This window comes from Ornithodoros turicata, chromosome 2 (genome assembly GCF_037126465.1).
Source record: "Ornithodoros turicata isolate Travis chromosome 2, ASM3712646v1, whole genome shotgun sequence".
NCBI classification, from domain to species: domain Eukaryota; kingdom Metazoa; phylum Arthropoda; class Arachnida; order Ixodida; family Argasidae; genus Ornithodoros; species Ornithodoros turicata.
This window is the reverse complement of record NC_088202.1, coordinates 102,368,525-102,440,613: the sequence shown is the minus strand read 5'-3', so window position 1 is coordinate 102,440,613 and position 72,089 is coordinate 102,368,525. Positions and strand designations below refer to the sequence as shown.

Sequence of the window (72,089 nt, the reverse complement as noted above, 5' to 3'; positions counted from 1 at the left end):
GGACCTGACCGCAGCCTAGGCTTTTTTTTAACCCTCTGTTACAAGATCCTCTTGTGGACTACATGGCCCATAAGCATTTCCAAGCATGGTAATTGTATATTGCAATTTTTACTATAAGTAACTACGAGCTAGTTCTTGTTACGACATTACATTACATTTTACGTTTTACGACATGTACCTTTCACGTCATTGTTGCAGATAGAATTATTGTTACAGAAAATTCGACTACGCAAAGCTTGTGTGCCTTCTTTTGTATTTTTTTTTCGCGCCCTCAATCCTGCCTAACAAGAATATGTATTTCCTCCTCACCACCTTCTTTGTCCCATTTCTCTAAATTACATCAGTATAAATATCTGTACCAAATGTGTGTGTGCGTGTGTCTGTATTGTACGTGATGAAGGAAGGACGGACTCTATTCGAAGGCTTGTGTTTTAGTAAAATAAATTATTTGAATGTTTCAGTCTCTTTAAATACTTATCTTATTCACTTGCGAGTGCTAGACTTTTCCAATTATTGCCCGTTGGTTTCCACTCTATATTCTCTGCAACACGGCCGTGAGTTCTGATAATCCTACCTGTGTCGCGAGAGGAGTCCGCAACCTTTCTGGTAGGTGTAGAGTGAGTGGTTCTGTAGGTGAGGTCACTTTAATATTAATCGGATCGAGCAACCAGAGAACCTGGTCAACAGCAAATACTACAAGGTGTCATTTGAATCTGTGAAAACATAAGAGGCTATGAATTCACACCTTGGCTGCACTGGCCCCACTGAAAAGGATTGTGCCAGAGATCAAGATGTTCCCTGCAGCCATCTTGTTCACCTCTGGCTGATGTTTCCAAGATAAATTGTGTTCACTTGGGCACTCAGCTTTTCAGCTTCAGCTTTCAGCTTCAGAAACAAACAAGAGCTTGACCCACCTGTGAGCATGAGGGTGTATGGACAATAGTTGTTGAAGTCATCACTGGATAAAGGTTGAGAGGTGACGGTAAGTCATCCGTTTGCACGCTTTTACTTCAGATTTTCACTTTCTTGTCAGCCACGATGGAAGCCTGTGTCGCTGATAGAAATGAAGAATACGGTCAGTATCTATAGCGCGCAATTTATCAGATACTTATATTCTCCTGCGACAGCTCAGGGCTCCCCAATGGAAAGGGCATGTTCCGTTTAGTACATTACGCAGCGTAGGCATCACAAATATCAATGTGAATTTGAAATGAACTATATCTATATATGTATTATTGCTGTGTGTCGGTAAATACATACATCGTGTGCACATGTGTTCGCATCGTCAGACGTTACAAGGAGAAACACTGGTGTCGGGACTGCTGTCCGTTTGAGACGTTTTCGAACGTCCGCTACTACCATTTCGTACGACTCGTCAGGGAAATGGGTTGAGCAAATACGGCGTGGATCACGAATGTCTTGACCAAGCGCTTGCAACCACTTTCGTTTCCCCGCATTATCCGTTGGAATCTTGTGGTACACAACGTCCCTTGTCGAAAGAGCACACTTGGTGTATCCCGCGCCCGCTGTCCCAAAGCATTGTCGGAGAATCTTAGGAGCACGTGACGTCAGATGTTCCTCGAGCTCCATGGGTGGCTGCCAGGTGAACAGGATAAACACGGCGAATATAACGGGATTTGGAGATCTCGTGGAAGTCTGAAGGCGACATCTCCGATGAGGGATGGGTTCATACCCATTTTTCTTCGTCTCTTTTTCTCTTTTTTGTCTTCAGCGGGAATCAGTTGTACACCGAAACGCCAAGTGGAGGTGAAGATTTGTGCCACGGCCACTTGCGCGCAAGTGGCCGTGGAGAGAGCCGTATATTCAAAGGGAGTCTGGCCATTAATGGGTCATGCCTATACCTGAAGCTCCACCCACTTTTCCAGCTTTCTGGCCAACAGAGTCTTAAAATATGAGGCGCTATCAATCAACCTATCCTCACTACTTGCCCCCCTATCCAACATGGGCAGCACAATTTCTACTGACCGTGGACGACAGTTCGAATCCCACCTCTTCGCGGACCTCCTGCACTTTCTGGGAACACATCGCATACGAACTACCGCTTACCATCCGCAAGCAAATGGCTTAGTCGAACATTTTCATCGTCATCTGAAGGCCGCTCTCTCGTGTGCTCAAGGCCGTTCATTCTGGTTCGACGCCATGCCAACTGCCCTTCTCGGAATCCGCACTGCCTTCAAGCAAGACCTGGGTACCTCCAGCGCGGAGCTTGTGTACGGCACTCCACTTCGGCTTCCATCCGAATTCATTCGAGCCTGCTGCTTCTCCCGATCTGGCAGGTGCGTCTTCTTTTCTTGCAAAGCTTCGTGCAACCATGTCTCGAATCCGGCCCTCCCCGACCCGCCGTCATCTTCGAAGCTATACGTTCGTCGCACCGGACCTTGCTACATCAACGCACGTTTGCGTTCGGCGCGACTCCGTCCGACGCGCGTTGCAACCATACCACGACGGCCCCTACCTCGTCCTGGAACGGCACCCTAAGTGGTACCAGCTATCCATCCAAGGCCGCCATGACACAGTCTCCCTTGACCGTCTCAAACCGGCCCACGTCGACGCGTCGTCACTGGCTACTTTCACCCTGCCCCGTGACATTGGCCCTTACACTCCCACCAATCCGCAAGGCGTCGCAACGGCAACTACGGCTGCTCCCAAAACGGTATCTTGGAGCCCCATTCTACACCGCTTTTACCGCCCAGGCTTCTAATGTTTTCAATTTCCATGGGGGGAGGGGGGAGTGATGTGGCAGCCCCATTGCCAATTCTCGTCCCGCGCCTTGGTTCAAGCTACGCGCCGCCGGCACGAGAGCCTTTAGTTCAGCTTTGGCTTTAGGACCATTCGGTTACGTTAAAGGCTACTTCCTCTCCAGACCTGTTTGTTGTCTCAGTCACAACACCGGTTTCCGTGTTCACACTCCTCCCAATACATGGCCCGGACGAAGTTTATTCCACCGCTTCTATTGCAGCTACATAGTCGTGTGTAATATACTTTTCAATGTCTCGGTGTGCCCTTTCCAACCGTCTTGGTCCGGTGGGCGCGCAACGTTCCGTTCTGCAGATATTGGCTTAGGAGCTTGTGACGCCGTCATGTCTGGATAACGCCGCCCGGAAACGCTTCCCGCTGTTCACTGCCGTAACTTGCTTACCCAATGTCAGACCTACTCGAAATTTTGTGTGCGCGTTCCTTGCGCTACAACTTTCCAGCTCTTACCACCCCTCTATCTCCAGCGGTTAAGGCGTTACTCCCGAAATGCCTGCGGCTATCCCCAGTTCCACGATCTTTGCTCCGTTTTGCGGTTTGAACCCCGCGGCGGATATGAACCTCCTTTTAGTGGGTTCCTGTAGTCGACAGTCGACACGCCGAAAACGTAAAAACCTGCGGCACCTTCCTATCCTCCTTCGTTCTCGATTTAGGACACCATGGCAACAGCGGCTCCTTTACAAGGTCCAGTGGAATGTTTTTCGATATCGGTTGTTTTTTGGCGTAGGAAGGTGATTGATGCATCATGAAAGATGACGCATGTTGTCAGCCTTGGACCTGTTTTTGTGTGTGTGTCTTGGAAGATACGTCCAAAAGCCGTTGGATTTCGTGAATTGAAGGTAGCTGTGTGCCTGTAGTGCCATGTTTCGTGCCCCTTTTGTTTCGTATGCTCCCTAGCATGTAGATTCCTATTACTTTATCCGCTCAGTGTGATATTATTACCCTGTTGATTCCTGTTACCTGATCTGTCAGTTCAGTGTGCTCTTTACCCGATTGGTTAACCTATATCAGCACTTAACATCAAGGTGTACAACATTTGGCCTGTATCTCACGTGTGATGCTCCAGTGGCCCTGCTACTAATGTGGAATCTATGAATTTCAGATGCTTTTGACAGATTCATTTCGGTGAACAACACAGATGAGCCAGCACACACACCTCGTGGGAAAGTCAACAGATACATCGCGGAGATGTTGAACGACACCAAGTAAGCTAAGCTAAAGTGCATTGGAGAGCTCTTCACTGACTTGTGCTTACTGCAAAACTGGTAGGGCGTACACTTCACCCATGCAACTCCATCATATGCTCCATGGAAGTGCAAGCTTTTACAGCCGTGCCCTTGAATGTAAAAAATGCTGAATGGTTTTAATAAACAATCAGCAGGAAAGTATAACGTATTTTTTGTACATTGCATGTGCATGCATGTATCACCAGAGCCAAAGTGCATGCTATATTGCCCATACACACACTGTATATGTAATATAGGGGATATAGCTCCTATATCTCCTATTTCACCTATATTTTCTACAACCCCTATAAGACCCATAACTCCTGTAACACCTATATCACTTATAGATCCTATATCAAATAACATCATAGGTGTGTAGACTTATCATATGTAGACTTATACATGTAGGATTTTTCAGAAGGGCAGTAATATAGAACCAAGGCACACAACTACATCCTTTTTCAAATCCAATGCGATGCGATTCTAATCCAACTCAAGCCAGTTCTAAGCCCTGTTTCCAGCCATGCAGGAGTTATATGGGGTCTTTTATGTGTTGGGCTGTATCTTTTGCGTCTAGCGCAAATTCTTTTAGTTTCGGATTAGTTATCTTTTAATAATAAAAGGCCCGAGCAGCGCGAGGTGTGTGATGACAAAGTGGTGTACCACATTCTCTCGCTGACTGGACCGAACTGGATGTCTGACTGATGCTCTCTCGGTAGTGTTGAAGCCACACGCACAGATTGTCCACGGCATAAAACCTCAACAAAGGTTATGGGCCCAGCCTGGGTTATAACCTTCTGATGTCCTTGGATCAATAGGTAAACACATCTATCCGCTTCAATCTCCTGTAACCCAAGTTCCTGAGGATTTCATCAAGCGTTAGGTACCATGTCCTCCCGGATTGCTTGAGGCCGTAAAGTGCTTTCTTTAGTAGACATACTTTATTGGCAGCTCCGGGATAGCCCAAAGGTGGCTCCACGTAGACAGTTTCCTCGAGTCTTCCGTGAAGGTACGCCGTCTTCACATCAAGTTGGCGCATCGCCATTCCTTCCTCGAGGCCTAATGCAAGGAGGATTCGCAAACTTGTCAACTTGACAACGGGTGAAAAAGTCTCAAAATAATCCACGCCTTCAACCTGCGATGTCCCTACGGCAACAAGGCGTGCCTTATACTTGTCTATATTTCCTGCGGCGTCTCTCTTGATGCGATAGACCCATTTTGATTTGACCACTTTCATGTCTGCTTTCTTTGGTACTAAGGTCCACGTTTCCATTTTATGAAGAGATTTGAGTTCCTCTTCCATGGCTTCGATCCACTGTGCTCGTTGTAGCGACGCCATTGCTTCATCGGAAGATCGTGGGTCAGTTTGCTTTTGCTCCGTTTGCTGTTCTGTCGCCATTTCACAGTAGTTAGCCTTCTTTGGATCAACTTGCAGACGACTAGGTGGTCTACTGATTCTCGTCGATCGTCTTATTGGAGCGTCGTTCTGTGGAGGCTCCACATCAAACTCGTCAGTAGCTTCATACTCACTGTCTTGTTCAAGTTGAGATATTGAGCTGTGATTTCCCACCTGGGGGGTCACAACATTCCCACCTTCTGCTTGTGATTCAGCCACATCCATACCAACAAATACGTTATCATGAGGAGGTTCTGGTTCTCGTGGTGGGATTTGACTCGAGTACTGAAAACTTTCGTTATCCTCCTGGCTGTTACTGTCGCTATTCAACAGGAGTGAACCCTTTTTGTCTTCTATAAATTTTACGTCTCTGCTAGCAATGATTGACTTGCTGGACGGATCATAGAGACGATAAGCTTTCTTGTCTTGGTAATATCCTACAAAAATAACCTGCCGGCTCTTTTTATCGAGCTTGTTTCTTTGGTTGCCAGGAATCCAGGCATAGGCAAGGCAACCAAAAACTTTAAAGTATCGTACCGATTGGTAGCGTTTCGAGTATATTTCCTCTGGTATGCCTCCATCGAGAACCTTCTTGCTGCAACGGTTTTTTATGTATGCCGCAGCGTTGACTGCCTCAGCCCAAAAAAACATAGGCAGTTCAGCTTCGTGCAGGAGCGTTCGAGCTGTCTCGACTAATGTTCTGTTCATTCGCTCTGCAACGCCATTCTGAGCGGGTGAATATGGCGCGGTCCTCTCATGAACTATTCCCCTTGCGTTTAAGAAATGTGCCAAACGATCGTTGACGAACTCACCCCCATTGTCAGTACGAATCCTTTTGACAGTCCGTCCAAGTTGGGTTTCGGCGGTGCATATGTGTTCCTTTAATGCTTCAGCGGCTTCGCTTTTATAGCGTAAGAAATGAACTGCTGCTCGTCTACTACAGTCATCTACAATAACCATAAAATACTTGCTTCTCCCTATTGACTCCACTGGAAAAGGGCCACATAGGTCTAGATGCAGCAATTCTAGTACTTCTGAGCTGTGACTTGAGAGCGCCCTGAAAGGTTCTCTTGAGTGCTTCCCAATGCTTCCCAGAGAAGAATCCGAATGTACCATATCAGTCCCTGATAGGAAATTTAATGTATTTGGTGCAAGGGACACGTCCAGATCTTGCATTTGTCACTCACTACCTGAGCCAGTTCAACTTAAATCACACGCTAAGTCACTGGAGGATGGCGAAAAGAGTGCTCCGCTACCTCAAAGGAACCCGCAACGCTAGAATAACGTACAGCGCGTGCAAGGAGCCCATAACAGGTTACACCAATGCAAGCTGGAACGAGTGCGGCACTGGCAGATCGAGGAGTGGTTACGTATTCACAATGTCTCAGGGTGCGATCGACGAGACCACAACTAATAGCTTTGTCAACATGCGAAGCGGAATACATTGCGCTTACGGAAGGCTTAAAAGAAGGAAAGTGGATTAAAACGTTCATGGCAGAACTTGGATTCAATAACTATGGAACTCAGACCCTAGAAGTCCGTTGTGACAACCAGTCTGCCATCAGAATAACTGAAAACCCGATGCATCATCAACGAACAAAGCACATCGATCTCAAATACCTATTCGTCAGAAATGAAGTGGAAAACAAACGGTTCAGGATCACATTCTTACGTACTGAGGACATGATCGCCGACGCTTTGACGAAACCAGTGTCGAACGCAAAGAACACCGTGTGCGGCAAAGGATTCGGCTTCACAAACTTTCCTTGATGTGTAGGATTTGCTGGACGCAGGGGGGCATTTGTTGGGCTGTATCTTTTGCGTCTAGGGCAAATCCTTTTAGTTTCGGATTAGTTATCTTTTAATAATAAAAGGCCCGAGCAGCGCGAGGTGTGTGATGACAAAGTGGTGTACCACATTCTCTCGCTGACTGGACCGAACTGGATGTCTGACTGATGCTCTCTCGGTAGTGTTGAAGCCACACGCACAGATTGTCCACGGCATAAAACCTCAACATTATGTACGTCATGTAGGAGTCGTATAGGGTCCTACACCGGTCACATAGGAGTTTCATAGTGTCCTATGTCGACCAGTTATGAGAGCCTGAAAGCCTGAAACAAGTAAGAACATGTAGCAACACGTATCTGCAAATGGATATAAAATTTTTAATGTTTAAAAAGTGATGTCGCATTCATTTTTGGAAAATGCACATAGTACATCCATTATTAGTCGATTATACATCAAACATACAATGATGAGTGCATTCCGTGACAGGCACACATTTGGCATATTGCAATACTTGAACACTATTTACAAATAGATATGCACAGAGATTTCGACTGAGAAGTGCACAGCTGTGGCGGCCCGTGGATGATGGTGAAGACGTGCCTCTGCTGCAGTACGCCTCTGCGCCTGCCAGCCAGTTCTTTCAAATTCAAACATCTGTCCGCTGGGACATTTCCATCATCGCTCGTCAGGACTCAAGTAAAGGAGCACCATCTCCTCTACGTTTGGCGATGCCAACAAAGAACACCACGTTCAGCATAATTCGGCCTTTCACCACCACATCACACCCACTTGAGGTGGTGACTGGACGTCATGCGTGGCGGTTGAACCGTGTCGCTCGATGGGGTTCTGGGTCTAATATCTCGGCCTAAAACGGTCTGATGTGGATGCGGTTTGTTGTGACAGAATCTCCATTCCTCCTCCCTCACGTGCACGCTCACGAGCTTGCGGGAAATCCTAATGGCAGTCGAGATATCTAGAAATTCTAGGCCTCCGTCAACACTTCCGACACATTCAGAGCACTGTAACTCCCGCTCCGTTTGTTGGGTCAAGACCAAAACTTAGGTCTGAACAGGTCTCGAATTGGTATACGATTAGTCAAATCACACAGCGGGCCGGGCTCCTACCGGCCCATAATGCCTGTAATACCTATATCACTTATAGGTCCTATATCCAATAACATCATAGGTATATGACCTATATATTTATATATAGGATTTTTCAGTAGGAGAGTAGTATAGAACCAAGGCACACAACTGCATCCTTTTTCAAATCGAACACGAGACGATCCTAATCCAACTCAAGCCAGTTCTAAGCCCTCTGATTGCTCAGTACCAGTGATCAGTGGTTCTACCCCTTCACACTGATTGGCTGCTCATAGCTGCACCTCTTCACACTGATTGGTCCATTCCACTCATTGCTCCACCCCGTCACATTGATTGGCTGATGATAGCTACGCCCACTTCACCCTGATTGCTCCAAGCCTACTTCATCGGCTTCACCCCTTCATGCTGGTTGGTCAATTTTAAGTCTACTGGTCGATGATTGGCTAGATTGGCTCCGCCCCCTCATGCTGATTGGCCATTCCCCTTTCCACTCTTAGCTCTGCCCCTTCGTGTTGATTGGCTGGTCATGGCACCAACCCTTCACACTTATTGGTCTATTCTAAGCCTACTGATCACTAATTGGTTGGTGATGGCTCCACTCCTATCACTAGTTCTTCCCCCTCGATGCTGATTCGCACCACTTCCCCACTGATTGGTCCAAGCATATTTGATTGGCTCTGCAACACTTATTGGCTAGCCTTGAAGTGCATTTATGGCTACCACCCATAGGCTCTCAAATTGCTTACCTGTCCAGGGGTGACACTGATTTCTAAGTCCACTGATTGGCCCTATAGAGAGGACCCCACTGGACGGTGTGCGGGCCGCTCTGCATAGGCTTCAGACAGAGAAACACACAAAAAATTGATTTCAACCTTGATTTTGTACATTTTTAGAGAAAGCCCTTTCTTGCCATTGGTCCAGGGCAGCCACTCATTGGTCATTTACACTTAGCCTAGCTGCAACTGCTTATTGGTCCAGAATTCTAAGTGCATCATAGGTAACAACTCATTGGACAATTCCAACAGATTTCTAAGCTCCTTCCCAACTGCTTACTGGTCCGGCTACATAACAGACATCCACTCATTTCTAAGCCTGGGCTCCCAACCACTTATTGGTTCATACCTCTAGTTACATCATAGAGGACCACTCATTAGTCACACTCATCTCTAGATTTCTAAGCTTTCTCATGGGTTCTTCTTCTTCTTGACTAACTGAGCAGAAGTAGGAACTTGGTGGCTGCCCAAAAGGGCGCCTGCAGCTCCATTTCTTGTGAGTTTCAGCAATATGGCAGTGACTATCATACGTGACACTCTCTAGTGAGCATCACATGTACTATTGTGTTTTGTTTACACTTGTTCTTTAGTAGCGGCTGGATATGCCGCTATTCTACAAGGAGGCACATAATGCTCTCATGGCCTTGTCTTGTTGTTGAGGACTGGGCCAAGGTCCAAGAATGTTGTAGAAGCTGAATGGATGGTTGTCAAGCTTTTACAGTGTTGTTTGAAGTTTTCTTCTATGTTTCTAAAACACTGGGCAATACATTATGACTTGATGCATATCTTCAGGGACGTTGCAAGTTCTGCAGAGTGGGGAGTTTGCTAGCTTCATTTTGTGAAGTGTTTTTCTTGTATATAGTTATCCCACTCGGGTCCTGTGAATAGCTGTTTGAATAGTTCTGTATAGGCTGACAGGGATATATGTTGTCAGACCTGGATCTATTGTAGAGAGGTAATCTGCAGGCCGTAGAGATGCCTTCCAGAGGTTTCTAGTGAGTTGTTGAATTGTGTTCTTCAGGTGGATTTTGCTGTCAGCCTTTGGGAAGGGTATGGCACTGCTGCAATGCTGCTTTTGATGCCTTGTCGGCAGCCTCATTGCCTGGAATTCCGCAGTGGAAGGGGATCCATTGTAGGGTTACATTGTGTCCATTTTGTATGATGTCTTGGAAGGTGACAAGAATTTTATAAACCAAAAAGTTGTTGTGACACTGTTTGGTGATGGCCTGTAGGGCTGATTTGGAGTCGGTGCATATTAGCCAACTTTTGTGTACATATCTCTTGATAAAACAGAGTGCCTTCAGTATGCCGCGAAGCACCGCTGTGGTGGAGGAGCCTGTATCTTTTGGCTGTGTTTTCAGCGACGAAGGCACTTGCTCATTTTCTTGCAGCAACTGAGCCATCAGTGTAGATCACTGTCTTCATAGGGAAGTTGTCTTGCAGGTGGGCGAGGGAGAGTGATCCTAACACAGAGGCATCTGTTTCCACCTTTGTAGTTATTCCTGGGATCTGTGTGCAGATTTTCAGTTGCAAGAGAAGCCTTGGTGGGCGTTCTTGTCGCAGAGTGTGGACTCTCCTCTTGGGAAGGGTTGTGTTTAACTCCAGAAGTGTCTTTGCTGGTTGACTTTTCTAACAGGCTTGTATTTTTTTAGGTAGTTGATGATCCGTGTGCCTGGTGAGTAGCCGGATAATGTGCCGTCATGTCTCTTGGTACCATTGAACTTCAACTGAAGTTTTGCATGCTTCTACCAGGACTATTTGCGTTCTGGCTGTTCTTGGTGGCCCGAGACAAATCCTGAGACTTTTCCCCAGTAAGTTGTTAAGCCTAGTACTACCTAAACTTATACTATCCCATCGCGGTGTAAGGAGTAGTCGTAATTATAAGAAATTCATTTGTACCTGTAAACCAGGAAAGCGTCATAATATGTCATAAATCAGGCAGTCTTATATTATCCTATTGGAGAGCAAGAAGTATACTAGTCGTATTTATAAAAAAAAGTTCATTTGAAGCTGCAAACATGAACCAGTCATAACATGTCATAAATCGTGCAGGTAGTCTCATACTATTCCTTGCCGAATCCAGCCCACCAACGCTATGCGTTCAAGGCTCTTTTGACCTTTCTGGACACAATCGGACTTCGATCCTTATTGTGAAGGGGCTCATTATTTCATTCCCCACATCACCACCAGCAATGGGGTAGAATATCGCTTCTGACCATGAAACTCAACATTCATCATCTTAAAATAAAGTTGTTGCTGTTGTTGTATTCCATTGTAGTGCACACTGTAGTCGTAGTCACAAAAATATCATTTGTAGCTGTAAACGCAGAACACGGAAGCGATAATCAATTTATAGCAGCAAACGAGAAAATAGTCATAACTGGTCATAAACATTGCAGGTAGTCCCACATTAGCTCATAGTAGTGCATGGAGGAGGAGGCAGTCATAAAAAATTAAATTTATAGCCAGAAACAAGGAATTATTCATAACAGGTCATAAAGCATGCAGGTAGTCCCATACCATCCCATTGTGGTGCATAGAGTAGTTATAGTCATAAAAAGTCAATTTATAGCTTTAAACAAGGAAATAATCTATAAGGTCATAAATCACGCAGGTAGTCCTATGCCATCCCATAGTAGCACATAGAGTAGGTATAGTCATAAAAAGTGAATATATGACTGTAAAGGAAGAAATAGTCAAAACAGGTCACAAATCATGCAGGTAGTCCCATACTATCACATAGTAGTGCATAGAGCAGGCATAGTCCCCAAAAAATTCAATTTATAGCCGAAAAGAAGGAAATGGTCATATCAGGTCATAAATGATGCAGGTAGTCAAATACTATCCCATAGTAGTGCATAGAGAAGGCCTAGTCACAAAAAAGTTAATTTATAGCCATAAACAAGGAAATAGTCATACCAGGTCATAAATCATGCAGGTAGTCTCGTACTATCCCATGGTAGTGCATAGTTGCAGAAAATCAATTTATGGCTGCAAACGAGGAAATAGTCAAAACAGGTCATAAATCATGCAGGTAGTCCCATAGCATCCCATAGTAGTACATACAGTAGGCATAGTCACAAAAAGTCAATTTATACCCGTAAACGAGGAAATAGTCAAAACAAGTCATAAATTGTGCACGTAGTCCCATACCATCCCATAGTAGCGCATAGAGTAGGCATATTCACAAAAAGCCAATTGAAGGCTGTAAACGAGGAAATAGTCAAAACAGGTCATAAATCATGCAGGTAGTCCCTACCATCCCATAGTAGTGCATAGAGTAGGCATAGTCATAAAAAGTCAATTTATCGCCGTAAACAAGGAAATACTCATAACAGGTAATAAATTATGCAGGTAGTCCCATACTATCACATAATAGTGCATTAAGCAGTGGTAGTCACAAAAAAGTCAGTGTATGGATGTAAACGAGGAAATAGTCAAAACATGTCATAAATCATACAGGTAGTCCCTCCCTGACGCATTGTAGTGAAAAGAGTAATGAAAAGATAACCCGAGAATTTAGGATTAAATTCCACGGCATAAGGATTAAAATTGGTAGCACGAGGATTAAACTACACGGTTTAAGGATTAAATTCCGCGGTATAAGGATTAAATACGACGGGAAAACCTGTAGACACGAAGCATTGTTCATTGAGAGTATCCAGTGACCTTGCTATCTTCTATAAAACATCCGAATGTTATTCCTGAGTGTGATGACCTATGTTCCATGTTTGAAGCATGTTCTTGTGATATCTTAGCTGTGGCACGGACGTGGTTAACCGATGCTGTGAGGGACAATGAAATGTTTCCTTATCATAATGACTTTGCTTTATTTCGATGTGACAGACTATCTCGCAGGGGTTCTTCTTGCTGTGAAACGGAGTTGGATTGGATTGGATTTTATTTGATCGTCCCCGCCAACAGCCATGGCCTAAATAACGTTACACAATATGCACATCCAAACATAACAAAATCCCCAAAGCTTTTCGTGTTACATAACATACATATATGTCAGACAGAACGTCACCGTCTCCGCAAATTACAATGCTCTTTGGCATGTACATTATACCGACCGAAACGAGATATAGGAGAACTAGCGTTGTACAGGTCAACATAAAATAAGTTCCGAGATCGGGTACGTCCCAAACATAAGAAGTGAACCAATAAATGTAATTCGGAGCAGTCAAAAGCGTCCGTCAAAACCCCATAAAAAATCTCAAGTCTAACTTGAGTCTACGGTCAGATAACAGTGTTAAACCAACCCTACCTAAAATATCCTCATAATCATAGAACACCCTTTTGGCCATAGTGTCTATCACTTGCGCGATGAAGGAAAAAAAACACCGTCCAGTCTGGCAGTAGTGTGAACACAATAAGTTCAGGGAATGAAGCACTCTTTGGAATAAAACTTTAATAAAGTTTATTTATTATTAAAGTTTTATTCCAAAGAGTGCTTCATTCCCTGCACTTATTGTATCTATCATGTACAATTCTTATGAATTTGCGCTGCACACGTTCGATGCTGTCGGAATCGGCTTTGCCGATGCTGTTCCAAACAACACTACAAAATTCGAGCTTAATGCGTACGTGGGTCTGAAACAGCCTGAGAAATGGCGCAGCTAGGATTAACAAAGCCACGTTTTACGCGTGTGATTATTCCCAAATCCAGCATCCGCAGAGACGAGCTGACAATGTTATGTACATGTGTTTTAACTCTTTCAGGCACGGAACTTGGTTTTTGCAGAAAATCATACTTTTATTTGAAATTCCTTTAAACCGAAACCAAAGAAGACACTTCTTGAAAACGGAAAAATAATGTAGGCATCCAGTCACAGGCTAGATAGTGGACAAGGCTTTTGACCACCATGCTGAATGGGAGTCCTGGATTGGAATCCTGAATGGGAATCCTGATGTTTGATGGAAGTCACTGAAACAGTGCTTGACTTTTCTGAGGCAGAGGGTCGTGCAAGTCAGGAGCGCTTGACCAATAATCACGATAGCTAGGACTCGGTTTTATGTAGAGATGGGACGAATCCAGAAATTTACGAATCCGAATCCAAGGAAGGTTCTCCGAATCCACAAATCTTACGAATCTCGAATCTTTCGAATCCTTTCTTTAAAAAGAGCTTAAAAGAAGAAGAAAAAAAAACGTCTACTGAAAAGTGTTTTGAAGCAGAATATGATACATTTGTTTAATGAAGAACAAATTAAATAATAGTGCAGTTTCAGGAGAAAATATACCCATATAGTTGTTCTTAAACGTAATTTATTGAACATGTTCTTCAACGACTACAAGAAATACATAAATTCTCGAGTCTGAACTGTTTCCATGAACCTAAGTAACTATCGAAAACAAAACCATGTTTACTTTTAAACTTGTAATGTAACAGTTCCTGCATGAAGCCTTTCAGTCTAGAGCAATGCAAACAAACAAACAAGAAAACACCCGTGGGTCAATCAGGCTTTCGGCGGACTCCGGAGGCGCCAATTTAAAAAAACAAACAAACAAACGTGGTTGGTGCATTCGAAAGCTTCGATTCGCCGTTTTGAGCACTGGGATTCGGATTCCCGAATCTCGAATCCCTGCCTAGGATTCGAGGATTCGATTGGCACATCCCTACTTTTATGCCCATGAGAAGGCTGATACCCAAAAAACAACGCATCTTTTCTTCGGTAGTAGGCACATATGGCTTCCCATTCGAAGTCCTATGGTATCCGGAAAGGTGAAGAGAGCTTTGAGGGCAGATTGTGAAGGGGCTCATTATTTCATTCCCCGCATCATCACCAGCAATGGGGTAGAGTATTCATCATCTCACAATCAAGTTGTTGTTGTTGTTGGTTTCCCATTTAGATGGGCATACAGATGAGTCCATAAGAGACTGAAAACAGGAAATGGCACGTGCACATGCTCCAGCAGCTTTATTTGGCTCCCGGTCACCCAGTCAATATCGCTATCGCTTGAATCATCAGCTCCTGCGAAGCTGTCGCTGTTCGGCGGTATTTCTTCACAGTCTTCCTCTGAAACAGAAAGTCACATGATGAAAAAAAAATGCTTTTGAAGAGAACTGTGTGTTTCTAACTCACACGCCCAATGAGGCATGGTGGTCACTTGCAATAACTACTAAAGTCAACCGTCAAATGCGGTGCCCGGCGAAATCATCCTTCACGCAGAATGAACCATCCATACATATGTACAATCATGAACAAGTCATAGCAATGCAAAGTAAATACTTACGTCGCCGTTTGTAAAAAGACTGGGACCAAACCTTCGGGACCGCCATAGCTCTTGTTGCATTGCACAACAACTCAAAAACGGCGCCACGAAGCTGGTGCCATCTGGAGTAATGAGAGAGAAGCATCCGGAGCAGCCTTTGTGGTGGTAGCTGAGCAGAACTGCCGCGCAAGAGCGGGAATTTTTTTTGAAAAGGTGGTCACGTGCAGATACCACCGCGCTTGAAAGAGTTAAAGGGTCACGGTCCACGATAACAACGAGGTCACCGAATGAAAGATACATTTTCAATATGTATGCCACCCACCGTATAATCATGAGCTATATCGTGACGTTTGGTGCTCAACCTTAACACCTTGGTCTTCGCAGCATTGATAGACGTACAGTTTGTAGAACACCATGTACTCACAGGATCAACGTCCTTTTGCGGTAAAGCGGAGTCTTCGTCAGAACAAATACAACGAAACAGCTTAAACTCATCCGCAAACAAAAGAATATTAGAGTACTGTAATACAGAATTTAAATCATTGATGAGTACTGGCACAATAGTACTAGGGGGGAGGGGGGATATGTTTATTATAAAAAAAGGAGGGAAAGGTTAGCCTGCGCTACGGTGGCTTGCTATTCCCAGCAAAGAAAGAAAAAAAAACGAAAGCAAAGAAAGAATGAAAACAAACAAAAAGGAAAACAACCACGAAATTGATCACAGGTCACTCAGAAGGCCACAGATCCGCAGGAACTGAACAAGTGCCTTTGTCACCTGACTATGTTGTGTGGACAATAGTACTGGTAAATGTACTGACTGTGCCTAATTGTACATTGGAAATTATCTGGGTATTTCTGAGGGCCATTTTCTTTCACTTATTAATCGGTGTCTGCTACCGCCCACCTGGTATGAGCTCCTTCATCCCCGAATTCTTTGACGCCATCAACTTTGTGGCGTGTAATCACCCCAACGCGAAATTATTTTCCTTGGCGACTTCAACTACCCCAACACAGAGAGTCGAACCAAAACTTTTATCGGTTCGGTTCGGGTTTAGATCCGACGATAAGGGTTCAGTTCCGGTTCAGCTCCGGAAGGGAACAATAATGGTTCGAACCGGTAGAAGTAGTAATAGGTGGTGGTCAGACTCGACCCTAGGTGCCTGGTTCGAACCCCCACAGCGTCTGGGCCGACTTCACTCGCGTATTTTTTCCCGCGCCCGGCGGACGGCGCTCGGGTGGAAGGTTGTCCGTGCGCGTATCGGTGGGGTGAGGGCTGCGTGCGCGCTTACCCTCGCACATTTTTCAGCCTGGGCCGACTTCTTCCGTCATTTTTCCGCCTGGGCCGACTTCAGTCGCAAATTTTTTCCCGCTACAACAGGTATGCAGTGGGCGGTTTACATTCAAGTATAGACATGCAAAGGATAGCCATACACAAAAGTACAAGTTGAAATATATTTATTAATGCCAATAGTGCTGGGAATTGTAATGCCAATAGCGGTGCCAATTGCGATGCCAATCAGGTGAAGAAGAAAAACACAGCCGAAAAACCTTCACCACCTGAAACAGAAGAAATAAAAACACAAGACGGTACATGTAAAGAATATACATAATTTATTCACTATATCCAGTCATCAGATTCTGAAAGAAAACATAATATCAACATTCATCACATTGCTTACCAATTGTTCACTTACGGTGCCCCGCACCAACGACCTGAAAGATAACTTATTATAATATGAAACTACATTCGCATTCCATAATACATACAGTACTGAGGCCACACCGGATAATCTGGAAAAAGACACATTTTAATATCAACACACTGCCATTATAGCAACAATAATCTGAATTAATATTCTACTTCCAATAATACATGCATTGTGGCGGTGGACCCCAATAATCTGAAAGAGAATCTCCTTTATTATCATATTCTACTTTCATTAATACATAAAATACTGCGGCCATATTGGTCCACCATAATGGAGCTTTAATTACAAGTTCTGATAGATGTATGTAATTAATTGTGAACATCAGATACCCTGGAAGACCATGGGACACGAACAACAAGAACGACACGAACACAAGAGGAAATAAAATATATAACACCACATTTAATCAAAGAAGATATTCTTAACCAAACCACAGAGGAGAATAATCTATCATTTTAACTATCATAAAATCATCCTCGTGACTTAATCTAATCGAACACCATACAATTTTCGTTCTAAGAGACACTAGACACCTTACTTTGTTTTATGAATTCAACACAGAAAATATGTAAAAAAAAAGAACTTCACCCCATAGCACGCTCCTAGCCAACAACCAGCTCTAATAATATGTGCACTGATTTGTTGAAGACGGGAGGCGTACGCCTGTTTTGTGACAGTTATGAACACTTCCAGCGCAATAGGGAAGATAAGTGGATTATTCCAACAATACGCAACTTTTAGTTAATCAATTTCTTATGAACACACACACACACATAAATGGGATGATGATGTACTTATTTCTTATTAAGTGAATAGCATAGACATAAGGAAATAATGAGAAACATCACAATCATCAGTGATCAGTGTCAATCACAACAGTGAATTAATTATTGTTTTGACTTTGTTTCAGGTTCGATTGATATTCTATGAGTTGGGCCATTATGTATGCATGATGTATTAATTGTGTCTGTCGATTTCCTCTATAGGAAAACTTTTAAATATTTCTCGCTTGCTTAGAAAGTTACTGCCTGAAATAATTATTGTCTTGTATTTGTTTCAATTGATCACTCGATTGACATCAGTAAAAATAATCTCTGAGTTGGGAATGTCTCATATTTCTCAGTTGTGTTTCACATTTGATTTTTCTGTGTGGTTCATCTATATAGAACTTTCTGTTGCAAGATATTACAAAAATTTATGAAATTAAATTTGTTTCTCGTTTTTGATTGACTGAGTATTGTTGCTATCATTGGACTTTCTCTACATGTTCAATAAAAAAATATTGCCTCTCTACAAACTTAGCCGACTATTTCATCCACTTTGACGAAGGAAAGGATACGAAAAGATAGTGATCCCCACGAATAATATCGGCATCTATTTGCGCTGCACAATAAAACATATGAACTTTGTACTATCTTAACTGACCTCGAGAGCGCCCTGTTTGCTGGAAGACGGAATATAGCCCCAAGTTCATCTATATAGAACTTTCAAGATATTACACAATTGATGTAATTAAGTTTGTTTCTCATTGTTTTTGATTGAGTATTGTTGCTAGCATTTAATAATTTGGACTTTCTCTACATGTTCAATAAAAAATATTACCTCTGTACAAACTTAGTCTACTATGTCATTCACTTTGACGAAAGACTTCCCTTTCAAGGAAAGGATGCGAAAAGATAGTGATCCCCACGAATAATATCGGCATCTATTTGAGCTGCACAATAAAACATATGAACTTTGTACTATCTTAACTGACCTCGAGAGCGCCCTGTTTGCTGGAAGACGGAATATAGCCCCAAGTTCATCTATATAGAACTTTCAAGATATTACACAATTGATGTAATTAAGTTTGTTTCTCATTGTTTTTGATTGAGTATTGTTGCTAGCATTTAATAATTTGGACTTTCTCTACATGTTCAATAAAAAATATTACCTCTGTACAAACTTAGTCTACTATGTCATTCACTTTGACGAAAGACTTCCCTTTCAAGGAAAGGATGCGAAAAGATAGTGATCCCCACGAATAATATCGGCAACTATTTGCGCTGCACAATAAAACATATGAACTTTGTACTATCTTAACTGACCTCCAGAGCGCCCTGTTTGCTGGAAGACGGAATATAGCCCCAAGTTCATCTATATAGAACTTTCAAGATATTACAAAATTGATGTAATTAAGTTTGTTTCTCATTGTTTTTGATTGAGTATTGTTGCTAGCATTTAATAATTTGGACTTTCTCTACATGTTCAATAAAAAATATTACCTCTGTACAAACTTAGTCTACTATGTCATTCACTTTGACGAAAGACTTCCCTTTCAAGGAAAGGATGCGAAAACACAGTGATCCCCACGAATAATATCGGCAACTATTTGCGCTGCACAATAAAATATATCGCCTTTGTACTATCTTATCTGACCTCGAGAGCGCCCTGTTTGCTTAAGGAAAAGGAATATAGCCCCCAACCCTTTGAGTGATAAAGCATGCGCAGTGCTTTGGCCGTATAGACAGAGAGATAATATGTCTCCGGGCTTTGAAGAAAAACAGATCTTCTCATGGTGCCTGGGTGTTGGATGTCTCCATCAAAGTAAGGTTTGTAGCGTTCGTTAGAATGAAAATTGTATGGTGTTCGATTAGATTAAATCACGAAGATGATTTTATGATGGTTCAATGATAGATTATTTCCTCTCTTGTTGTTTACGTGGCGCCGCTTAGAGTGTTCCTGTGTTCTTCAGGGTTAAGTCTGTGCTATTCGCAGTATTAAATTCGTCATGTTTCTTGTTTTGATAGATTGTTTCGCTATTGCAGGCATCTGCAGGTTTGGCTCTCTATTAATGCTAGCCATTGATTGTGATGTTGCTCATTATTTCCTTATGTCTGTGCTATTCACTTAATAAGAAATTGATTAACTAAAAGTTGCGTATTGTTGTAATAATCCACTTATCTTCCCTATTGCGCTGGAAGTGTTCATAACTGTCACAAAACAGGCGTACGCCTCCCGTCTTCAACAAATCAGTGCACATATTATCAGAGCTGGTTGTTGGCTAGGAGCGTGCTATGGGGTGAAGTTCTTTTTTTTTTACATATTTTCTGTGTTGAATTCATAAAACAAAGTAAGGTGTCTAGTGTCTCTTAGAACGAAAATTGTATGGTGTTCGATTAGATTAAGTCACGAGGATGATTTTATGATAGTTAAAATGATAGATTATTCTCCTCTGTGGTTTGGTTAAGAATATCTTCTTTGATTAAATGTGGTGTTATATATTTTATTTCCTCTTGTGTTCGTGTCGTTCTTGTCGTTCGTGTCCCATGGTCTTCCAGGGTATCTGATGTTCACAATTAATTACATACATCTATCAGAACTTGTAATTAAAGCTCCATTATGGTGGACCAATATGGCCGCAGTATTGTATGTATTAATGAAAGTAGAATATGATAATAAAGGAGATTCTCTTTCAGATTATTGGGGTCCACCGCCACAATGCATGTATTATTGGAAGTAGAATATTAATTCAGATTATTGTTGCTATAATGGCAGTGTGTTGATATTAAAATGTGTCTTTTTCCAGATTATCCGGTGTGGCCTCAGTACTGTATGTATTATGGAATGCGAATGTAGTTTCATATTATAATAAGTTATCTTTCAGGTCGTTGGTGCGGGGCACCGTAAGTGAACAATTGGTAAGCAATGTGATGAATGTTGATATTATGTTTTCTTTCAGAATCTGATGACTGGATATAGTGAATAAATTATGTATATTCTTTACATGTACCGTCTTGTGTTTTTATTTCTTCTGTTTCAGGTGGTGAAGGTTTTTCGGCTGTGTTTTTCTCCTTCACCTGATTGGCATCGCAATTGGCACTGCTATTGGCATTACAATTCTCAGCACTATTGGCATTAATAAATATATTTCAACTTGTAGTTTTGTGTATGGCTATCCTTTGCATGTCTATACTTGCATGTAAACCGCCCACTGCACACCTGTTGTAGCGGGAAAAAATTTGCGACTGAAGTCGGCCCAGGCGGAAAAATGACGGAAGAAGTCGGCCCAGGCTGAAAAATGTGCGAGGGTAAGCGCGCACGCAGCCCTCACCCCACCGATAAGCGCACGGACAACCTTCCACCCGAGCGCCGTCCTCCGGGCGCGGGAAAAAACACGCGAGTGAAGTCGGCCCAGACGCTGTGGGGGTTCGAACCAGGCACCTAGGGTCGAGCCTGACCACCACCTATTACTACTGGTAGAGGCTCCAAGGGTAGGAATGAAGCACAACAGGCAGGTTAAAGCACACTTCCGTTTGTGTGGTACAGTGCTTGAAGCGGAGACGAAAACGTCAACGGTCGTTCAAGATTTTGAAAGATTTTGCGCGATATGGGGGGAAAGACCAGATCAGTAGTGGTTACGACAGGAGCATAACCATGAATTACCGGTTTGAGTTGACTGTCTCCGCACGTAGCTCATGTCGGGGTGGATAACTAAACCGCCGGGTTGTTCGCAGAATCTCGGCAGGAATATAACAGTCATCCAAGCCTGCTACCTTGGCCTAAGTCATTTAAGTCATCAAAATTATTGATTTCCAGTCAGGAGACGCGAATACACGTTAATCAGCTAAGGCGCTTCACTGTAGTTCGATTGGAATGGTGCGATTCTGAGCCCGGAGTCTTTATGTAAAAGGCGCGTTATCGTGTCATCACTCACCGCCGCCATGCTACCATGTCGCCGTTAGAGTAAAGTGTCTGTGGAACAAAGAGCACGGCAAAGAGCAAGCGCAAACAGAGAGTTCGACTCGTTTTTCACCTATTGGCAGTTTTTAAATACGACGTCAGTATGGTTGTTTTTACCTCTTTTATTTCAAATGCACAAAGAAAACCAGCTTGGTATGTTCTTTTCATTTTGACCACCATGAGGGTGGCCGGCCCTTTACTTTCTAAGGGGCTTATGTAAGTTCACACAGGCATGTTATCCTGCTGCATCGTACACGCGGACATATGCTGTAGTTGAGCTCAGATAGTTTTTTCTCGCAATGCACTGCACAAAAAACTACAGAAAAAAAAAGAAAAAAAAAACGAAGAGGAGAAAATTTGAAAGACCGAAAGTCGCACAGCCGACTACATGTCCATCGGTTTGTCCGCGTGCTCGCATTTATTTACAGGATACCCACGATAACTGTAGAAATGATCTGTAACGCATAGCGCTGTCCAAGCTCTCCTATGACGTTTGTGTTACAAACAGGTGCTGCATTGTAAGGTCAGCCCATTTGTAACACAAACGTCATAGGAGAGCTGTCAGTTTTTCTTTCGCAGCGCCACGTGTCAGCGATCATTTCTGCAGTTAGGGTGGACACCCTGTACAGCTGAGGCTCTACCTTTCGACGGTAGCATCTTCCCACACTTCCGCTCCATTCAGAACAGCGTCACGGTGCTGCGTAGAGCGGATCGCCTCCGAGACAACAATAAGTGGTTCCTGGCCTCCAAAGCAAAATTTATCGGACTACAATTATTGTCTGTGTGCTCGAGAATACTTGCACAATAAGCACGAAAGTTAGGACGTACTTGTAGGTCCTTCTTTCGCAGTGTTAACTTCGCAAACTAGCCGCCGCTTCCCAAGCCGCTACGAGGCAAATTGCAACAAGTGCTTGAACTTGGAAACATAAAGGTGGTATGTACGTCGTAAGGAAAAACGAGACACAGCAAACATTGAGCAGAGCAAAGCCTAGGACGTTCAAGAATAAACGGCGCTCAAATACTGTTGTGGATGGCTTCGTGGAATATTACTGTCTGGTGTGACATCAGAAGTACGAACCGAACCAGGAGTGGGTTCAGTGCGTTTGCAAAGGCTGGTCACATTGGGGGGGGGGGGGGGGGGGGGTGACATGTTTAATGCAAAGTAAAAAAAAAAGAGAGAAGGGAAAGGTTAGCCACGATGTGGGCTTGCTATTCCCTAAAGCTTTCAAGCAAACAAAGGCAGATACAAGCAGCTGAGATACAGAAAATTATGAAAAAATACAGAAGTAACAGCTCCTTTACTAATCGTTGTGCACAGGACGTATCAGAGAATGCCCAGGAGTTTAGATTCCCGAAGGAATCGTGTCAGCGCAGACGTGACTTCAGCGTGCTATGTAGGGCCAAGTAGCACCGCGAGGGAAAGCTCTCGGTAGCCAAGATGAGCAAGGCGGCGCCGGAGACTCATTGGGATTGTAGTAACAAATACCTATTATACGTTTGCCATGACTGAACTGCAAATCCATGGTTCCTGCCTTATGCAATACCCTATTGTTTGAACACACCTGTAGTCTGTTGCTGCGTACACCAAGGTTGGGGCATATTGAAATACTCTGCCTCCTCTTGCGTATGAAAGTTTGTTGACCATATTGTCATGAAATATTCCCGTCATTTTTATTCCACCGTATCCAAAGGGATCAACAGTGCTTGTAGTGCACTGAAACGCCTACACCCACAACTACGTTTCGAATTAGGAAGCTTTTCTCAAAAAATGTTTCAACTTGCGCCCCCTTCCCCTACTCACCAATAGCAGAGTCGATTATAAAGGCAAAGGGTAAAAAAGGGCAAAGGGTTAAGATCATTGACGGCCTCGAAGCCTCTTCAGCTGCTGGTCCAGATGGAATCAATTCGAAAGTGCTCAAAAATACCAAATTCGTCAGTGGCATGTACTTATCTACCATCTTTTCACAGTCACCTGCCACCGGTACCGTTCCTCATGATTGGTGCCTTGGGAGGGTCATTCCAGTTTTTTTAAAAAGGCGATCCCGGTGACCTCCTCAACTATCGACCCATTTATTTAACAAGCATACCTTGTAGAATCATGGAACATATCATTTACTCAAACGTTTCCGCACACCTTGAATCGAACGGTTTCTTCTTTCGATTTCCGGTTTTCGCAAGGGATATGCATGCGAAACGCAATTGGCAGGATTCATTCATGACATCAAATCTCATGGATAATCTCATACAAACCAACGCAATTTTCCTGGATTTCGCCAAAGTATCTGACACGGTCCCCATTTCTCTTCCCCTTTATAAGCTGTCGTGCCTTAATTTATCACCGGCCATACTCACTTGGATCAGAAGCTTTGTCCCCGACCGACTTCAGTCATGTCATGTTAATTCACAGGAATCTAACCCCGCTAACGTCACCTCCAGTGTACCACAAGTGTCAGTTCTATAGGCCCTCTATACTTCTCCTCATCTTCACAAATGACCTGCCTCGCAATATTTCCTCAGATATCCGATTGTTTGTGATGACTGCGTCTTATACCGTCACGTGAGGTCTCCGACGGATTCCAATCTTCTGCAGTAAACGCCATCTTCTCATGGAAACTTCGCCTCAACATCACTAAGTGTTCTTATTTTTGTTTCTCCCGCAGTAAGCACGATAACTAGAAATGTTACTACCTCTCTGCACTCGTATCGCTGCTGCCTCATACAAGTACATTGGTCTAACTTTAACACAATATTTCTCAGCAAAATTTATACCTTTTAGGGTATAAACGGTCCCAGGGCGCATACCTTTTGAGGTATAAACGGTATAATAACTTTATATCTCCCTGAAGGTATATTTTCGAACCCGGGATGTAATCTTGAAAATCTAGAATGTTCGGCTTTTTCGAGCGCTATACAAGAGTGGCACTTTAATGATCCAGCTGTTAACAAAATTATAACACAATAATATTGCGACACAGGTGCTTTAATAACAACTACCGCGAGAAGGAAAGATAGAAAATACCTGTACAGATCCCGACAAAAGTTTACGGAACACCAGAGCGACGTATTTCTTGATCTCAGCGACACCCTAGCGGCGAACGGGAGTGGACACACTTACTGAGAGGTGCGTCGAGTACCCGGTCACCTGTTTGTAAGTCTATCTGCTCCTGTTTCCAGCAACCGTGTCGCTCAGACGACTATATACACCACTCCAGTGTTCCGTAAACTTTTGTCGGGACCTGTACACGCACACACACACAAGTACCCACAAACTCATATTCACAAAGTGCAGGTGTAAAACGTAAAGTAGAGCTCGTGCAGATTACTAGCCACGCAAGAACCAACTTGGGGGGATTTGGTGGAGAACAGATACTGGTATAACACATCGTGGCTTCGCAAAATGTGGGGCACCTTCGCCCGGTGAGCAACTGTGTGAGTGAGGACGCGTAGATTTGGTCATTTCAGGATCAAATAACACGCTGCTATAAACAACTCCCCCTAGTAATTACGATGCAACTGCACTACTAACTGTGTTTCCTAATTAAATTAGTGCTTAGCTGAGATGGTGTACTGTCACCACCACAAATTAATGTGGTACCACAGGTTCATATCTAAAGGTATACAAAATACCAAGGGGATAAACGCGAGGGAGAAGCACCTTGTTATACCCTCAACTGGCGTGGAAGGTATAGCCTCGGCGATGTTGGTGATGAGGTATAAATATGGTAGTTAAGTCCTGGTTTATACCTTCGTTATACCTCTTTTATACCTTTTCTTCTAACAGTGTGGAGCGATCACATTAAGCATGTCACCGCTTCTACCAACTGTATACCCTTCGTTTCATCAGGAGCAACCTGAAGCTTTCTCCTCCCTCTGTCCGTTTTCAAGTCTACATTATCCTAGTTCGTCCTAAACTAGCGTATGCATCTTCCATATGGACCCCCATCAGTCACATCTCCGCGACCTCATACGAAGTATTCAGAACAGGGCGACTCGCTTTATTCTCTCAAACTGCTCTTATCATTTGAGCGCCTCTGCTCTAAAGGCTTCATTTAACCTCCCCCGCTCTCGCTTTACGTCCCAAATTCTTCCGCTTCTGCCTCTCTTCCATAAGTTCATTTACACCTCCTCCTTGTGCGGCACTTACATCCTGCCTGCAACACATCTCTCACTATGTATTGACCTTACCATTAAAGTCATTCCGTCCCACTACTCATACTTGATATTATCCGGAATCATTCTTTCCACTGAGCGGCAGAGACTGGAATGGCCTTCCCGAAGCCTTCGTTCTCATCCGTGACCCCAGCATTTTTCGCGCTGACTTGTATTCTTTTCTTTCACTGAATCATGTACACTGTACATTGCGTGTTCTATGTGTATATCCTGTTTTTTGTGTTGCTGTTTTTTCTTCCTTCTCTTTTGCTTTTTTGCTAACTACTGTACCCTAATGTAATGCCTGCTTGGGCCTTTGAGGTAACGTCATAAATAAGTAGACAGGACAACAATTTTCTCGCAGTTAAAAATAATTCAGAATGTTACGTCTGCGTGGAAGTGGCTTGTGCAAATTTCTTCACATTCTGCTGAAGTTATTACAGCATGCAAAACACCTTCCTGATTATTCCTAAGTGGTTTGCTCAGAGTAAAGATTCACAATGCTAAAGATTAACAAAGTTATTAAACACTGCAGAAACTGTACATGAAAACATTGTGCGGAGTAATTTATTTAACTGCCAGATGAATCGCACTCTAGCAGGAAACATTATCACACCGCAGTTCTCCCAACTTCCGTTCAACACCTTGCTGTACCTGTAAAGTAAGGTCCTGACCAAGCAGGGCGCATTCACCTACGAATTCCCTTTTGAAGCAGGTGTCCGTTGACTTCAGCAAACTGCGTAACAGACAAACATAAATTGAAGTGGTGGAGGCATGTCATCTGACACTGTAACTGTCACACGTGCACTGTGTAATAAAAAGTTGATGGGAGTGAAAATCACCGACATAGCAATAAGTCAAGCAGTGAAAGTCTCCCACAGAACGCTGCCGTAGAGTGCGGAAAAGGCGTGCCTTTGCAAAATATTCAGCGGGGCAAACTTGCCTCAATTGGAACCCATAAGGAAAAGCCGTGTTTAAGCCAATAAGCCGATTCATTCGTACCTACGACAAGCTTAGGGTGCAATCAATATATGGAATCCATAGTGGAATCAATCAGTGGTATAAATGCCAATATGTTCCATCGACTTATAACTAACCGCCACTACCTTCTGTAGTGCCTTGCCTTGAGAGTATTAATAAATCAATAAATATGCACATATTTGTGTTCTTCCATTACATCTCATCAGTCATCAGATTGGTTTAATGGCGAAATACATGTAGACAATGCGAATGGTTCATGCAGATAATTTCCTCTGTGGGGGGGGGGGGGGGGGAGCTCACAAGCTTCCCAATGTATTAAAATAATTCTATCCAATCCAATTCGGAAGAAACCGCAACAACATATGCACGCAACTCAGTGTTGGTTCTGCTCGAGTTTGTACCCAAGTTGTGCCAAGTTGGTGCCTGCCGAGTATATGAGTGTTCGGGGGAGACCACATACGTCTTCTGTGTTTTCCGACTTCAAGTATGACATAGAAAGTACCGGAACCGGAAACGTGAAGTACTCAAATTCTGAACGAAAATAGAAACGGAAACGAAAATCCGCTGAGGAAACGGAAACCGCTACCGAAAAGCGTCTGGAAACGGCACCGGAAACGAAACGAAAAATGGAATTTCTTATGCACAGGAAATACAAGGTTCGCCAAGATAAACTTCGGGGTTTGTAACGAAGATAATACAAATAGAAACAGTGTCGGGAAGCTAAAGTAGATGTTAGATGACGTATTAAAACTGTATGTCAAACTGTATTTAACTGTATGCCAAAATTGTATGTCGATACTGCCACCTGGTCCGTTTCTCTGCGGATAAATCGCGAAAATTAAAAAACCGCCGCTGCCTAACATTTCCAGTCGGCTACACCCTGTGTTTCAGCTCCTTCCGTCAGATGGCGACACGGTCGAGTCGCGGCGTTGCAGACGACTTCGCACTGTAGTCCTCTACATTCAGTTGCACTTGTTCACTGGGTTTCGATATCGTCTGCAACGCCGCGTTCAACCGTTTCGCCATCTGACGGAAGGAGCTGAAACAGAGGTGTAGCCGACTGGAAATGTTAGGCGGCGGCGTTTTTTTTAATGTTCACGATTTATACGCAGAGAAACGGACTAAGTGGCAGTATCGATATAAAATTTTGGGGCATAATACGTCCTCTAACATCCACTTTAGCTTCCCGGCACTGTTTCTATTTGTTCTATCTCGGTTACAAACCCCGAAGTTTATCTTGGCGAACCCTGTAGAATAAGTTATTATTTTCGGTAAGCAACCCTAGTTATGGCAATTGCTGGAGAACAGTACTATACACTAGAGAGATGTGTGTGTGTGGGGGGGGGGGGGGGGTGCTTGACGGAATGTGATGGTGATGTGATAAAGAAAAAAAATATGTTGAGGGATGGTGCAGTTATCCCATGGTGTAGTTAGCCAGCTCTGATTTGGTAGCACTGTGCACCAGACTTCGGCAGTGCGGAGCCATGTTCACCCGAGGAGCGACTTTACAAGTGAGGACGCATACATTTGGGTGTTTCAGGAACAGAAACTATAGGCTGTCGCGAATCCTTGCCCTTATTTATTCAGACACTAATGTGCTAACGAATATGTGTACCTTTTAAACTAAAAAGTTACTGTTAAAACCAGCTGATACTATTTCTACAAGTTAATGTGGTGCCGCACGTAAAGGTATACAAAGCACGCGCAAGGTATAAGTGTGATACAGATGTCCCTCATAATACCTCACTGTTCTATACCTTACATATGGTTGAAACGGTGTATAGGCGACGATGAAAGATATAAATATGTTACTTTTGCCATGATTTATACGCTTTGTATAGCTCTTATACAGGGTGTCCCAGCTAAGTGTGAACATATTTTTTAAAGATATATATATCACTTTTTCCGAGATGAAATCAATTGCATTATAGCATAGGCCGAAGGGCACTCCTCAGGAGGGCAATAGCAAACTCCTAAGGCAATGTCTTAATTAACTTCCAAACTCATCGAAAGACAGTAAGTTGCGAGCTGTGGCAAAACCTCCGCGGGAGAAAGCCATCTTTGTATCCAGGCTGCATCCCTCGACCTCTAGTGAGGACCTGTCTGAGGTCATATCAAACGCATTGAACAGCGACCAGTTTACATGTACCAAGCTGCCCGCGAGGCATGCATCATACGCTTCATTTCACATATCGGTACAGGAGGCTGATTTTGATACACTTCGTGCAAAGCGGCCGCCGCGCCACGGGCGGCACCCATAAGAACTTTTTGTGTGAGTTTGCTTGGTTCCCGAGGGCTATTCGTACGCTTTCAATATTCACCTTGCTTCGGTGACGCCGCGGCTGAATTGATAGCTGGTAAAAGTAATGCCGTAGCGCACGAGCTGTTGCGCAGTTGGGTGCACAAATACGTAGAACGCCGGGCGTAGGAAAAAAAAGGTTCCTGGTTGTGTGGGCAGAAAAATGGTCCCACATGTTCCTGCGCACCCAAAAATACAGGGGCGTAGATGCGGATAACTAACGAAACAAATCACAGCCAACCGAGTGTTACCACTCGCTCTCCCCATTCGTCGAAAAAGGAGGCATAGGCCTTTTTTCATCTGTTAACAGATAATAAAATCTGCAGGTCATTCAATGAGTAACATAAAAGCGACATCATTCGCAGCACTAGTTCGCTAGCGCTATCCTTCGCTGGATGCTAGTATTTTTCTACTGTTGGTCAGACACGAGATTTGAGTTTATAAGTTTGAGCTTCATTGGAAAAGAAGAAAAGGAAAATGAGACACGAGTTTTACAGTTGTCCCCCGCACCTTTTCCGTGTTATGTTTATGGATAATAAAAGCTGTTGCCCTCTCATTCGGTGATTCATTGGCTTTTCAACTCCGCTTCTGCTGAAGATACGGTTCATCGACATAAAAAGTATGACAGAACAACTGTAAAACCTGTCTGACCAATAACAGGAAAACACCAGCTTGAATTGGGAATTGTAACACTAGGTTGAATTGGGAACTACATCCAAGAACCCCCGTACAGCGAGTATGAGGTGGGAGCCAGGCTAGTGAGCTCAGTGCAAAGCGTTTATGTGTGTTTTATTTTATTGGTACGAATAAAGGTAATGTGCCTCTTTGCTTACTCCTCTGTAATCCGTCCTGTTATAAAAGAACGCAGGTACCATTTTTCGGACATATCTGTAAGAAATCGCATTATCTGTACTAAAAAAAAATGACAGGAACAGAAGGAACAGTCGCAATGCGCTCAATACAACTGGTACAGCAAGTGTAATCGCTTTCCCGCCAAATCCACACGAAGTGGACAGGAGAAGAAGATGGGTGTAGGCCGTCAAACGTACGTGTCACAAAATAAGCTACTCCGTGAATTCTATCTGTCTTTTTTAGGCCAATGATTCTAATTGATTGCCGTAATTAGACCGTATATCGTTCGTGATGTATGTTCTCAATTCAGACATGAACTTCCAACTAGCTTGGATCTTGTCGCTTTGTCCCACTCAGGTAATGCGACTTCTGCATCCTTTTGGTGTGAGTGCAAGCTTTGCAAACTTACTGTAAAAGGTATGAAAGAAAACACACACAAGTGCGGTGCGCGGAAAGAAAAGCAAAAAAAATTTTAATAACGCTCACAAACCTGCTTCTGCATATCGTCTTATGCCTTTTTGGCCGCTGAGTACAGAAAGCAGTCGTTCGCACTTTAAAGCGATTGATACCGGCGAAATTACACAACCGATTCACACATTTTTTACTTGCATGACGCCCGCCACATACACTTTTGACTGGTTCCGATATCGGACGACTCACACAAAAAGTTCGCTTTCCCACCGCTACGTGGCCACGCAAAGCGCCACCTTTAGTCTGTGCACGTGGCGTATAGGCTTCTTTGCCCCAATGTATGGCATGAAGGCTGCCTTTTTAGGCCTTTCCTTGGGCGGCTTCGCTTTGGTGCCAAAATTCATGTCGACTATCTGACGTCTGATACGACACATGTTGACGGCGCCCCTTTAGGTTGCTAAATATTAATGCGAGGAGTGTTGTCAACAAGGTGGCGGAGCTGGAGTCAATATTACTTGCGTTCGATCCTGACATTACAGTAGTGACTGAATCTTGGTTGAACGAAAGCATTCAAGATAATGAGATCTTTCTTGATGGATCCAGCAATTTCCGCCGTGACCGTGGTTCACGTGGAGGCGGTGTAGCCATACTTGTTAAGGAGTGCTTCCCTGCATCAGTTGTTGAACATGACCACGGGTGCGAGATGGTTTGAGTTGCTGTAAAGAGTCATACCTGTTCATTTTTGCTGGGAGGATTCTACAGGCGCCCTCGAGCAAGTACAGATGTACTTCATGAGGGTTTTTAATTGTTTTTAATCCAATATGAACCAACCAACCCAAACGCTTGCTCTACTACGCTTGCTCTGGTACTTCATGAATTGTCCCACTTTCTCGACACGAAATCTAAGGAATTTCCATCTGTGATTTTGGCTGGTGACTTCAACCTCCCGCTAATAGACTGGAAAAACATGTTGCCTGCAGCTGGATGTGAACACTCTCGCCTCTTAACTGATATCGCTTTTGATAACAACTTATCGCAGGTGGTAGATGCTCCCACGCGTAGGACCAATGATGGCGAGTCGTTGATTGACCTCGTTTTCTTATCTCACGCTGCAGCAAATACACTAATTGATGTGTCGATCGCAGACGGAATATCTGACCCCGATGCAGTTGTTTGCACATTGAACATGTCAATTAACTGGGGGACAAATATTGAGACCAACACATATCGTGATTTCAGCAGGGCAAGTGATACTGATGTTGTGGACATGCTGGAAGAATCTTTTGACTGATTTGTGGTGCTTTGTGAGGATACCGCAGTCTCTGTTGACAAAAGATGGCTTTTCTTTAAGAATTTGGCCCTGGAGTGCATCGAAAAGTTTGTGCCTTTGCGCACAGTCAAGCGGAAGAGGCGTAATCCTTGGATAACGCGTGAGATTTTACAGTTAAAACGTAAAATAAATAAGATAGAAAGGTTCCATCCAGGGCACAAAGGCTCACTCCCGGTATTGCGTCAAAATTTGCGTTCACTAGTACGCCGTTCTCGTTTCCACTTCTTTAATGTTACTATGCACAACTTTCTTAAACATAATCCAAGACGGTTCTGGCGTCATCTGGTTAAAAAGGACAATAAGATTAAAGAGATTAAACTCAATGGGGTGGCAGTTGTCGACGGCGCGAGAATCGCGGATGAATTCAACGGATGGTTTGCCTCTGTGTACACCAACGACGACTGTACAGAACCACCTTTCTCTTCTACCTGCTTTGGTCTGAGCGATGTCGAAGTGTTCACAGAAGGTGTCTTAGATAGGCTTCCTCCGGCTGGACACGAAGAAGGCGTGTGGTCCAGACGGGATACCCAATGTTTTTTTACAGCGGTAGGCAGAGTGGTGTTCAAAGTTTCTTTGTGTCATTTACCGATCCAGTTTAAGATCGGTAGAAATCCCGTCTGACTGGAAGGTAGCCAAAGTGGTACCAATATTTAAAAGCGGTGATAAATCAAACATTACTAACTACAGGCCGGTATCACTACTAAGTACTAGTAGCAAAGTTCTAAAACATATTGTCTTCAAACACATAATTAGCGTTTTGGAAGAAAGTGATTTCTTGGTGAAAGAGCAGCACGGCTTCAGGCGAGGTTATTCGACAGTTACGCAACTTGTACACATAGTTCATGACTTTGCCTCTGTTGTAGACAAAGGTGGTCAAACAGACGTTGTGTTTTTAGATCTATGAAAGGCATTCGACAGAGTTTCGCACACTAAGCTGTTGTATAAATTGAAAAACATAACAAGTAATGATCGTATACTGCAATGGTTTCACTCCTATCTTCCTAATCAGAAGCAGTCCGTGAGTGTTGGTGGAGCCCATTCGCATTCCTTGGCAGTTCTCTCCGGACTACCACAGGGGTCCGTGCTTGCACCGTTGCTGTTTCAAATTTTTATAAATGACCTTTGCATCGCCATTCCGGGAATCCAGTGTCGTTTCTTTGCTGATGATTGCATTTTGTATTCTAGTATAAACACTACTAACCAAGTCAAATTAAACAACTGTCTTCAATCTATTGTTACGCGGTGCGAAATGTGGCAGATGGAGCTCAATGTGAAAAAATGCGTGTTGATGTGTGTTACAACGAAAAAAACTTCGTTGTCCTTTCCTTATAGCATTAAGAGGGGATATCACCCGCGGCGTTTCGTCGTTTCTGGGCACGAGATGGCGCCGGGATCTACCCAGCCACGAGGTGGCGCTAGGGGCGCCGAGTGCTGTAACTAGCGCCGTTGTTCAAGAAGCGCGCGATACAGCGCGGTGGCATGTAGTCCCCACAGCATGCGTGACCCTGTTGTTTTTGTTCGCCCCGACTTCGCTCGGGATGCGCGGTTTATCTCCTAAGAAAGGAGGGGTTCTTGAGGAGGGTAGTAGCTCATATGCACCAAATGCTCATAACCTCCAAACGCTCAAAACCTCCAAACGCTCATATGCACCGAAAAAAAGTTGGTGGTTTTGAGCGTTTGGTGCAAATGAGCAGGAGGGGAGAACCTGCTCATAAGCACCAAACGTCCAGAACACCCAAATGCTCATATGCACCGAAAGGCGGGCGACCACAAAGGCCGGGTCTTCCTCTCCCGCATTTGGAAGAAGGGCTTAGGGTGAGAGAGGTGGAATGAATGGCGGCTACCAAGGCCGCTTAATGTGTCAGTTTGAGGTTTATGTAACTCGATCCTGCTTGTATGTGGTATGTATTGATTTCCACAAGCTGTTAGGCAGCCTGGGACAAAATGCTTGATTCTAGCTTGAAAGGTCCTCGGCTCCTGCAATATGGTCAATATTGTACAAAAAGAAAAAGAAAAAGTCAAAAGTCCACGGTCAGAAAATACAGATAAATCAGGAATTACTCATTTCATTGGGACTTCATGTTGTATACACAATTTAATATATACTCAACATTGTCAAAGAAGCAGTGTCGGTGTATGGGCTCAATCACTGGGGCGCGGACTGTTGCTCCCCACGGAACCACTGAAGCCGGACAATTGTTCACCACCTTACCACCTGTATCGCGATTTTATTTCGCATTTTTATGTGATGTGATTTTATTTTGCCTTTATGGCGCCCATATACTTGCCTTTTTTCTTCGAACGTCGTTTGCTCGAAAGCGGGACATTTGGTCGAACACCATTTGATCGAAACGGCAGCGGTCGTTTGATCGATTATTTTATTGGTTCGCTTGGAGCGTTGATGAAACATAAAAGAAAAAGAAAACAGCAAAAGAAAGCTTCTGTTCTAAATGCTGTTATCCTAAGGAACATTTCACTCTGTGTAATCCGCTTGCTTATAAACACATTCCTCATCCTAATTCACTTTTTCGCATCCAGAAGGCGATCCCATGGCCTGGGTTGTTCACCCTGTCCCGTTCGACAGCTAGATAGGTTCTTGCTCTCTGACAGATAGTGACTAAATATGGCATACATGCCTTTCACCCCTAGTCCCCCAACACTTTGTCAAATAATAACTGATGTCACTTGTCAAATAATCAACATTTTGGCAAATAAATAAATAAATGATATTTTGAATGATTTATTCGCATCGAACGTGGACAAATTTTAAAAATATATTATTAATGTTTGTGGTTAACTGACCATTGGTTTCGAGAAAGAACAGTTTTAGTTTATTTACTACATCGCTATTACTTATTTGTTGTGGTTTAGTTTATTTACTTTGCGCCTACGTGCAAGTGAATCTAAATTTGGCTCTTCCAACATACATGTAACCCAAGAAGTCCTTCGAAACCTAGACAATATAAGCCGGGGAGCAGATCTTTGTACTTTGTCTTTTTTTTTTTTTTCATGGCGTGGATGGCGTGGGCTGCAGATGCATGCTCTAAACAAGGTTGAACTAGGGTTTTATATGGCTTTTAATATTCATCGTCAGGGTGCACAGCGCTCACTCATCACCTTCGTTAAGAGCATAGGGGGTGTAGGCAGGGTGAAAAGGGGGGAAAGGAGGAGAGCTCTCGGCATTTTAGACCTTTTTTTTTTCTTTTTTTTATCTTTACTAGACCTGGAGTAGCTTGTGCCGCAGTGAGCGGGCTCACATCTCCATTTTTTCCCCCTATCATCATCATCATCAACAAAAACAGCCAATCGCTTGTTACAAGAACAAGGGCTTTTTCTCTTTCGTTTATTGACCTTGACCAAGATCTGCTGAAGGAGAAAAAGGGTGATGACACCATCTTGACACGTGTGGACTGCTCCTGGTCCTTCTTTGTGACCTTCTGCTGATCATTGTTAGCTATGAAGGTTGACGTTTTTCTGTGCCTCGGCACGGCACAATTTTTATCCGTTGGCTGTAGACAGCGCCAGAACATCCAACCCAAGTAATAAATAATGCCGAAAAACGTAATGTATTAACTGTGATGCTCCCAAAATGTAATGCATTATCATCACTGTAGCATGTATCTGTCTCACCCTAATACTGATAAACTTATTGTATTATTTATATTTAAACTTATAAACTCGACTCTATTGAATTTCAGCCTTTTTTAACAAATTCAGACGCCAAATTAGACTTTTTTTAGGGGCAAAGGTGCGAGAGTACCCTTCAGGCTCATGCTGACTGGCCGCATTTGCTTTTCGTGTCGGCGTGCTTGTACCTTTCGTTCATTATTTGGTGTCCACCCATTTGGTCGAACGCCGCTTGGTCGAAAGCCGTTTGATCGACGCCGTTCGTTCGAAGGGAGTTAGCACCTCTTTTTCTCTAACTTGTGACTCGAGCATACGGAGCTGGCAATCAGTGTCCTCTGCTTTTTGTTTGTTTGTTTGTTTGTTTCTTGCTTTTTTTTTTCACCTAAAGAGGGGAGACCACTGGTTATTTGCAGGCCTTTGACATCCACGAACAGCACAGCCTTCTGGCTTTTTACTCTTTCCCACCCGAAAGGAAAATAATATTGAATTGAATCAAATTGAATTGAATAGAACAATGAGGAAGTATCCCGCGAACCAGTAGGACACATATTGAAGAAAATGGCCTCAAGTTGGGAGGAGCCAATAGACTGTGCTTCTTCTGGGCACTCTTTTCATTGCTGACGACAAATTTAAAGGGAACGATCCGAAATGGGACAGTGATATGTGCGCGAAAGGGCACTCAAAGTCTGGGAATGCTAAGAAGGAAATTTCGCCATGGTATAAAATAAAGATATCGTAGGCCATTCGCCCAGCACTTTCACGACGAGACGACGTTGTTGTTCTTGTTCTTGTTGTTGTCGTGTTCTGTTCTTGTGTTATACCAAGCGCAAGCTTCTTCTGTGGTTGCAATAAATTCTATATTGTAAACGTCGTTTACTTACTTATTGTTCTGCAGGGAATATTTTTCTCGAATCTTCAAACATATTCCCGAGTACATGGCTGCGCGATTTGCGAGGTGATGTGCGGCCAGTGTCACCTTATTAGCGATTACAATACTTCAGGAAATTCAGGAAAGTTAACATATCACGTATATGAACAAGTTTACACTGAACTTAAGAACTAGTATATATCACAGGCGTTTCTGCAGAAATGGACTGTGAGTCGTTGAATAAATTTTCTCAGACACAAATGCACTAGCACTGATTTCAGGGATATCCTGCCGACAGTTACCTGGAACGCCAAGGCGCTCTGGGTGACTATACTTGTGGGAGAATATTATGTCACAGTAATGGCATTGAAAGTAATGGGTTCCGGGAAAAAATGGTCCCAGAAAAAATAGTCGCTGGTTGCGTCGGCGGAAATAATGGCCCGCAGCGTGCTGACGCCCAAAAATACGTTGCCAAAATACGCCAAAAAGTCGTTGTGGACAGACGATGAAACGGATCGAAGCCGACCAAGTGTCATGCGCCCTTCGCACTTGTTGAAATTGGGAGAGATATGTTTTTTAATTAACATTGATGTTAATGAACAATAAGAGCTGCACGCCATTCAATGAGGAACATAAAAGCAGTTACATTCACTGAACCGCTTGTATTATGCGAATTGCGTCTGTTTTTTGTGTTCCTTTCCCTCTCTCTTCTTATTAATTTATTTTATTTTGCGGAGTACAGACAACGCGACAAGATTTGGATGCGGTTCTCCAACAAAAACAACAATAAATAAATGGAGAAGTGATGACGATATGGGATGTTTCCCCCCCCCCCCCCGGGACCCTACCCCACTTCACAGCGGTTATTAATAGGGGATGAATTATGGTGAACGCCAAGGTGCAACTACCTTCTGCATATTTCTGGCAGATATGTTGGAAATGGAACCGGAAAAAGTGTACCTTGAGAAACACTCACTTTTGGTACGCGTGGAATTGTCGCGAAATCCCCGGTTGCGATATTGCCGGTCTTGAAGTCAAAATAAATACCAAAATACCTGACCACTTACTAAGTATTTTTGCTTGGAAAGCTTGGGCCACTTTCACTTACAATTTCGCGTAGAGAATACACTGAAATCAATTGTCACGTTTGTTGATACAACGTGCACACATGGCTGGGATATTCTTATTTTGTTTCTTCTTATACTAAGAAGTACATCCTGCGTGACGTCACACTGACAGGTGCGCAACCACGACGCCGGGTATTTGCGACTGTAGATTTTAGGCCTGATGACGCAGCTATATCATTTCAGGTTTGAGGGAATTAAGAGCGGGGCGTACATTTTTCTGTACTAGCTCGCGTGGAGTAGCGGTTGGGATGATCGGTTTTCACGCCGAGACTGGAAGGTGGCGCGAATCCCCGTACAGGCTGTAATGTCTGACGTTTGCACTGGATTTTCCCGCAGACTTTTCAGACGAATGTCGGCCCACCTCGCCCTGAGCCGGCCCTGGACGCATAGTAACCCCTTCACACTCCTTCCTGCTGTCCTCTGCCCACGCCTGTACACCGCGTACAGCAACAGTTGCTTCGCAGCGCTAACACGAAAAAACATTTTCTCTGCTAATTAACACAGATGTTAAGTGTCACACAAAGGCGTACCTGTCCAGTTTAAACAAGAAGAAGTCATTCCGAACAGCAAGGAGCATGTCAAGTTATTTCCTAAAAGCGCGCGTATCGACGTGCAGGGTGATGTATAAAAAGGCAAATAAAATGCGCGGGGGGGGGGGATAAGTAACAAAATTGACAGGCAAAAATGTATTTCAATATGTCTAGCGGTGTCACGCGTTACGTCTCGGGAGCCCGTGACTGTACAGGCTGCTTTATTGCAAGAACAACGAAGTAAATGCACCAAAACTGACCCTGGTCACCCACAGCAACCCCTCTTTTGCAAAGAAATGCTATGTGGGAATAGTCATTTTAAAACGGAACTGAATACGAATTAATTAAGCGACTCGTTGAATAACCATATCGGATACATATACAGCATATGTTGGCGTATAAACAAGTACGGTATGTGTAATGCATATATAGCGCTCACTCTGTTTTATGCCCTCCATGTGCTGACCTTACCTGTGCAGTTTCGGGGCTATTCAAATATATTCGATTTAGAAGAAACATAAATTCGATTCTGAATTCGAACATTGAATTCCATATTAGATTCGGAAATGGAATAGGATATACGATTACTCGCTTCTGTGTTCCAAAAATCCAAATATTCACACCGTCCTAGTAAAAAGTCAACGTCCGAAGTCCAGGTGGTCCAAATTATCCGCAGTCTTACCCTGCGGCACGTGCAACATGTCGACACACTGCGCAGACAAGCCTTACGTGTAACATCACGGCACCATTATTACCAAAAGTGAATGTTCCTCAGAGGAATGTTCCTCATTTCTTCCTGAGCCCTGTATGAAATTAAAGAATATAAACGACGAAGGAAGGATATAAACGCTTTAAACTGGGCTCACTATCCTGAGACTCAGACTTCACGCTCGCTGTATATGGGTTGCTGTTTTTAAGTGTTAAGTTTTAGGTTTAAGTGTTGAGAGGTATGTGGATGTCGTCGGATGTAGTCCGGTTTAGTTCCCAACTCAACCTGGGTGCTAGTATTTCCAAATGTTGGTCAGACAGGTTCTACAGTTGTTCTCTCGTGCTTCCTATGTTGATGAACCGTATCTTCAGCAGAAGCGGGGTTGTAAGGGCAATGAAATAATTAATAAGACGGCGTACATATTTCTCATGTAACGTTGTAGTAGATGAGACAATGAACAGAGAAGACCAAACAGAACACAGGTCTCTCAACCAGGGACTGAAACCGAAGCGAATATCGGTTCGGTTACGGTTCAGCGTCAGAACTCTGAAAGTGGTTTCAGTTATGGGATTCGTAGTTTTAATATTTACGGTTACCGGTAGCCAAACAGATGAACTGGTATTTTTTCGGTTTTCACTAGAATGTGTCTGCAGGCTGCGTGGATGTCGCAAAGTGAGATACAAAGCGCAATCTGATAGCGCCCCAGTTGTTTGCGTTGGGTCACTGACATTTCCCCAATGGTTTAGTTGTCTTCCTCGCACAGTTTAGAAAGTCCGAAGGATATTTTTGTTTGAGGACAAAGCTCAGCCTTTCAAAGGGGGTTATACCTTCTTCCAGAGTTCTGAACGCCCCTACGCCAGCTTTTCTTCTCGTATTCATTATGAAGCATGGACCTTCAAGGGCAACGCCCCAAAACCACACTTTAAGCTGTGGCCCCAATGTTCCCCAAAACTAAAAGGAGAACAACGTCTTTATTTTGAGATGGGGAGTTTCATCACAACTCAAAAGAGAAGTTTTTCCAGACAGATTATCTTACGCTTATTTTTCTTTCTACTTGTATTCTATTCTATCTTACGATAAAACATATTATATTCCCGTTCAGAAAACTGCAGTGTTCCGAACACCAGACACGCGTAATTCCCACTTGTGGCCACTTGCGACTTGCGGCAAGGTCGGCAAAGCAATGGCGAACTCCAACAATTATCAGTGGTCCAAAAGCTCCCCGCTTCTACTAGTACGAGTGTGATTTACGTAACCAAAGACGGCGAACGCACAATGTGTGAAGGACGGAAGTCACGTTTGCAGTCCTCACTCCGAACCAAAGGTACGTATTCGGATTAGGAGTGAAATTGAGAAAAATGAAAGAGAGAGCTGCTGCTTGCTGTGCCTGCACATTACGTTTGTGTATTTTACCGATAAGGTTAGGATTCAAAATTGCACTTCCATTTAGAAATCAACGCAAACCTGGATACCAGTCGCAAATTTTATCATGCAAGAACTCATCAATTTGTTAAAAGCTGCACCCATTAACCTCAGTGCAGTGTCTACTCCCCCTTTCTGCGATATCTAGTTTCTCATGTTTTCCTATTTTATTTATTTATTTATTGTCTGTCGCTTACTGTTCAGCTAGGTTGTGGGCCACACTTTATTCGGTGAATTTCCTCACTAATTGTCATTTTTTATTTGTTGTGTTTCTGCAGGTAGTTGCAAAACATTTCGAAAGAAATGCCAGGGAGCAGATTTTCGGAGGAACCTGCAACAGGCCTCGGGAAGCATACAGCTTTCTTTTGCGAAAGTTTGTAGAAGAGCACGGAACCGTGCCGCATGACAGGCGAGCCCAAATCGAAAGTCACCTGCTGACGTATCGGTACGTAAGAACGCCCACCACTCTTCTGCCCCGAAATGTATCACGATCAGTTAGAGTTGAGTTGCATAACATACCCGTATTATTACGAGGGACAATACAGTAACGATTCAACATAACGAATGTATGCCTATCTCACTGCGTATTGTAAGAGTGTTCTTGGGGATCCGGAAAAAACGGTCCCGGAAAAAATGGTCCCGGAAAGAAGGGTCCCGCTGGCACAAGGCGGAAAAAATGGTCCCGCAGGCAGGCGATATTGCTTTGCCATCGCTTAAACACACATCTTTGGTGTGACAGTGATATATGTATTATATTTTATGAACACGGTGTTTTATTTTCCTCTTTCTTTTTTTGCTTTGAATTTTTAGATAGATAAGTGCTTTATTTAGACATTCAATACATTACCAATTATAAATTGCGTAGTGATTGCGTAGTAGTAGCACATGACTACCCCGCTTGGTTAAAATTGCTACCCCAAAGTTGGCAGTAACTCGATCGGTGCGGGACAGATGACATTACTGCACAAATACGCTTGGATTTATTCAGGAACAAAAACAGCGGGCAATTACATGTCACACTGGGTTCCGTGACATTTCATCGAACGCCGTTTCATCGAACACCGTTTCGTCGAAAAGTGGACATTTCATCGAACGCCGTTTCGTTGAATCTGTGGCGCCCGTTTCATCGAACGCCGATTCATCGAATCGCTTTTATTTCAGAGAAGACGCCAGAACCTGGGGGGTACCACAAGACGGTTTTAGTATAGCACGCTATACCACCTCGCATATCGTGTTGCTCAAACGCTAACCATACGCATAGTACAGTTCCTACGCTGTACTAAAACGCACTATCGTCGCGCAACTCAATGGCTTCAAAATTTTCCAGGCTGATGACATGTTACGAGAAGTCAACCTGGTGAGACATTTAGGTTTCCTTACTAAGGCAGTCTCAATATGTAGACCAGAAGAGTTACGACAGCTATAGGCGTTCTGTATTGTGCTTGCATAGCTAACGCGGGCCATTTATTTAAAACGTCAGTGCTTAAATTGGTGTGTAATTTCACGACGATTTCTGTGTAAGGCTCCAAGTTATTAATTTGTGATCCTGATAGACCGCTTCTGTGGGGGTGGCTGCTGGCTGCGCAGCGTTGCTTCCAACTTGTGTTCCGTGCTGATCTTTTCGTCCTGTATGGCTGATCGGCACGGGGAACTTCAGTTCCCGTCGACGAGCCAGGCACAAACAAACGTTGTTCAGGTCAACGGTTTGTTGCATTGCAGACTTATTGTTTGCGAACCCCGCCCTCCAGACAACCTTCTTGTTGTAGTGATACATTATGTCACCTTCGTCTCTACATTGTGGAACGATACGTCATACGTGGCACACTAGCCTGACATGTAGAAGAGACAAACAGAAGAGTACAAGCTAACTGTTGTTACATTTTCACCATACATTTCCCGGAAAGTTTGGGGGAAGGCAAGTTTCGTCAACTTGTGTGTTTTTGTCCCTTGTGCCTTCCACAAAAGCTCGGGAACATGTATGCCAATAATGGCAAAGTAATGATAAGTAAAGTCATTACTTTTGCGTAGTAATTGTAATGTAATTTCGTTACATTTCAGTAGCAGTAATGAGTAATGTAATATAATTACATTTTACAAGTAATTCACCCAGGTATGCCACAGAGTGATAGTAGAAAAAGTGGCAGTTCCTGAAATTGGGAGACGGAAAGTGCCATCCCCAGCGAAAGTCGGACGCGGTAAGCCATGCCTGTGTTATCTCTTTCTGCGTTGCTGGTGTGGGCTGGGTTTCCAACCTCCTTGCGTCGGACTGACAAGGACTGCGCTGAAACATTTGTCGCACGCTAGCTCCGTAGAGCATGATGTTCGGCTATTTTTTGTGATGGGATAGCCCCTGAATATCCTGTAAATTATCATTAATTTGAATAAATTAGACACGTTCTTCACATTGGTGGGGAAAAAAGTGACCTTTACTCGGCAAATTTCCGACTTCAGTTCGCAAAAATTTACCTAATTAAACTTACGTTACACGACATTCACATCAGGAGGTGGCAAACACCTAGTAAGAACAAATGCCGTTGACCGCATGATTATAGGTGGTGTAGTTTTTTTTATATTATAATTCAATGACACGTTTTCTCGGACACCCTGTATGAGGGGAGGAAAGCGAAAAATAAAATTACGAGCTTTTTCAGTGACACGACAGGCGATGTGGACTCCAATTTTCGAATTTGCAACTTCGGTATTCGAGGCATTTGGCATTGAAATGGTGTTCGATGAAATGACGTTCGATGAAACGGCGTTCGATGAATTGGTGTCGATGAAATGGCGTTCAAAGAATCGGCGTTCGATGAAACGGCGTTCGATGAATCGGCGTTCGATGAAATGGGCGGATACCGTCACACTGCTATAGTAAGACAGGAAAAAATGGTACCGGACCCAGCCGTTATTTTCTTTCTCCCGCACATTCTTCTGAATACTCTTAGTACATTCGTGCACACCGTGGATGAACAGTCTATGAACTAGTGCTGACACAAGTTTTTTATTGTCACTCCCGTGTTCTTTTCTGTGTTTAAGGAGTAGCAAACCGGCTTCGCAACCTGGCTGACCTTTCCTTGTAGTTATCATTATTAGTTTAGTATCATTTTTTTTCAGTAAACATATACCCCTCACCCCACTGGTATAACCAGCATACTTTTATTCGAGGCCTCCTCCTGACCACGCCTAGGATAGAGTAGATTACACAGACAAAAAGAACTCCGACCAAAGCCGGAAAAGAGAATAACGTCAAGTGTAAGCGCTAACCGAAGGACAGAAAGCTTTTCACCAGTACCATGCTTAGGCTAGAGTAGGTTACACAGACAAAAAAGTTCACTGACCTAGGTCTAAGAACTCCGGCCAAAGCCGGAAAAGAGAATGACGTCAAGTGTAAGCGCCAACCGAAGCTACTACCCGAAGCCAGCTACCGATCGAGTTATTGCCGACTTTGGGGTAGGAATTTTAGTCAAGCGGGGTAGTCACGTCCTACAACTAGGCAATTCAAAGCAAGAAGAAACAATAAAGAGCAAATAAAACACCGTATTCACAAAACATAATAACTATCTCTGTCTGAGGAGCATCATCTGTCACACCAAAGATGTGCTCTTGTGCACAAGCGATGGCAAAACCATTCCATGCCTGCGGGACCTTTTTTCCGCCTTTTGCCAGTGGGACCCTTCTTTCCGGGACCGTTATTTCCGGGACCGTTTTTTCCTACACCCGTGTTCTTGTATTCGACATCTACTATGGTGGTGATTTCAGGTGACATTATGATAACGAGGAGTTGCGCTCGGGAATAATGAACACACATGATGAATTAGAAAGTGCATCTTTCTAGTTCATCAGTGCTGTCATCATGCTATTTTCTAGCATCTTCTACACATATACGAAGGGCAATAATGACGATGGGCCTATACTTACTAGAATAAGGCGGAGCTGCTTTTACTGAAATTCCGGTGCTTACAGATTTTCGCGTTATCAAGTACCCTGGAGCCTGTTGAAAAACATGTATAGAGTAAAATATCATAGCCGTGTAGATCGATACACTAGTTATTTTACTGCCGTTTAGGGCGCGGGTCTTTTGATGGGCTGCTAGAAACGGCGGAAACGACGTCCCCGAGATTGGAATTTGTGAACTGCTCGTGTACGTTTCATATCATCAATATAAGATTTATGAACGTGCGCTTCTTTTCTACACAGCTCACTGCGACCTACGTACCAGAGGAAGATTAATGAACGGTATCCTGTTCTTCGTGGGATTGGCGACCCCAGGGAAACATGGGAAGAGCTGACAAAGACCTCCTACCTTATAAAGAGGTCCTACCTTATACTTGAGAGCAGAAATCCCCCTTTGCTGGCCTTCTCTTCGCAGCTGGACCTCGCCATGCTCCACAGCTCCCACCACTGGGTTTGTGACGGCACGTTCTCGTACAAACCAGCAATGTTTTGTCAGTTGTATTCGATACATGGTTTCGTACGGGGCGAAGCTGTCCCGCTAGTAGTGGGACTACTTCCGGACAAGACTTCGGCAACATACAGGGTGTTCTTCCAATCCGTGCGAGACTCACTCGAAAGGAGGTACGCACGTGCGCAAGTACAACAAATGTTCACATAAAAATGGAGCCCTATGAAGCCCACTATGCTCGCTTACCTCTATGAACTATATACCTATCTTTTCTTTCCCTTTTTCCAGATAATACCTTACTTATAACAGCATGATGTTTTGCTGCATATACGTATACTTCAACCCATCCGGCTATTGTCACTAATTTATTCACAGGCATGGTACAGTTGGAGCCATTTCTGGCGGAAGAGGACATTTTGACTTCGAGGAGGGCGCTATGGGAGCATTCCATTCGGTTTTCCCGTCCGCAACAGTAAAAGGCTGCCTGTTCCACTTTGGACAGTGCCTCCAAAGAAAAATGGGAGAGCTTGGGCTCAAGGTAGTTACATGAAATTGTCCATTTATATTGTTGAAATTGTCCATATATTGTCCATCCACTGTAGCATGTGTGTCAGATATTATAACTAGTTGAATTGTACGTTTCCCGATATAGACTTTATACTGTGGAACTGGAGTGTACGCGGCAGAACCTTACGATGACGCCAGGGCCTGGCTGCGACGCTGTGCAGCGCTGAGCCTCCTTCCTCCAAGGCTAGTTCAGGCTCACTGGGCGTTATCGTTGGTCCCATCAAGACCCCGCCTTCCGGACCCCAGGACGGAAGCAGCCATGGCCCTTTTCGCCGAATACTTTCAGCGGCAGTGGTTAGCAAATGTCCCTCTTTGGAATTTCTTTGACGACGACGACGATATCCGTACCAACAACCACGCGGAGGGATGGCACAACTCTTTACGTGTGAAATTCCATAGTCAGCCACGGATGTCGCTGTCGAAGTTCCTGGTGGAATTTCAATGCGACATACATAATACGAATCAGGTACGTTTTTCTCTGTGTACAGCCCGATCACTACACATAAAAAAAAAAAAAAAAAGAGTTGACAAAAGACAGAAATGGAGGAAATGAACCTATTTCTAAACTGAAATTTACCGCTCTATTTCGTATTAGACAGTTGCTGAACGGAGCGGCTTGCGCAGCCAAACCAGCGCCACAGGATTTACGCGCAGAACAATGCTGCGATACGGGAAGCTCGTCACTGGTTTTCGTGGAGTTACGGACGCTACACATCGGGAGAGATGACACTAGAAGCGCCGTTCACGACCATCATGGACCAATTCGCGCACATTATAAATTCGTATTTGCAGCGTGTATCGCATCTTCTTGGCTGTGATTAGTAAACAGGTTCAACTGCACTTTTCCATGTAGAATTGATTTATTAGGATGCTGCATAGACATCTGTCTATAATCTCTACGCGGGACATTAGTGTGTGATGCCCCAGCGGGAGCCCGTAACCCATTCCATAGGATTTCACACCACTTCACGCTAAATAGGAAAATGTTGCATGACCATATGAGAAGAGAAGAGGGACGGTGGATGTGTGGTTCAGGATAACCCAAATGTTACGTAAACTTCAAACGGACACATTAAGCGGCCTTGGTAGCCGCCATTCATTCCACCTCTCTCACCCTAAGCCCTTCTTCCAAATGCGGGAGAGGAAGACCCAGCCTTTGTGGTCGCCCGCCTTTCGGTGCATATGAGCATTCGGGTGTTCTGGACGTTTGGTGCTTATGAGCAGGTTCTCCCCTCCTGCTCATTTGCACCAAACGCTCAAAACCACAAACTTTTTTTCGGTGCATATGAGCGTTTGGAGGTTTTGAGCGTTTGGAGGTTATGAGCATTTGGTGCATATGAGGCACAACCCTTGAGGAGAACGCAGCTTTGAGGAACAAACGCATCTATTCATGTGTCTGTCGGCTGCTTCCTTGGTTTGCACTCTGTTCGACTTGTGTATCGTTTTGCTGCTTCACCAAAATCTCCCGGCTGGAAGAGTAGAAAACGGTTCACGATGGCGAAATAATTTATTCTGTGTTGGCATCAGTGGGGCTGTACTTATGCTATGCACTCTTCGTTTGTAATACCCTCACCAATTAAACAAAAAATACTAACTTGTGAATTTCGCACGTGATGGTACCAACCGTCTACCCCATGAAGGTGCGCCTTCAGCAACTTTATTTTTGCGACAATTCCCGAAATCGGCACCTAGTGGCTAGCACGTGGTCCGCCAATTTGACCGAATGCTGCTCAGTTGAATGCGGTTTTGTTCAAGACGTTTGACTGAACGCCACTTTTGACTGAACACCTCCTTTTGTGTACAAATTTTACACGAGAGTATGACTTGTGTATTTATTCTCGCTCGGTACTGAATAAGAAAAAAAAGCACACACATACACATCGTACAAATGTTTTCTTTCCCTTTTGTATCTTCGCGCAGAAAAAGTATCAGCTTGGAATGTCCGAATACGATCATTTGGGCTGGAGTTGAACATGTGACAGGGATGGGCAGTATTTAAATACATTGTATTTAAAATATAAATACATGTATTTAAAATACGTATTTAAATACAGGCAAGAAAAATGTATTTATATTTAAATACCGTTTTAGGCGTCTTTATATTTAAAATATGTACACTTAAATACACATATCTCATCCTCCTGTATTTGTGGGCTTCTCTCGAGTTCCACATCGTTAGCCTCCAGCGATGAAGGATAGCTTGGTTAGAGGCTACAGGTCACTCATCCCGTGTGTTCAGGGATTTCCGTCCTTCTAGAAAACACCACAATGCGCGAATGAGGGCATCGCCGCCCCCGTTGCAGCGGGAGGAACTGGACAGGGCAGACAGACGGGACAAGAACTTACAACGACGACTCAAAACCGGCAAATAAACACTTTATTCAACATACAGAAAGTGGATGAAGCGATAACGGGTTCATTAGCTGGTTTTGAGTCGTCGTCGGTTCTTCTCCCGTTACCGTCCTAACAACCCCTTCGCTGCTCCTGAGACTCAAGGTGACGTTTCCGTTCCATGGAAAGTCGGTCCACGCAAGATGCTAAAATCATCACACTGCATCACGGAAAAATAGAAAAGAGCTAAATAGCTCTTTTGTCCCGAAGAAGGCGGAGCTTCCGCCGTAACGTAGACATCCTCCCTAACTTTTATGATTTTAAAGTTTTAATAAACCCCTTTTTTGTTACTTCCCCTACTTTCGTCTTCTGTCTCCCATTTATTTCAACTATATGTATATATATATATATATATATATATATATATATATTTTAAATATGTTCGCATTTAGCCGGGACACCTTGTATACCTTTTCTTCTAACAGTGTACGGCGCCTCGCTGCACGGACGAAGCTAAAAGAAGAAGACAACAACTTTTTTAAGTAGATTTACCCGTAATGTGAGCCTCAGCCTGTTTCTGTGGCGACATGCTGTACGTGCAGCAGGGTATTCGCGACTCCAGCGAAGCCGTAGCCACCTGGCGGAGATTTCGAAAAGCTGCGAGTGCAGGTTCGAGATCGCGTCGGGGCAGGGAAGCAGTACAGCAGAACACGTTTCTCCTGCTAATGGACAGAAGGCCGGCAACAAAGAATGTATCGAAATCGAAAACAGGAATGTTGCAGTATGAATTTCTTCTCAGCATGTTGGAAATACGCCACGCTTTCTTTTCATCATTTCCTAATCAAGAAGGAAGAAGAACGGAATTCTCATATGTGTTGACCCATCGCACACTTTCGTGATCGACTGTGTCGCCACGGTTTCATCATAATATTAATCTTCGGAATGCAGAACAAGGAACCGGCATGTCTTTGTCTTGCTGACACGCATTTTCAAACCTCATGCAAAGTAAACAATATCACCGTACTAATGCGGCGTAGACAAGCATCCACTATGGGTGTTCTCTGCGAGAGAAAGCTTCTGTCTGGTGTCTCACACGTATCAACGAATGACTCGCAAAGATAAAAGTATCAACCAAGTTGTACGTGAATACCAAGAGCAGTGCAGAAAAAGAATACTTCACTGTGCCAGTGCATGTTTGCAGCGCTCATATTTTCGCCGCGCAACATATGGCATGTTAAATAATTGCACATGTATGGTGTTAAGTGAAGACAAAGTGTCAGATATACGCGTGTGTGCCACGGGATTTCAAAATATGTATCGTTCACGTATGCATTTGACATGCAGTCAGAGTTATGCAAACGTCACGTCATATGAGCACGTTTTGTCATCACCAAACCACCAAAGACGCGATCTCTTGAGTTCTTGCAAATGCCCATGTGTACGTTAACTTGTTCATCACAATTTTTTACGATTATTTGAGCATCAAAGTTCGGACAAGAACTATCTAATTCCTAGAGACACTACACTTCATACGGAGCTGTTGTTCATTTGCAGCACTCACATACTACGGGACTATCGGAGGAGGAACTCAAAAATGGCATTGCCTTGCAGACTACTAATCCACATTCCAAAATACAGGCTAAGTCACGCTTCTTAAGAAACTAGTCCCTGCTTTGCCTTCTTAGATTCTAAAATGCCTCCTTCGTACGTTCGACTCACGTTTGTAAATAAACTCCGACGACGGAAACTTTTTTCCTACTTCTCTGAGTTGAACTGACACAGTATGAGATAATCAGAAGACAAAATTAATTTCTTTGTCATGAAGCACGTCAATTTATGCATATGAAAAACTGAAGCAGATTAACATACTTCGGTCGACACTGCAATCCCTACGCTCGCTTGGCTCGGGAGACCTGCACTCGTCCGCCATCTTGGAATTTCGGGGCGCCACCTATAGTTCACTGGAGTCGCGAATAGACAGCGGGTAGTTTGACCACGCGGGGGTCTTTGGTCGTGCGCCGGAAATCTCCGACACATGCACTACGACAACTGCACTGATTCATTTTATGTTCGTCCTTTTGTCTTTGTCCTCGCATGGAGTGTTTGATCACTTTTAAATATGATTTACAAAGCCGCCAAGTTTTAACCCTTTTCCTCATGTCAGCCCGACATGCAATCATATCACCGAAGGATGAACACCTCCTCAAGTTACCGCGAAATGCATATGAGCTGAAAAGTTGAAATGGCAGCAAGCGTTTCATACCAGCATGCACCCTTGAGTCTTTTTGGATTTGGAAGGTCCAACTCGTCAGATCCGGCAGGCAGGCCCCGGCGTTCGGCTTCCGCCTTCACTTCCGCGTAGCAACGCATAACGCCACTGAGAGCAACCAGCTCCGGGCATTCGCTTTGTACCGTCGCTGCAAAGTAAAACACGCGCGAAAGGGTCACTCACGAATGGTGTTCTGCGTTCAAACGCTCTACTGGCTGTGTCGACCTGTATTATTACTTGGCAATGTCGCTTGGGTACCCCACACACTCTAAAAACAGAACTTCACCACGTAACATGCTGAAGGCCAACCATTACGCAAAATGATAACGTTATCACGCCTGAATTGTGGAAAGCACGAGGCGTAAACACAAGTGTCACAAAAAGATGTGCGCCTCCAGTGTTCAACAAATCAGGAAAGGAAACGATGTCATATGGGATTACGGTTAAAGTCCCAATCCAGGGACTTTAATTATGGTTGGTTTCATGCGGCCAAGTTCGGCTTTATGTGTATTGCGTATGCGAAGCTCTGACAATATCCAACATCCCTTTGAAACGTCAAGACAGCATGTAGCAGGGACGATTTCGTGCTCTTAAAAGACATGTGCCTTTGGTAGTACTATGCATACTAGTAGCGCCTCGAACACGGCACGCTCTGGGATCATTGTACACCCGCCGCCAGACATACCCGTAGCGCGCTAGCGCATGGCCTCAGCAGGCGCCAGCACCACTTTGGCAGTTTTTCTTTTATATATATAATACGCAGCGCGCATGGAGCGTAACCGGTAGTGAGCATCCATCCATCCACGTAGATGCGATGACCGCCAAACCGAGCATGCGAAACCAGTGTCACGAGGCAGCGTATCTCTCAGCCCTGTTTTCCAGGGCCCTGTTTTCAGCCCTGCGTTTCCAACGCAGTCCCAAATCCAGAGCTTCTCGGCGCTGGTATCTGCGCAGGCTACGAGTTCGTGGGTTACGGCTAAGTCTGACATCGAATGTGCACTATCAACACTGGTGAAGGGACAAAGGAATTCGTGGTGCCATTTTCTGATGCATATCTACCGCATTTGAAGGGGCAATAAATCGACATTACGAGAATTGTTTGTTATATATATTCTCTTCCACCCAAAGAAGGGCGTGGGAGGTCCCTCGGCATGAAGAGAGGTGAAGGGGGGGGGGGGGTATAGGATTGGGGTACATGGAGGACCTTTTGTATACAGAGAAAAAAAGGAAAAAGAAACGCAGGCTACAGGCTGTGTAGGGCGACTCGAACTATGTTAACCAGCTTCATCTTAACGGTGGCTATAGTCTTTCTCCATGAGAATAACCGCAGTAGACATTTCTAAGTTTGGAGTGAGGGTGATATACCGGTGAATATGGTTATGAGAAGTAACATGACCCAAAGAACAAACGTAGCTGTGACAGAGCGTGACCTTCCCTAACAATAATCCTAACTATAGAATGAATCATCAGCTTTGAATTCAGCTTCAATTATTTGTAAAATTGTTTTTAATGTTTAGCCATTTGAGCAGCTTAACTTAAGCTTAACTTGAGCCGTTTATGGGCATTCGATTGTTTTCAGTTATATCGAATACAGCAGTTTTAAATTTTGCATTTTCATACGACTAGCCCTTTTAAAGCCTTTTAGTAACTTAAAATATTATTGACACTAGGCCAAGATGATCACGATCCATCACTAGATCTAGATTCTGGTCATGCGTGGATAGTTAATGGCAACTAAGTATACTGAATGGACATACCGACAAATGCACAAAGCAGGAATGAAACTGCGACCACCTTCATCTTGCTGAAGAACGCTCTGAAGTCACTAGTACAAAAATAAGCAAAATACAAAGGTTCAAATATCGCTGCACTTTATCCACTTAATGTGATCGACCTTAAAAGCATCGCGTTTATTTCAACTAATAACTGTTAAAACGAAACAAGGCAATTGAAGGCAGCACGTTAACGAAAGCTTACAATCCACCGACGGCGTAAGAAGTCCATCGATACTTACCGGATGAACTGCTTGAGAGAACTTTATCGCTATAACGGCAATAAGACTGCAGCGCCCGTGTTTATATGCACGTGGAAAGTGAATGCGTGCTTAATACGCTATGCATACTTGGAGCGAAGGGGGACTGTGGTTACGCACTACACTCTCAGAACATAACTTCACCGCATAGCACGTTGTGCGCCAACCACTGCCACGGATGGTAGGGCTATTACTTCTGATTCGAAGAGAGAGAGAGAGAGAGAGACAGGGGGGGGGGGGGGCGTACGCCCTTTTGTAGCAATTATCTTATCTCCAAATTACTACAAAAAGGCGTACGCCCCCCTCGCTCTGAGGGTAAGGAGCGGTAACCCTATCATTCGTGGCAGTGGTTGGTGGACAACGTGCTATGCGGTGAAGTTCTGTCCTGAGTAGGTACGCCGTTAAAATATAACTTCGCCATATAACACGTTAATGCTGTTAACTGTTATCGGAGCCAAACGTCATGAATGTCATTGTTCTGTCTTGTTCAAAACACGAAGCGCACGGCGGGGAGGAGATATATTTATTAGACCAAAGGAAGAAGAAGGGGGAAAGGTCAGCCCAACGGGACGTCGGCTTGCTATTCCGCAAAGAAAAAAAGGAAAATAAATGAAGGCACACGCTTCCTTTATTATGGAATATGCAAAGTGTCCCAAAAACGCATGGCCATCGCATTTTCAAGAAATCCGAAGAACAATGCTTGGATTGGAAAGAAACGTGTTATGTGGTGAGGCTTTGTTTTAACACTGACTATCGTATCGTATCGTATCGGGAAGGGAGGCCTGCCTGCTGGCCGAGGACGACAAGGTGTCTTAGAAGATAAATGAAAAACGAGGAATGAAAATAAAATACGAATAAGAGATACGTACCACAAACGTTCAGTATAACGTTCACAAGACTACGCAAATAGACGCTATTTCGTTCACTTGTCTTGCTCACTACTTTTCGATTGCGATCCTACACTCTTAGAAATGAACTTCACCGCATAGCACGTTCCTAGCCAACCATCATCTCGAATGACATCGTTCTGATCTGTTGCAAACGGGAAGCGTGCGCGTTTTTGTGACACTTATACTGTTCATAGTTGTCACAAAAAAGGCGTCCGCCTCCCGTTTTCAACAAATCAGGGCAGATAGCGATATGGTTCGAGATGATGGTTAGCGTGGAGCGTGCTATGCGGGGAAGTTCGTTTTTAAGAGTGTAGTCCCCGAGTATGGACAGCGTTCACGGACTGTAAATCTACGCTGTAGCCCACTGAGAACACAGTCATACGGGAACCGTCTGTTCCCGTGCTGACGGACGTATTAACAGCATACCGCGAGGACTATACATGGACAGGGACTGACTCAGCATCCCCCATATCCCGCCTAATGCCCACTGCAAACAATCAGAAATGCCGTCTTGCCCTGACGGTTGAGGTAAGGTGAGGTAAACTGCATTTTTGAATTTCTTGAATTTTAGACTGGTTACGTCCGTTCTGCCTTTACAAGTCAGAAGCTCTAGGCCCCTGACAACGTGCCTATGGCTTAAAAAAAAACACGAAAAATAAAAATTTCATATTCAATGGCAAATTTCTGTCTCATCTTGCCCCACCTTACCTTATCATAAATGACAGATTATGCAGTGGAGGGTAAAAATGGTTGCCCACAATGCCAAGCGGAAGTTGCGAAAACGGTACGTGCTTCATACATCGAAGTACGCAGAAACATTACAGAAATAGAAAGAGAAAGAAAAAAATGGAAACGTAGGTCGCACTCGTGCGACCAGCTGTTCCAGGACGCTTGACGTGTGAAAGCACTGAATGCTTTAAACGATTATTTCAGCACGTATGTCAGAAACGTTACAATTTACAATGAAAACCATTCGAAGTTAACATTTTGACAGCAATTTCTCTGTATGATGAAGCAAAAGTGAAAGGTTGTGGCCCAGGCACGTCTGAAACCAAAATACGCCGTAAAATCTGCATTTCTCATTTGTAGATCTGCCCGCAAACTGCTGATGGTAGAAGAAAGTGACACAAGAACAGAAAGGCTCACAGAAAGGAGAGAGCGAGAGAGAAAGGAAAAAATGAACAAGAAAATGAACAAGGGGCAAAAAAAAAAGGAAAAAGAAAAGGTGCAGCCGGTGGATGATGCTGAAAAAATACTAGTTTGCATTCACACAAAAACCGCATAAAAATACTGCACAGAACATAAAAAACACCGAAACAATGGGGAACTTCATTAAAGAACCACTCCCATAACTGCATATAGTATCATCTGCGATACATAGCGCAAAGTGACAGGTAATAACTGTGGTGACCCAGTTTGGGGGACACATGGGGAACCGTCCCGTGACCTCATCTCCCCCAGGCGATCCCTCGACACAGGAACTTTCCACTGGCCAGTTTGGCCGCGTGGGCCGATTTGGCGCATGGAAGTAGGTCAGTGGAAGGTGTCGCGGGAGGGGACCCTGGGGAGGAAGAGGTCACTCGTGCCTGGGACTTGGAAGTGAGCAGACATTGCAGGAATAAAGTCAGAATGTAAGTTATTCCAAACCTGTGTCAGAGTCATTCTTGGTTGGCGATAGGGAACGTACCGGTTATTTAGACCACAACCCGGTGGGGAAGGCTACTTGCAGGAGCAAATCCCACATCTGGCGCCCAACGTAGGCCTACGTTCCTTTGTCGTCAATTGAGAGTGGTTCTGAGCGCTCTACATTTTTGGGGCCCTGTTAGGATTTTGGGGGAACACGGGTGTTAGGCGCCTCGTGGCATGGTAGTGCATACGCGATCCATGGAAAATCAGTCCGGGTCAGCAACAAACGGGGACACTATTAACCCCGGCGAGGCAGGAGCACGTGGCGGCAACGGCGATGCCGGAACCAACACGGGGGCAGGTGTGCATCCACCTCTCCCCACTCTACAAGCGGTTGATACCGCTAGCTTATTGCTGCAAGTGACAAATATTGCCGCTTCATTGACCCAGCAGTTGAATGCGGCGCAGACTAGCCCGCATTCTACTTTTCCCCCACGGCTCCACCCGAGTATGACAATTCCGACGTACTCGGGATACTCTGATAGAAAGTCGGTAGCTGACTTCCTATTGGAGATGGAGACCTATCAGGTTGCATCTAGAGCGTCCGACGAGGTAGTGCTAGGGCAGGTCTTGCCAGTAGCTCTAGTGGGGGACGCCGCTCGATGGCGAAGGCTGCAGAAGCCTTTCACCTCGATGGCGGACTTCCGGCAGCGTTTTAGGGAGGAATTTTTGCCACCCGACTACGCAATGCGTGTGCGCGAAGAGTTAGCTTTTCGCACACAGCACGCCGACGAGAGTCTCATTGAATTTGTGCGCGCAATTCAGGAGCTCTACGATAGGGCCGACCCGACGGCCACAGATCAGGATAAGGTTTCGCGTGTTATACGGCAGAGCCATCCTAGCTTCCGTCCGTATCTACGGGGGCGAAATTTCGAGAATCTTGATGCGCTTGCACGAGAGGCTCGTGTGATTCAGGCTGATTTATTGTCTGAATTGCGGTACCAACCTCCACCGCGCCCGGAACTATCAGTTGAGCCGGGTTGCGCTTGGGCGGGTGTGAAGGACTCCGTTCCACGGGGAAGGGAAGCGACGTCCTTGGTTGCGGACGCGGGAAGCCGGTCGGACGTCATCGTCCCGCCGCGCTCCCTGGATCCTTTCTCCTTTGAACAGAGGCGCCGCGCGGGGTTTGGCGAAAACTCACGCGGCGGTCCGAGGAGTGGAACATCCACTGCTCGGAGGGTTCAGGATAGGCAGAACCAGGTAGAGAGGGACCCCAGTAGCAGAATGCCACAGGCGGACCGCGGGCGGGCGCAGCCCAGATGCTATGGCTGTAATCAACCAGGGCATTACAAGCGTGACTGTCCTGTGCGTCGGGGAAATTTCCGCTCGGCGCAGGGAAACTAGTACGCGCGTACGGAAACTAGTCGGCGGCGGCAGTTGGGGTTAGCCCTAATCCGTCGTCGGCAGTCAGAGAGAGCTCGGGGCGTGTGTTTCATACCTCGCCGCAGTCTTTTGCCGAGGATGGATCAGTTTTCGCCCCAATAGCTTGCAGAGTTCAGGAGTCTGCTCCTGTGTTCAGTCCGTACATAGGCGTAACAATAGCTGGGAAAGAGTACATTGGCCTGGTGGATACCGGTGCCACGCTCTCGCTAATCGGAGACGCCGTGTACGCGCACTGTCGTGAACGAAATGTCCGCGTCAGGAAGGTTGATATCCCATTGCGGTTAGCATCGGGAATGTCCAGTGCTACAGGCGCAGTGAGACTTACAATGCGCTTTAGCGGGGGACCGTGCAGGTCGGGGAGGAGCCAGTGTGCTTCGTGTCATCGAGGAGGTGGCGCGACCAGCCGCGTCCCCTCCGTGGCGGTGCTTCGGAGACCGTGGCAGCCACCTTCCGGGGCCATCTCCTGTCCGACCGGCACCCCTCGGAGCCCCCGGCCGTCTACACGGAGGAGGAGACGGCTCGTCTGTGCGGGACCTGCGGTGGGTTGGTGATCCACCGCACAACCCACGAGCTGGGTGACCGTCACCGGACCGCGTTGGCCACCCGAACACCGGCAGTCCCGGACGCTCCACCTGCGCCCTCCGCCGAGGACGCTTCGCCGCCGCCCTGCGGATCCTTCGGGAGTTCCGGCCGGAGCTTCTGCTGGAGGCCGGGTCACCGCCGCGCGGCACAGCCACCGCCGGGGACCTTCCCACCGCTGGCGTCACCCTCAACCCGGTGCCCCCCAGCGACCAGGCCCCGAAGTCGACCGCGGCGTTCGACCAGGAACTGATGGACTTTCTAGGTTCGAACCCCCCGTCGGGGCCTTAGGTGGGGGGGAGTGTGGTGACCCAGTTTGGGGGACACATGGGGAACCTCCCGTGACCTCATCTCCCCCAGGCGATCCCTCGACACAGGAACTTTCCACTGGCCAGTTTGGCCGCGTGGGCCGATTTGGCGCATGGAAGTAGGTCAGTGGAAGGTGTCGCGGGAGGGGACCCTGGGGAGGAAGAGGTCACTCGTGCCTGGGACTTGGAAGTGAGCAGACATTGCAGGAATAAAGTCAGAATGTAAGTTATTCCAAACCTGTGTCAGAGTCATTCTTGGTTGGCGATAGGGAACGTTCCGGTTATTTAGACCACAACCCGGTGGGGAAGGCTACTTGCAGGAGCAAATCCCACATAACAGAAGGAACAATCCCAAAAATAAGGCTGAAGTTTGCTATACTACAAAAGACATGTGGAACTACACGGAAAATTATGTTCCTTTAGACATAGAAATAGAAACGAAAAAAGTGGTTTTTCATGTCCAATATCAATTATTCTCTCTCACACGCTACTTCTTCCTGTTCTCGAAATTCCTTGCTTCACAAATGGCACAACAGATGGCTGTATCTTTGCGCAGTGTCCTAAGACGTTATTAGGAATATGGCAGAGTTGGCCGAATTAGGCCCTGACACTTACATACAGATATATGGGGGTGGAAACGGTATGCATCAGGTATGTAACATCATGAAATAGATGGTTAACGCTTGGAATTAACACGAATTAGAAGCGGCAATGCTGAGGGGTGGTGTAGACACTTTCGTCGCTGCATTGTTGACAAATGGCGATTAAAGAATTTTACAACAGAGTTTCTACTCAGTGTATTGTGTTTAATTATTCCTCACGGAGCGTGACGATGAGAGCTTTGTGATCTGAGAGATGCGCTGCGTGAGTCGACACTTCTTGCACCAATGTTGTATTCTCGAGGACCACGTCCATTCTCGAATTGTAGTTGGTGGTGGGTTCTGTCAGTTTGTTGCACAGATGCCATGCCGTCTGGTCGACGAGCTCGATTGGGAATGTGGTCTTATTGGCATCTACGTTGAAACTCCCCGGCAGAATAATTGGTTTGTGTCGGTGTACTGTGAGTGCGGAAACTACGAAGTTCAGAACCTGTGTCTGTGTTGCTCTGGGTGAGAAGCAGACTATGGCAACCAAGAGTCGTCTGTCCAATCGGACGCAGCAGATTATTTCGCCGATGTCATGAACCGTAGCATTCAACCGAGCTCGTCGCGTCCGCTCTCGTTGCTTGGGTCGGCGCTGTTCTTGGACGCAGCTTCTTGTGCCGGCGACGTCTTGGGACGTCCCCTCCTGACTAGATAATTTCGGCACCTAGACAACACATTCCACAAAACACCGAAGTTGAAGCGAGACCACACCACACATACGAACGCACAGAGAGAGGGGAGGAGGACTAGAAGGAGGGTTTTGTGTAAACGTAGAGGCGAACGCTTGAAGGCGAAGTGTGGCCTTAACAGCTGCCGCTGTAAAAGGGCGCTGATAAAACACCCCAATCATCATCACCATCATCGAAATAAAATTGTTGTTTGATAGCGTTCGTGCCTGGAACTTTTTAGTGACTTCAATGGGAATGCCTATACCATAGCTCTATGGCACCCAAATAGGAGTGGTGTGCAAGCGCAGTGTGATACCCTTTGTGGACACCCTCGTACTGGATTGGCATGAGCTATAAAAACAACTTTATTACAGGATGATGAATGGGGAGTTTCACCGCCAGGGGCGATACTCCACCCCACTGCTGGTGGTGATGCGGGAAAAAAAAATAATGAGCCCCTTCACAATAAGGATCGAAGTCCCATGGTATCCAGAAGGGTGAAGAGAACTTTGAGGACAGAGCGTTGGTGGGCTAGATGGGGCCAGGGACCAAGCACTTTTATGAGAGAGGGGCGCGAGAGTCTAACTCGTTAAAGTGCAGCTCCGCTGCTGTTCCGAAAGTATGAAGACGTTGTGATATTCAGAACCGCGGTCCCAACTTCATTCATAAACGCACATTGCTTTCCAAATTTCCATACTCCTTCGTGAGAAATTTGAGAAAAACTACCTGGCGGCGGTTCCACTTGTGACGTCATACTTGGAACTGCGCGGATTGGATAGCCACACCTAGCCAGCTCTGCCTGGCAACCAGTTTGTGTTTACACTCCGTCTTGGCCGCTGTATCGTGCTGAAACAGCTGTCACGAGCTATCGGGGACCACCGCACCGTTTTATCATGTTTCTTATAAGGAATACTTCGTCTTCGAGCACGTTCTCGTTCTCAATAGCTTTCGTGGTGCTTCCTGCACGCGCAGCAAGTCCGCGCATAGTGCGCTGCCAAAGCTATTGAGAATGCGTAAGTGTACGTCACACGTTAGGTGTTAGGTCTTGTGGGTAGCATGAAGCACAGTGCGGGCACAGAATGTCCGCTCACGACGGCCGTCGTTGCACAACGAGGCCGTCCTGTAAAGCTTGTTAAAGAAGACCGGCAAAACTACCTTTGAGGCTATTAACGACAGCAATTATCAGGGAACACACCCAAAACATTCACCTTCGCCCATAGATCTCCGTCATCGCATCGACGATTTGGCGTTAGCCAAGCCACGAGCGCGGCTAAGCCAGGACGAAGCCGGGATTGGTCAGGGTTTGCTGACCACAGGACCGCCGTGCCAGGAAAATTTAAAAATTGTTTTCTTAAAAACTACAAACAAATGGGTGAAAATTTTTCACATGTATGCTCCCTGTGCGGAAACGAACGCACAGCCCAAGCATGGCTCCATTCTGTCGCAGTCGAAAATCGGCGGAGCTGAGCTTTAAGGGATCCGGAGAGTACGGATCGGGAAGGTTGGTAGTGTGGGCGATGGAGAAGAATGTGCTCTAGATCTTCTACAGCACCGCAGCACCGGCATGAGCTATCTGGACGACAGTGTGAACTAAACGTACGACGTTCGCGATCGAAATGGGCATGTTGCAGTGACTTTTATTGTGCCAATTCGAAAGTGCGACTTTGTCAACAGCATCCCAACTATCACATCCGCGACTGTTGGCATATCGACGAAAACTTCAAGGTGAGAACTATTACACAGAAAGCAAGCATCTCCACAACATGCCAATGAGCATTACTGAACACCGGGTTACATGGCCAAAGATTAGGCATGCCAACACAAGAAAAAGACTGATGACTGAAGTCGCATGACTGATGAAGACATGAGACTGATACGTCATTAGACTTATGTATTGTCCTACATCCCAGTCTGAATTCAGGGATCTTATGCTAGTATGTTGTGACTTATACCAGAATGATATAGAACTTATTGATTGTACCCTCCGCCGTCATGGACAACTGTAAGTGTATGAGGAACGGAACTCAGGCTTGCGTCGAACATTGACTTGCTTCCTTTCAGGAAGCTGTGCAGCTGAAGCAGAACTCACGGTCTGATATTTCAACAACGTCAGAAGATTATAGGATCAAGAGGACCATTAAAGCCTCCGGTTTCCGACGTGCGAGTCTACGCCGGTATTATGTGCTCGCAAGTGCGGAAGTATTCCAAAACAGCCTTCCGGAGTATGTGTAGCAGATTGCAGGCTCAGAAATTGCGAATACTCGTCGGTTTGGCGCCTTGTAAACTACGGCCATTGTTAGCACGCGACGTCGGTCTGGTAAGGTGGACAGTTGAAAAAACACAAGCAAAATGGACCTGTTTCCACGTTTGCGTCGCCCCTAAGCTGTGGAATGTCGAACGTCGCGTTTGCGTGCCAGTAATTATGGCGACCGTGCCGCAAACTTGAAAGAGTGAAAGCTCATTACGTCTTCAAACGTCAACCTTGAAGCAGATTAGTTCATGCCATCTGCATGCGGCCGCGCACGCGCATTCGCATACTCGGAAAACGTCCATTCTCGTTCTTCGCTGAACACATAAATACCACGGTCCTGGAATGGCCGTTTGCACGTGCAATGGTTCCATCACCACCACCACACGGATCTTCGGCGCTTACGTTGGCGAATTTTGCTACATGATATTTCAGTGGTCTCGCAGACCACCTATACGTATCACAAGGGCAGGCACGTCGCTCAGAAATAGAACCACCACCACCTGTCCGTTTGACTGCTCTGTATGATTGCGAGTCTGGCTGCAGCAGTGCTCGAGAAAAAAACCTCACTGGAGAGCGATCTAAAAACAACACTTCATCGCAAAACACGCAAAAAGGCCAACGATTGCGCAGAATGATATTATCGCCTGTCACTTCTGGAACGCATTTTTCTACAATTAATGTAACTATATAGATGCGACAAAAATGCCTCCCATTCTCTGGAAATCAGGGGAGTCAACTATGACGTTCGGGGTGGTGGTTGCTAGATGCATGTTTTGCGGTGAAGCTCTGTTTTAAGAGCGGTGGGCGATACCGCCTCGCACTTTCTCGTCCCGAAGAGGATCAAGGACGAGCGCAGCTAGCTGCTATGTCTGACGATCTTTTCGGTGCATTTCCTCATTTGACCACACCCCTAAAACCTCTCCGCCGTAAAGGCACTCCCTTCGACTCGTCACCACAATATACAGCATGCCATCCTTGATTTTTGAAAGGGACCGCAGTAACATTGCGCGCTGCTCTCGAGCGCTTTCATCCCCCTCTCCGACGGTGATTGAAACCGTTGCTACCTCTTGTTGTATGAGCGCTGCAACCTGGTTTTGGAGCCACTGTGGACCGTAGCTTTTGAACAGAATACTTACTTACCAAGGTGGAAGCCAACTATTCCACTGCTGATCAGGAGTGGTCCTGCGTAATATGATGAATCAGAAAATTCCGATCATATATCTATACGCGACTGTCACACCCCGGTCTCCACTGACCACCATGACACTTGGCCCTCAGCCTTGCTACATTCAAAGGTGAAACTATCTTTCCAAGTCGAGCGCCGTCCTCTAATCAGATCCTGATTAATTCGCGAGCAGAACGCTGCAACACAGAATTCGCTGGAGCACCGAAGGACACACACAACAAAGCATCAAGGTGCCTTAAAGGGCTATGAATTGGACGAAGCTAGCCCGCCGACAGTCTCGGCTCCAGACGGCGATTTTAACTTGCTGGTTGTGACACTTTGTGTATAGATGAATCTGATAGGTCCGTATCTTCACCACTTATAGCACGCTGCTAACCAACCACCATCCCCAATGACAACGTTCTCGCCCCTGCTTTGTTGATAACGGGAGGCGGAGCTGTTATGTGGAGCCATTATGTACCACATTATGGCTACAAAATAGGCTCCGCCTCCCGTTTTCAACGAATCAGAGACGAGAACGTTGTCATTCGGGATGATGGTTGGCTAGGAGCGTGCCATGTGGTGAAGTTCACTTACAGGCGTGTCTGTGCTGCCCATAGAAAGTATACCTTGAAGCTAAGGCGGACTCAATGGAGACAGTTCAGTGAGTCCCTCAATGCCCATACTCCAACAACGAAGGTGTGGCATACCCTGAGAGCTATTGAAAGCCTTCCCGAACCTGTCGACCCAGTTGCCACATTATCGGTAGCGTCTAACAGGGAGTCCAAGGACATAGCCGAAACTATGCCAGTGATTTAGCTCGTGTAGGAAGTTGCAGTGCCCAACGGATTTCTCCTAGCCACACTGTAGCAAACGGTTCCCCAGCGGACGACGACCTCACAATGCCCGAGCTGAAGTCTTCCATCCAAGGCTTAAAACGGCGCAGTGCGGCTGGCTCGGACGGGATATCTAACGAGGCCCTCAAAAACCTAAGTGATGACCAGCTCGACGCTCTGCTTTAACTATATAAGAACGTCTGGACCTCTGGATGCATCCCATCTGATTGGAAACATACTCGAGTAATACCTGTCCTAAAGCCGGGGAGGCCACCGAGCCAACTGTCCTCCTAACGTCCCATTGCTCTAACCTCGTTCGTTGGCAAATTATTGGAGCGTATAATTCACAAAAGGCTGGCTTGGGTCCCGGAGCGAGGCAATTGCTTCCCAGATCACATTACAGCATTTCGGAAGGGCTGGAGCGCGTCTGACGCAATTGCTGAAGTGGCTACAAGCCTGAAGCAAGCGAGAGAGTCCAATGCGTTTGCTCTCGCTTTCTTCATTGGTGTGAAGAAGGCATACGACTCGGTAACGCACTCGGCTTGTTTAGCTGCGCTCGAAGCAGCTCGAGTCACTGGCCGCCTGCTGGGATATCTCTGTGACTTTCTATCCAACAGAACGTTTGATGTCTCCGTCCGCGGGTGTATTAGTTCCATGAAGAAGTTTGAGCGAGGAGTCCCACAATGCAGCGCTCTATCACCTATAGAATTCAACGTAATCATGGCCGGGGTTCACCGAGGAGTCCGCCCTACACCGTACGCCCTTCATCTCACCATCTACGCGGACGACATCTGACTCCGCATCGTGGGAACGGACAAGGAGAAAGTTCGTGACACAGCTGATATTGGCTTGAACGGGCTCAATGCAGCGCTGCCTGCGAGAGGGCTCGAAGCGTCGCCAGAGAAGTCAAAATGCATGGTTTCCATTCCCCGTGGAAAGTACGTGGGCAAAGACTTCCCAAGCCTCAGCACATTAATAACACTCCCATCCCAAGATGCGCGCCATGTAAATATCTTGGTGTCACCATCGATAGCGCATTACGCTGGTCTAAGCAAGTGAACGAGACTATCTGCAAGGGAAAGAAAACGCTCAACCTGCTTCGCAGAATCAGCGGTAAATCATGGGGCTGCAATGCTCGGTCATTGCTCACCCTTCACAAAGCCCTCATCTTGTCACGCATTCTCTACGTGGCGCCGTACGTAGACCTTGCGCCTACACAGTGTCAGGCCCTTGAGCGCCTTCATCGCGCCGGAATAAGAACTGCGCTTGGTCTCCCTACCTTTTCTTCTGTCACCCAAACGTACCTGGAAGCTAAGGCAAAGCCTGTCAGTGACCACTCTGAGCTCAAAGGACTCCAGTTTCTGGATAATGCGGTAACATCTATCAACAAGCATTCCCTCTTCACAGACCTCGAACAAGGGACAGACACATCCCTAGGACGCCTGGCTAGTGCCACTAGCTCTGTAGTCAACAGGGGGGCTTTTCCTCGGCTCCCAGCTAGTCCAACTGCGCCGCCATGGCGTGAGTTCGTGCCCGCAACAACGCTTCACATCCCGGGTTTACGGAAGAAGAGCAAGTCCAGCCCCCTGGTGGCCAGGATGGCGGCTGAGAACCTGATAAGCGACGCGTACCACACGCATATACTGTGGTGTTCAAGAATTGCTCCATTGACCACCGTTCCGAGAGCGCTACCAGTGCGTACTACATCCCGTCAATGAACATGGCCTGGTAAGGAAAATCAGTTCGTTACCCTATCTCATCTACGATGGCCGAACTCCTGGCCTTGTTACACGCATCTGCTGCGGTTCAAGTCACTGGAATAACTAAGGCCGTTTTGCTTACGGACTCCAAAAGTGCCCTCTGTAACGTGATGAACCCCATGTGTGGTAGCTTCGTAGCCCGCTGTATAAGGAAGTCGTGTGCCCAGCATACACTCTAAATCAGGTAACGCATATGTAACGGTTAAGTACCGCTTGGCCAAGAGGTACATTTAAAAAAAAATGTACCTCTTAAATTTAAGAGGTACACGCGCCCTCACATGCGGTAGATGCAACGGATAGCGCGCAGCGATTTATACCAACCCGTCGGGGTGGTTCCCCCCTTCTACGATATATTAACAGCCGCAGGAAGCTGCTGTTAATATATCGTAGAAGGGGGGAACCACCCCGACGGGTAGGCATAAATCGCTGCGCGCTATCCGCTTGATGTACCGCATGTGAGGGCGCGTGTACGATAAATATCACAAACAAATACATTTATTCGAAAATTACATCCATTTCAAGGGTGCATTGTCATGACTCATGATGCATAAACGCCGAACACACGGGGCACAACGTATATGGATGAACGCTGACCACTGCATCTCTACTTCACTATTGCGGCTGCTCTGTAGTCACACTTCTTTATCTCTTCCACACCTTTGGATTGCTGTTCTTCCCCAACTTCCGTTTCTTCCGCAAAACGTAACACCAACCACAGAAGACATTGACTCACCCATTTACGACATCGCCTGGATGTAACCTAGGCGAAAATACAATGTAAAAAAAAATCCAACAACCGAAATAGCTTACCTGAAAAACATGTATACTTGCTTGTGTAATCCAGGTATAAAGTGCAATGTAGGCTTCTCTAATTCACGCAACGTTCGTGTATGAAGCGCAAAGTTCGTTGTCTCCGTCAGTCAGACGTTGTGTCCAGCCTGCCGGTGATCAGTACCACTGGGAATCAGAGCGAAGATGAACGAAAATGCGTCGTGCGGACGAATAATTACTTCATAGATATAATACGCACCTTAAATGACTCCAATATTGAAAGCGTCGAACGACTTTCTTCAAAGACCGAGCAGACTCGTCCTCGCTCCCCGACGTTTCAAAACAAACTGATTTGCCAGCGGTTGCAAGAAACGCATTCTTCCCAAACGTGCGATCCCTCACGGTCACGGGTTCTAGCTATTGCACTTCTTTGATAGAATGATAGTGCTGATCCATTACGGCACTGCTGCATAAGGGAATTTATTGACTGGTATTCGGAATCACGCGACATATTTTTGCTGCGCATTGAGATCGTGAGAAGGCGTTCGTACTCCTGCGCCGAAAACACGCGGTACATATGAGGTACAGCTGCTGGACCGCGCTTAAGAGGTACCTAGTAGGTACGGAATGGATCTCGGAGCCCTTGTACCGCTGGAATTTCGCAGTGGTCGCAAACTGTACCTGCTGGTTGAGGACTGTGCCTCATGTGTAGGGCTTGGCCCAGGTGCGGGTCCTCTTTCATGCGGTACGTATCGGGGTGCCGAATTTAGAGTGTAGGCTAACCGGAGGTGAGCTTACTCTTCAATGAATCCCGTCTCATGTCGGCATCAGAGGCAACGAACGAGCGGACCAGCTAGCATCCTCAGCACACCACAGCTGCAGCCAATCCTTACCAGTTCCGGCCGACACCGACTGGCACATGGCCATCAAACAGCTAGTTGAAGTGCGTCATCCTGGCATACAGGACATTATGCAGAACCATCGACGCTCTCTTCCCACGAAAGATCTTCCCCGTGTTATGCAGACAATGCTCCATCAGTTACGCACGGGATCTGCGTTCACGAACTCGCAACTATTCAAGAACGGCTCCATGGAGGACTCCAGTTGCGGTCACTGTAATCATCCGGAGACTATTGCACATATCATGACAGAATGCCGTGCATACCATACTATGCGGGAAACTCACCTTCCCCACGCCAGGCCTGGCATAAGTAGTAATCACTGGACACAGACAGTCGGCAACGCTACAAGGCTTCTGGACACGTTTAATTAGCAATTAGAGCTAATTTGGACCCCCCACATTAATCAGCATCATCCAATGAGTCATCACGCTAATTGGGGAGCATCTAACTCGTGTCCAGACCACCCTGTGCGTTGCCGACAACCTGTGTCCATAAAAAATAAAAAATAGGTAGAAAATAAAATGAAAAGATAGAATTAGAGTGGAGAGAAACAATTTATTCGAAAATCAAGGACGACGTGGCGAAGAAACCGCTCCGCAATATCCGAGTGACCAGCGCCCGCCATGCTGGTAGTTGGCGACGGGCAGTTGCAGAGATCGACGACAGGTGGCCAAGTAGTTGCAAGGCATCACACCAGATGGCGCCACCATCATAGCTCTATGCGAGAAAGACAGAACATGACACTAGCAGCAGGAAGAAAATGCCAACACTGCTGAACAAGTCTAGGCATGCGAGACAAAAGGTTTAACACACAGTACACACAGAAAACAGTAGATATCGGGGAAAAGGCAATCGACTAGGCCTAACCACAGCGTCACAACACTATGCAGCTAACACAAGGCGGGAACCGCTAAACGTGCGTCAACACGGAGAAAAGGCTTGCTCTCCGCTAAACAAGTCTAAACATGCGAGAAAAGGCTTAACATGAGCGCGGTCAAACATTGACAAATCACTCGTTGGTCAGCGCTAAACACGGGGGGGGGGGGGCACGGCGAACATGCGAGAAAAGGAGCGTGGCAAATCACTCACCTTGTCCCCCGGGGCGACTGCTCATCAGCCCGGCAGAAACTGAGCGGGCGCGGGGACGGCGGAGCAACCGCGCACACGTCTGCTCTCCGCGACAGCCAGCCAGAAACTGAGTGAGTGCGGGGACTGCGGAGCAACTGAGCACATGTCTGCTCTCCGCGACAGCCAGCGAGCAACTGAGTGAGGCGACGCGCTGTGGCAGCTACGCATACGCGCACGCGCGCTCTTAGCGCCCTCTGTGGCGCCCGCCCGCCGGTGTTTTCGGTTTCGACTCTCCGCTGCGCGCGCTCCTAGCGGCAATGGGTGGCTTCTCAGTTTCGGTTTCACTCTCCTTCCTTTGCGCGTGCGTTTATCTGTAGAAAGGCAGCAACGTTTTCTTCGTGCAACGTGTACGCACGCAACATGTCTTCCCCCGAACCTTTTCGTTTCCGTCATTCTTTTCGCTGTATCTTAAGCGGCCCCTCCATGTGCGGCAAATCTCCTTTCGTTGCTAACGTGTTGAGGAACCTGAACGACGTGGTGGACAAGCCTCCGTCACAAATATTCTACGTGCAGAAATATGCTTCGCCGAGCATACAGGACGAATTTGGGGACTCCGTAAAATTTACCAAGGAGCTACCGCGAGAGTGGGACACGTCGCGCGCTACGCTGATCGTCGTCGACGATCACATGACCGACGCCGGTTCCTTGAAGGAGGTGACCGATCTTTTCATTTGGGGTTCTCACCATGCCAACGCGTCAATCTTCTTACTCGTTCAAAACATCTTTTTCGACAGTAGCCATTTTAGAACTATATCCTAAAATGCCAGTTACGTCGTCCTGTGGCGCAGCGTGCGCAGCGTGCACCAGATGGAACATTTAGGGCAACAGCTTCGGGCAGAAAAAGATTGGAGTATTTTCTGGACGCATATAAACAAGCAATGTCGTCGCCCCACGCTTATTTACTCGTGGCTCTTCACAACTATACGCACGAGGATCACAGGTTGCGTAGCAATATCTTTCCGGGTGAACGTCAATATATCTACGCTTCGAAATGAATCTCCGTCCTCACCTCACTTTACTCAAAGTACTCTCCACTCTACCCCCTCCGCGCCGTCGCAACGTCTTGAGACGTTCTTCCTCGTCCGACATGAAACACCTCTCCGAAATTTGCCTCAATGTATTGAATGGAAAAGTGGCTCTAGCTCCAGACACGTTCGCGCGTTTGAAGAAGCACACACACTTTTTACGACGGCTCGCCTACAAATGGGATTCAACAAGAATCCGCAACGTTTGAAGCGCTATCTGTCTCAGCAGCGAGGACAGGGCGTTCTTTCGTCGGTGGTTCCTTTCCTTCTTTCCGCAGTGTTGAACCTTTTCGTCAATGGCCAACAGAATTGAAGTGATCGCCTCCTCCATCGGAAACATTCTTTCCTCGAAGGAGAGTGACGACGTCAAAGTGAAACTCATACTGCAAGCACTGTATCGCATACTCAAGCAGTACGGATTCGACCCTTACGACAATAAAAACAAGGCGTCCGACGCTACAAATGACTTTGACTATTCGCTCCTCTCTCCAGAGGTGGACGAAGAGGAAGCGGAAAGGGTCGTCTCGGAATTAGAGAAGGTTCTTTCCTGGGATCGCGAGGGTTGTGTCTCCGTGTCATTCAAGCCCATCAGGCACTCCTCCGTTTACGAACTCGTCAATTATTTGTTGCAACGTAAGACGGGAAAGAAACCTTCCTGGTTCCCCAAAGTCTCGAAACTATTGCGCCTGATTTCTCTGCCCACATTTCGCGAGCCTCAACAGCAGCAGCAGGCCTCCATTGCGTGGACGGCTTATGGAGGGATATGAGAAACCAGGGGGTGGTTTGGAGGGTGTGGACCGCTATAGAAAAGCGCGTCACTTAAGCAAAAAGAAGGCTCTCGCCATTCTCAGAAAGCTGGATGCCTACACGCTTCACCATCCGGTCAGAGGAAAGTTTAATAGGAGATGCATCATCGCGCTCAAGATCAATGACGTGTGGCAAATGGACCTCGCCGACTTTTCAAAATACAAGAGATTCAACGGTGGCTACCGCTACATTCTCGTGGCAATCGATTCCCTCTCCCGCTTTCTGTGCACCCTTCCGCTAAAGACGAAGCGCCCCGCCGAAATGAAAAGGGCCATGATCAGAGTTTTTCGGGGAGGTAACGCACCTACACGCATCTTTTGCGACAGAGGAGGGGAATTCTACAACAATACCATCAAGGAGTATCTCTCACGAAAGAAGGTCCACATGTATTCCACCTTCTCTCCAGTAATCAAAACATCGCAGGCAGAATGCGTGATACGCACTTTACGCGACAGAATATTCTGTTATTTTATAGTAACCGGAAAATACCACTTCGTTTCTGCGCTTCCCAAGATCGTGCGCGACTACAACAACAGCAAACACAGGACTTTGGGCATCAGCCCGTCTGAAGTCACACCAGAAAACGAATTGAAGCTGTTCAATAAGATAAATGGGAAGCCCATCGTACCCTCCATGAAAAAGAAGCTCAATGCGGGGATAAAGTGAGGGTCCTACTACACAGAACAGGTTTTCATAAGAGCTCGAAAGGGTGTTGGTCGCCTCAGATTTTCACCGTCTCCCGCCTGAGAGACACTTCGCCTCCCGTCGTGCACCTGGAAGATTACTGGGGTAAGGAAGTGGACGAATCTTTCTACCCGGAGGAGGTACTCGTCGTAACCCAAGACGCCAATCAGCCTTGGCCAGTAACGAAAGTGCTGAGAAAGAAGCAAGTGAACGGTCAGAGCTTCTCCTTGGTTTGCTGGTTCAGTTACGACAAAGAACACGACAGTTGGGTTCCGAGCAGCGACGTGGTCAAGATTGGGAAATGACGTCAGACATCTACGTCCACCTGCTCTCGAACGCCAGCATGGATAAGTTTCCCTCGAATAAACTCAACGCCTTCACGGTAGCTTTCGATAGTCCGCTTCAGCTCTCGAATCGCTATAAAGTCGGTCTGATTGATCTCAGCATAAGCAACGATTTTTTAAATATCGGGTACGAAAGGCAAGATGCGAAAATCGAGGTTTCTTTCGAGGACACGGTCGAAGCCGGGAGAACTTTTCGTGTCACCTCGGATCTCGAGAGGGATTTGGGAAAAGCCCTTTTGGAATTTAACGTTTCTTTCGCGTACAATAAATCGCGATACGACTTCGTCTTACCCGTGGACGTGAAAGCCGTGGGATTGGACCCTCGGCTCGCACAGGCGCTCGACGCCTCGCTAGCGTCCCGCGAAGCAGGTCGTGCAGTGAAGCCTCCCAAATTGAGCAAACGCGAAGCCACCTCCATCTTATTGGAGCACGCCGCACCCGTCGCTTTCGACGATGTCACTTTGAATTCGGAAACCACGTCCCTACGTAACACACTCAACAAGTATTTCCAGACGCACAGGCTGGACGCCTCGCTAGAATTCGCGGATAACGTCTACTCTCTGAAAACGCCGAAAGGGTTGCATGTACCGGAACCCTTTGTCAAGCTGCTACATCTCACAGCCGTCGAGGGACACGGAGAAACGCTACGCGTCTCTCTACCCGTAGCGCGCCAATTTTCTTTCACGATCAAGACGAAAATTCCTCGTTCTTTGCAAGTACATCTGCCTCCCGGCTATTATGCGACACCGCAGGCACTTCTGGATGCGATTAACCAGCACGTAGGCGAACGCGCGCGCTTCAGCTTCGACGGAACTGAACAGAAATGCAAAATTCGGCTTTCAGAGGGCTCCTCCACCCTAAGACTTTCCGGGTACCTGGCCGTGCTTTTGGGCTTCGAATCGCGTACCGTGTTCACGGGGGAGGAGGAGGATGTCACGAGCTCCGTCGAGGTACTCCTGGAACCCCCGTTTCATAACATAATCGTCTACACGGATATCGTGGAACCCACGTACGTGGGGAGCGGGAAAAAAACGATATTAAAAATACTACCGTTTTATTACGAGAAAGACAAGCACGTCGTCACCTACACGTTAGGTAACATCCAGCATTTCAACCTGTCTCAATTCGAAATTCCCTCAGTGACGATCGTTCTCGCGGACGAAACGGGAAGACGTTTGCCGTTGCGGTCCAAAGGCAGAACCAATCTAACGTTACATTTCAAATATGTACCGTAATTCCCCAAAAATAATTCCCCTGTACACGGGACCCCTTTTCCAACGAGGGGGCGGTGTGTTGAGCAACATATCCAAGTTTATCGTTCCCATCTGGCAGCAAATAAAACCGATCGCCAAGGGAACGTTGAAGCGCTTGGCGCGGAATTTGGCTGATGGCGAAGGAATATCGCGCGCAGTAGACAACACGGCCATAGCAACGGGGAGAGACGTGCTGGATTCCATGGAGGGCTCTGGAAACAACAATGGGAAGAAACGCCGCAAAAGACAACAAAAGGTGCCGACACACGATGCACCTGCAGATATCTTTGGTACGCCGTGAAGGTCACACATCCGCTGCGCGCTCCGTCCATCATGACGTCAACGAAAGGAAAAATACAGACACCGATCTGTCTAATGAGTGATGTGATGATATTCGAACCCCCTTCCATTCAATACGGCGTGGAAGATACTTCGTACCAACTTTTTTATCCGGTCAACGGAGTAAATAATTCAGTGATCGAGTTTTGTATTCAAAATTTACAAAGGGCACACTTGGATCTGTACGGTAGCTTTGTGTCTTTGACCATGCGCATTGTTCGCGATGACGGGGGAGAAATGGACGAGAAAGATTTCTCCCAATAAACCATCTGTTGAGTGCCATGTTTAAGACGGTCACCGTTTATGTGAACAGCAAGCTCGTCAGTTCCAACTAGTTGTATGCCTACAGGAGTATTTTGGACATCGTGCTTCAGTCCACACCACTGGCTCAAGAAACGGTGCACGCGGCTGGACTCTATGTCGAGGACGACGAACATTTAAAGAACGATTACGACGTCTCGTCTCGTGGTCCGAAACAACATTACAATGCGACGAAGGGTGGGAAATACTTTAACCTGGTCGGTCAGATCAATACCGACCCGTTTCAACAGCCGTGCCTGATGGTACCTGCCGCCGAGATTCGCGTCGTTTTCCTGTTAAACAACGACGAATTTAAACTGATATCGGTCCCCAACGACAAGAAAACGTACAATTACGAGGTGGACATTAAAGAAATGACGTTACACTTGAAAAAGGCGACGCTGGCACCTTCCCTGTTTTTAGAATACGAGCGGCGGCCTCAGACCACGCCGGCCAACTACGTGTTGCGCGGATTGGAAACCAAGGTGCGGAGCTTGAGTGCCGGGAGCTAGGACGCTCACTTTGAAAACGTTTACCCCGAAAGGGTACCTTCCAAATTATGCGTCGCCCTGCTCGCCACGTCCGACTTTCTCGGCGACATCCAATCGAACCCCTACAAATGCCGCCATTACGACCTGTCTCATTCGATGCTCTCCGTGGACGGTCAGCAAGTGCGAGCCGAGTACGACTTTCAGAACGACCTCGTCAAAATTCCCTACTTTAACTTCTTGCAAGAACTGGGTGAAAAACATTTAAA

General features: G+C 45.8%; 1 protein-coding gene and 2 long non-coding RNA genes across 5 annotated transcripts; 1 reads left to right on the top strand and 2 right to left on the bottom strand.

Moving 5' to 3' along the window:
* Positions 1-14,954: 14,954 nt before the first annotated feature.
* Positions 14,955-15,383, bottom strand: LOC135383908 (uncharacterized). The gene is made up of 2 exons (XR_010420142.1): positions 15,297-15,383; positions 14,955-15,079 (listed from the first exon to the last, which is right to left on the bottom strand). It is a non-coding gene; the product is annotated as an uncharacterized LOC135383908 (long non-coding RNA).
* Positions 15,384-19,474: 4,091 nt separating this feature from the next.
* LOC135383907 (uncharacterized) lies at positions 19,475-20,905 on the top strand. Its single transcript, XR_010420141.1, has 2 exons — positions 19,475-20,664; positions 20,787-20,905. It is a non-coding gene; the product is annotated as an uncharacterized LOC135383907 (long non-coding RNA).
* A 5,499-nt stretch (positions 20,906-26,404) lies between these two features.
* Positions 26,405-51,775, bottom strand: LOC135383906 (uncharacterized). 3 transcript variants are annotated; one of them, XM_064613195.1, is made up of 4 exons: positions 51,592-51,775; positions 51,335-51,402; positions 49,572-49,725; positions 26,405-26,591 (listed from the first exon to the last, which is right to left on the bottom strand). In XM_064613195.1, exons 2-4 carry the CDS (start codon positions 51,375-51,377, stop codon positions 26,450-26,452), a joined length of 339 nt encoding a protein of 112 aa, XP_064469265.1. In that variant the 5' UTR covers positions 51,378-51,402; positions 51,592-51,775; the 3' UTR covers positions 26,405-26,449. The 3 variants fall into 3 exon arrangements, 1 of the variants encoding a protein (XP_064469265.1); XR_010420139.1 differs by lacking the exon at positions 26,405-26,591 and adding an exon at positions 47,338-47,528; XR_010420140.1 differs by lacking the exon at positions 26,405-26,591 and adding an exon at positions 47,338-47,514.
* Positions 51,776-72,089: the final 20,314 nt, after the last annotated feature.

Coding starts and splice junctions, on each gene's coding strand:
- LOC135383906 (XM_064613195.1), bottom strand. CDS start 51,377: ATGAAGGTGGTCGCAGTTTCATTCCTGCTTTGTGCATTTGTCG. Junction 49,726..51,334: donor CCTGCTTTGTGCATTTGTCG/GTATGTCCATTC, acceptor TTTACTTTGCAG/CGACGGTACAAAGCGAATGC. Junction 26,592..49,571: donor AGACTCAAGGGTGCATGCTG/GTATGAAACGCT, acceptor TCTGTTACGCAG/TTTGCTGAAGTCAACGGACA.